Source organism: Oryctolagus cuniculus, chromosome 1 (assembly GCF_051225735.1).
Source record: "Oryctolagus cuniculus isolate XC-2025 breed Fujian yellow rabbit chromosome 1, ASM5122573v1, whole genome shotgun sequence".
Lineage (NCBI taxonomy): Eukaryota > Metazoa > Chordata > Mammalia > Lagomorpha > Leporidae > Oryctolagus > Oryctolagus cuniculus.
In genome coordinates this window covers 211517121-211588652 of record NC_142867.1, presented here as the reverse complement: position 1 = coordinate 211588652, position 71532 = coordinate 211517121, and the positions used below count along the sequence as shown (strand labels likewise).

Below are 71532 nucleotides of genomic sequence, written 5' to 3'. Positions count from 1 at the left end.
ATTAACCGCCTGAATAAGAAGGGGACTGAAACAGCAGGGGTTTCATCCAGGGGAACAGTTCTTTGGTCTTTTCCAGGCAGTGCCATTCTTGTATATGATTTGGATCAAGAGCATTACATGGTTTTAGTAACTATGATGAAATTGCCTCCATAGCCTTGTGAACTAACTTAGCAATTATCTACAACTTTCTCAAGAAAAGAAAGCCAGGGGTGGGAGTAGGCGGGAAGGGGCAGGTGTTGTGGCTCTATGGGTTAAGCTGCTGCTTGGAGTGCCAACTCCCTCATTGAACTGCCAGATAGAGTTCTGGCTCCTCAGTTTCTGGTCTAGTTTCTTGCTAATGCACCTGGGAAGGTAGAAGATGATGGTTTAAATACTTGGGTCCCTGCCACCCATGTGAGAGACCTGGATGGAGTTCCTAGCTTGTGGCTTTGGCCTGGCCCAGTCCTAGCTGGTATCACATTTGGAGAGTGAACCAGAAAATGGGAGTGCTCTCCTTCTCTCTCCCTCCGCCCTTTTCTGTCACTCTGTGTTTCAAATAAATCACTAAATCTTTTTTTTTTTTCAAATAAGAATAATAATACCTTGAGGATTAACTGGAATCATGTGTGTTAAAGTGCCTGGTTTGATGCATAATACATAGACAGTGCTTAATAAATATGTATTCATTTGATGGAATGCACATGTAGTATCTGGCACATTATGCATGCATTATAAGATGCTATCCATTCAATTCGATCCTAGCATTTGTACCTGGGTCGACAGAGATCCTTGCCAGATGTTTATTTACTCAATGGAATACTTACCCAATGACTGGCACAGTAGCTGCTTGGTGAAGGTTCATTCATTCAGTGGAATCTTAGCATGGTGCATAGCACTTAGTCAACACTCAATAAATGTTGGTCGAATCCAACTAGGAAAAATGGAACTTCATTCATTTAACAAGATTTTGCAATCCCATAAATATTGTATATTGTTGCAAATGCTTTGCAAAGTGAATCAACCATTGCTGAAACATTCTCAGCTTTTGCTTGTTAACAAATCATTGTAAACTATTTTCCAAACATGGAATACTCCATAAATATGCCGTAACAGTATTGGCAATGCTAAACACCCTCAGGACCTAACACGCAGCAAGAGAGTGCCGTGTATGAATTAATGTAGAAGTCAGAATGGATCCCTCTTCACAGGGAGAAATGTACCTTCACAGTTCTTCCTCTGTTTGTCCAGCGCTCAGCTGGATTTTTCTGGAAGATCATAGAGACCTTGAGCCCCAAGGGAAACATTGCAGGGGTAGATAGAGACTCTCGGGAATCAGAGTTATGGTGAGAATGGATGCATATGTGAAATCATCTTATAAAGGATTATTCTTTGAAAGTTTTATTTTATTTAAGTACCTTGCAATAATAAAGCAGTTCCCTTGGGGAACAGAGGTGTGGATTTTAGTGGCATAATTTCTCCTTTCAGAGGCCACATTCTCTAAAACGATCAGCAAGCTAAGATGTTGAAGAAAGGAGGGTGATGTGCCATTAATAGGCCTTTGGTTTCCCCAGTCACACAGAAATTCAAGAGCAAGAGATGAATTCTGTGTCTGTGTGATGCCTTTATGGAGCAGACGATGCTTGCTCCTGAGGAATGCGTGGGAGTTCTCTGGGCAGAAAGGGTATAGGAAGCGCATTTCAGGTGCACGAGTTTGGAAAGGGGCCAGAAGCTGAGCTGGCTGGGCATCCGGAGTGACAGCTTAGCAGCGGTTAGCTGTGCCAACGAGGAAGGGCAGCCTGGGAGACCATCAGTGCCATATGCATGGAGCTTAGACTTTACTCCGTGACAAGTGAAGAATGTTCTGTGTATGCTACTTTGATAACACTTATCTCCATCTGCTTTATTTTAGATTTAGTTGTCCATTATTAATTTTTTCTCTACTTCCTTCTTCTAGTCTATCAGTGCCTTGAGACCAAAATGTGCCTGTTGGTTACCTTTATTAATATCTGTGAGTCGAGTTTAGCACATAACTGATAATGAGTACCAAACAAGTTCTAACGTAAATAACAAACAGCAACACCCTTGCAGAAGTTAAGATCACTTTCCTATTATCTAATCCTCCTCTCTGTAGAGTCAGTGTGTCATCTAGGCATCAGGGCAGGAAGTGGGAGTCCCTGTAGGTATGTTAAACAGAGGAGGTTTCATACAAGGAACAGGCTGCAGGGACCTCTCGAGGGAGCCACTGGCTCGGTGCACACCTTCAAAGCTCCGATTCAGACGTCTTCAGAAGGCTGTGGCCGCTGCTGCTGCTACTCCAAAGCCGCCACCAGTGCCTCTCATGTTCAAGAAGCCAGTGACTGCCTTACGTGCCGTAAATCTGAGTCAGGCCACAGGCACGCGTGCGTCTGCTGCCTCGCTTGCCAGCAGCAATGAGAACAACACTCTGGCTTCCAATACATTTCCAACATCCAAGCCTCCTGGGAGTTCATTGCATTGGTGGAATCTAATTTGCTGCCAAAACTCTAACTGCAAGGGAGTCGGGGAAACGTAGTTTTTAGTTTTCTAAGCCCTGTGATAGAGAAAGTGCCATAAAAGTGAACGGAAAATGATTCCTAGTTCCAAGCCAAGATATCCAGCACAATCAAGAATAACTCCAATTATTGCAGGCTTAACACAGGAGTTATATTCTCTACAAAGAAAGAAAATCGTCTTGGGGCTGGTGTTGTGGCACAGCAGGTTAGGCCACCACCTATGATGCTGCCATCCCATATCGGTGCGTTGGTTCAAATCCTGGCTGCTCCACTTCCAATTCATCTCCTTGATATGCCAGGGAGGATGACCCAAGTGTTTGGGTCTCTGCCACCATGTGGGAGACCCTGATGGAGTTCCAGGCTCCTGGCTTTAGCCTGGCTCAATCCCAACCATTGTGGCCATTTGGGGAGTAAACCAGAAAATGGAAAATTCTCTCTCTCTCTCTCTCTCTCTCTCTCTCTCCTTCAGATAAATAAAATAAATCATTTTTTTTAAAAAATCTTTTAGTGTTAATAGGGTCTCCCCAAACCAAAATGATAGGCACCTGCTTTTTCCCTCGACTCTTCCTGTCCCACTTTCCTTCTTTTCGGTTTTCTGCCCTTTCCTTTCTAAAGAATTCAGTCCTAACACAATTCAGCTGGAACGAAGCAAGGTCTATTCTGGGGATGAGAAAGTCACAGTGGTTAAGAGTAGGGCATCTGGGGCCGGTGCTGTGGCATAGCGGGTAAAGCTGCTGCCTGCAGTGCCAGCATCTCATATGGGCGCTAGTTCAAGTCCCGGCTGTTCCACTTCCGATCCAGCTCTCTGCTGTAGCCTGGGAAAGCAGTAGAAGATGGCCCAAGTCTTTGGGCCCCTGCACCCTCATGGGAGACCCGGAAGAAGCTCCTGGCTCCTGGCTCCTGGCTTCAAATTGGCGCAGCTCCAGCCATTGCAGCCAATTAGGGAGTGAACCAGTGGATGGGAGACTTCTCTCTCTCTCTCTCTCTCTCTCTCTCTCTCTGCCTCTCCTTCTCTGTGTAACTCTTTCAAATAAATAAATAAATCTGAAAGAAAAAAAAGTGGGGCATCAAAAAAATGCTTTAAAAGAGAATAGCATCAGGGGCTGACGTTGTGGAGCAGTGGCCTGTGACACCAGTCTCCCGTATTGGAGCACCAATTGCAATCCCAGCTGCTCCATTTCAGACCCAGCTCCCTCTTAATATGCCTGAGAAAGCAGTAGAAAATGGCATTAGTGCTTGGGCACCGATCACCCATGTTGGAGCCCTGGATGGAATTCCTGGCTCCTGGCTTTGGCTTGGCCCAGCCTTGGCTGTTGTGGCCATTTGGGGAATGAACTAGCAGATGGAAGATCTCTGTCATCCGGCACCCCACCCCTACCTCCACCATTGTTCCACCTCTCAAATAAATAAAATAAAAGACTGGAGCATCAGAGCTTCAGCAAGGTGAAAAAGGTGCCCATGGGGGAACGACCCAGAGAGAGAGAGTTAAAGGCCAAGAAAGGGGAGGCAAGCACCCACATGGGGCAGGAGTGGCAGAGTTGGAGTGAAGTAGATTTCTACAGAGAGCACAGGGATGGGGCAGAGAGAGAAGATAGGATGTACTCGGGAGAGACATCAAGAAGAAAATATGTCTTAGAAAATGGCAGTAAGGTGCTTCACTGCGGGAGTCACAAATGTGCAGAAGGAAAAAGCTAGCCTGAATCCCATCATGCTAATCCGGAGTTGGAAATGTGAGTGTGAACATGTTACTTTCAATATATACACAGGTAGCTATGGAGCTTAACACAAATGTAAGCCTATGTGTGCGCGTGTGCATCTGTGTGCTTCCTGGTCCTGTCCACACAAAGAGTAAGGGGACCATGACACCCCCACAACAATGAGCACATTGAGACTTCAAGTCTTGACTTCCAAATAACGTTCTACACTCAGAATAATCAGGGCTCCTTGGAGAAAGGACAAGCTGAGCCTGGGGCATCTTGTGTGGGAGAGCAAGGATGGATTCAGAGAATGGTGGGGACACGTTAGGAGGACTCCACTGACCAGGTCTGGTGCACTTCAGACACCAAAAGAAACAGTGAACGCCATGGATTTTCACTCTATAAATCCAAACTGATAACCAACTTAAAAACGCAAAAGTTTGACAAAGAATGGAGGATTTGCATAGCTTCAAAGCATCTTTTTTGCAACATGACAAAGGGATAAAAGAGTGTAAGTTTCCAGTGAAGAAGTCCAGCAACACCACTTTCAGAAGCAATCAGAGTAAACACCATTCATAGAGGGACCAGCTGGAATTCACCCTGCGTGATGGGACAGAGTGAGAACAGCATTGCTCCTGTGGTGCTCTGCCATACAGGCACAAGCAGAACAATGCGGTGAGAAACAGCAGACAAACTCCAAGGGGGGCAGGGGAGGGTCTTGGAAATAGCTGGTCTAGAATTTCCAAAAGTGTCAAGCTCATAAGAATAATGAAATTGAGTAATTACTCCACACTAAAGAAGAGACACAACAAAAGCAATGGGACAATTGCTAAAGCTTGAATAGAGTCTGAGAATTAGATAATAACGTTATATGATTAGTAATTTCCCGATTCCAATGCTTGCATTGTGGTTATACAGGAGAATATCTTTGTGGGAAGTACCCACTTACGTATTTTGGGCTCACAGAACATCAGACTGGTAACTTAACTTCCAAATAGTTCAACAGGGGGAAAAAAAGTTCTTTCTACTGTGCTTGCAACTCTTCTGTAAGTTTGTGAATATTTCAAAATAAAATTGACTTCTTAAATTTAAGTACTCAAGTGCCAGAGGAACCCAAGTGTATCAAGTCAAGACGTAAAACCGGCCGGCGCTGCGGCTCACTAGGCTAATCCTCCGCCTAGCGGCGCCGGCACACCGGGTTCTAGTCCCGGTCGGGGCGCCGGATTCTGTCCCGGTTGCCCCTCTTCCAGGCCAGCCCTCTGCTGTGGCCAGGGAGTGCAGTGGAGGATGGCCCAGGTGCTTGGGCCCTGCACCCTATGGGAGACCAGGAAAAGGACCTGGCTCCTGGCTCCTGGCTCCTGCCATCGGATCAGTGTGGTGCGCCGGCCGCAGCGCGCCAGCCGCGGCGGCCATTGGAGGGTGAACCAACGGCAAAGGAAGACCTTTCTCTCTGTCTCTCTCTCTCACTGTCCACTCTGCCTGTCAAAAAAAAAAAAAAACACTAAAACCTCACCTGCTTCACAGCTTCAAACAAAATCCATTGAAGTGATCCAAACCAGAAGAGAATTGTTCCTTTTTTTTTTTCAGATTGCATCTTGGAAGTTAAGATGGAATTCTACTAGGAACTTTTCTAGAACGAAGAATATTCCTAGAGTTCTGCACTGGATACTCATACCTCCAACCTCCCAGTGTCTATCATCATGGATAGAAAGAGAACTTGATTAAGAAGATCCAGATCCAAATGTCATTTTTACCGCTTCCCAAATATGTGACTTTGGGCAATTGCTTCATCTTCCTAAGCTTGGGTTCCCTTAACTATGAACTGGAGATAATAATATTTACTTCACAGTACTGCAGAGAGCATTAAATACAATACTGGGTGTGAACCTGCCTACATAATGATTGGCGTAAGAGCACAAGGTTTTCTGTTTTGTTTCTAATTGCACAACAATTTAAAATTATATAATCCCACAAGTCCCTTTGACCCTGACATAATTTCTCTGCCTATAGCTAGACACATTGGCCGTTGATTCACTCAGTCTTAGTAATGCACTCAGCATTGGACACAGAGTTTTTGAAGGCCTAGTACACAGGGTACTAGGGTCCAAGTCAGAAAAAAGGGAACTTCAAGTTACTTTCTTTAATCCTACCAAGAGGAAGACGCAATGGAAAACAATGCTTTAAAAACAGCTGTGAATTATGAATTTGAATCAGTTTAATAATCCAACCAAGGGTGTGTTTGCATTTCATTCCCTCTCGCTTATTGTAGCTATTGAATCCACCCACTTCTCCATCACATACATATTTATTTTCCAATGAGTTCTGAATGATGTCCAAGGTAGAGCAAGAAACGGGGAATGCAGCTGACGCCTGCCTTCCCTTGGGAATTATGTCACCGCTTGATTTAATTCCTCCTGACATTTTTCCCATTGTACTTTCTGCTCTTCATCAAAATACATCCCTCTCGGAACACAAATGTACTTATTGAAGACCCAGGATAATCTGGGAAATGGTTGTAACTGATTTTGGGTAGTTTAGAAAAAATGTGTAAGAGACCCAGCCCGTAAGTTCCCGTTAGTACAAGAGTGTTGCTTGGGACATCTAAATTCCCAGGGGTTTCTCAACAAACCCCACTTTAAGCGAGGTAAAGGGATTTATTTTCCATTTTTAGGCCATTGGCAATTTTGTTTGCTTAAGCTTAATTGTTCCCGGATACTACAGGGAACAGAAGGTAACTGTATGTTTAATTTAAATCACTCTTTTGGCGTTCATCTAACATCCTTGCTGAAAAAAAAAATACCAAAACACATAAGATGGTACTACCAAAATTTCATGGAAAAAAAATGGACTTAAAAGATATGTTTATTTTGGTCCCGAAAATTTTTTTTAATTCACACATAGCTTTTCTTCACAATATTCATTTTCATGAACTCTAGGAAGATGCCTCGTACATTCAAAGTAGGGTTTTGCTTTTTTGTGGTTTTTGTTTTGCTTTTCTGGAAAAGAAAAATCCCCTGGAAGTGAAATGCAGATAAAATCCAGCTGTGCAACCCATGGCTTTGTGTGAGTTTGCCGGCCATGGCAAGGAGAGATGGAGATAGTCTGGGTTCTGTTTGGAGCAGAGCTGACGTTCCTTCCAGGAACGCGAGCTGTGCCCTCAGCCAGCCCAGGGAGAAGCACTGGGCTGCTTGTCCATCTCCCTCTTCCCCCCCAGCCCTCTGCCATCTGACTTCTGCCTCTGCAGTGTCTCCAAGGTGTTCTGAACCAGTGGCGTGGTGCTAGGGGTGACCACCTGTTGGGCTTCCCAGGGGCGGGACAATTTTAGCTGGCAGAAATGTAGACCGTTTGGGAGTACATGAAATCAGCTACACAAATTGTGAAAGAACTGTTGGGTGACAGCATCAAATCATGCAGGCAGGTCCCCTGAAGGTGAGGACGTCACCTCCACCCTCATGCAGCCTGCTCCTGTTGGTGTTTAGTCACCTTTGTGGGCACCTTTGTGGGCATCCATAATCTTCCCATGCCTGCATCAGATGACCCCGCCGCCAGCCTTAATGCAATACCTGGTGCAGTGGACCTCCTGCTGGCTACCCTCTTCCTCCAGGACTTCCCCTCCGAATCAGCTCTCTGGCCTCACCCCCTCTCCCCTTCCTCTCTCAACAACTCGTTCCCAATCCTCCCTTTACATGTTGATATAGTTCCAGCCTCCATCTCCCAAACTCTTCTAATTTCCCACATCTTCTCCCCAAATTGGAGACTCTCAAGAGGAATCAGGAAGGGAGGCGGAGAGCAAAATGCCCTTCTGGGATAGACTCATCAAATCTTGAAAAGGCAGGCTCAATATTATAGCTCAATATTCAATAAGGGAATGAGATGTCTGTTGTTTGGACTACCAATCATGGCACAGCCTCTGTGGCCATAGAGACACATGGATGGTGCAGCGACTCTCAGCTGGGCTAGATCTGTGTTTGCCAAAGAGTATGCATCACGTATTTTCAGGTTGAGAAAGAGTTGTGCTCAATAATCTCATCCACTCCCACAGCTTTGATTATACCCATAAGGTGGCAACTCCCAATGCTGTATCTCCATCCTGGATCTCTCCACAGAGCCTCTGAGCCACCCGTGGATGGCCCGTGGGCTGTTCCCACCCGAACATCTCAAACATCACAGATCTGAACATGAGCTCATCGTCTTTCCCACTCCCTGCTCCTGCTCCCGAGTGGCGCCACTACTGGCTCATCACCCGGACCATGGGCAGAGGCTGCCTCCCTGCCTTGTTCCTTCTGTGCGATCTCGCCTTTGCTGCAGACACTGCCCCAGCCCTGGCCCTCCCTTCAGGGTCTCTTAGGAGACAACAGCCTCCATGCTGGAATTCTTGGCTGTACATTCTCATCTTGCCCAGCTTCCACATGGTTGAAAAATGGCCCATCCAAAATACAGATGTAGGCAGCTCATTCACTCTCTTTCTCAAAATACTCTTGTGGCTCCATGTTGCTTATAGAATCAAGTGTAACGTCCTTAAAACAACCGTGGAAGGCTCTTCACAGCAGGGCTCCATCCTACCTTCACTGTGCCTTTTCCTGGCAGCACTCCTTTAAATTTTACTTTCTGGGGCTGCGTTGTGGTTCAGCGGGCTAAGCTACTGGCTGTAGCCACATGGCTGCTGGTTTAAGTGCTGACCGCTCCACTTCTGATCTACTCCCTGCTAGTGTGCCTGGGCCCAAGTGCTTGAACCCCTGCTATCCACGTGGGAGACCCAGATGAAGTTCCAGGCTACTGGCTTCAGCTCGGCCCAGCTCCAGTCATTTTGTCATTTGGAGAGTGAGTCAGCAGGTGGGAGATAATTCTCTGTGTGTGTGTGTGTGTGTGTGTGTGTAGGTAACTCTGCATTTTAAATGTCAAATATTTGGCTACTTTCCTTATTCCTCCAACAGACTCCCCACATATTCCTTCCCACCAAAGACTTTTATGCACCCAGTTCCTCTGCCTACAATCCCTGCTCTCCACCTGCCTATATATTGAACTTCTGTATTTCCTGCAGAACCCACTCAAGTGTCACCTTCTGTGTGGAGCCTTTCCAAATCCCTTCACGTAAAAATTATTGCTCCATCCACTGTCCTGATGTATTACCTACAAGATTCTTTAAGCCCTTATCAGCCTGTAGATTTAGTTATTTGATGGTATCTGTCTTCTCTAGCATATTATGGCAACTTAGAGTATAGGAGCTAAAGCAGCAAAGACAGGGTATTTGAAAATGTTTATGGAAACTGAGAATAAAAGATAAATTTATTTTGGCTCAAAAAAATTGAACTCTGTTTTGTGGTGCAGCGTGTTAAGCCTCTGCCTGCAATGCTGACATCAGAATGATGGCTCAAGTCCTGGCTGCTCTGCTGTGGATTCAGCTCCCTGCTAGTGTGCCTGGGGGAGCAGAGGAAGATGGCCCAGGTATTTGGAACCCTGTCACCTACATGGGAATTCAAAGCCCCTGGCTTTGGCCTGGCCTGCACCTGCCTATTGCTGCCACTTGGGGATTGAAACAGGATAGAAGATATCTCTTTCTCTTCCCTCCACCCCTATTTCTTTCCCTCCCTCTGATGTTCTTTCAACTAACTAAATAATAAATATTTTTAAAAATTGAAGTCCATGCACAGTTTTTTCAGAATACGCATTTTCCATGAACTTTTTGATGAGCCCTTGTATGCATGATCTCAAATTTTTTTTCATCAAAATAAACTTACCTTTAAATTTCATTTCCACAAACCTTTTGATGCATACTTACACATTTATCTGTCCCACAAATTTAACACATGGCCTGGTGCAGAATGGGGAATGCATGAATGAATGAATGAACCGTGAGTGATTGAGGACCTCAGAATGCCTGCTGCCTTGTATGTCATTGTTTCCCTCTCAATCTTCTAGGATGTAGAGAGACTAAGACAGGGCAGTCCAAGGTTGTAATATGCTTGCATTAGCTCTTGAATGTACAAAACAAATTTCCCCAAACTTAATGGTTTAACAACATAATAATCATTTATGGCCTTACTGTGAGTAGGGAATTTGGACAAGGCACATGGGGTCACTTGTCTCTTCCTTGTCATGTCTGAGGCCTCAACTGGAAGATGCAGACTAGGGACTGGAATTATGTGAAGGCACATTTCCTCACTTGTTGATCCTGACTGTGGACTGTGTGTTAGCTGACAATGCTAAATCAGAACACTTCCATGTGGCTTCTCTGTGTACCTCAGGCTTCCTCACAGCATGGCAGAAGGATTTCTAGAACAAGTGTTCTAAGAATGAAAGGGAAAGGGGCCAGCGCTGTGGCTTACTTGGTTAATCCTCCTCCTGTGGCACTGGCACCCCATATGGGGGCCGAGTTCTAGTCCCGTTTGCTCCTCTTCCAGTCCAGCTCTCTGCTGTGGCCCTGGAAGGCAGTGGAGGATGGCCCAAGTGCTTGGGCCCTGCACCTGCATGGGAGACCAGGAGGAAGCACCTGGCTCCCAGCTTCGGATCAACGCAGTGCTGACCGTTGCGGAATTAGGGGAGTGAACCAGCGGAAGGAAGACCTTTCTCTCTGTCTCACTCTCACTGTCTATAACTCTACCTGTCAAATAAATAAATAAAAGAATGAAAGAAAAAAAAAAACTAACCACATTGCCTTTTACCAGTTAGCCTTGGTCATCATGCAGCATCACTTCTAGAACATTCTATAAATCAAGGCAATGACAAAACCTCACTAAGATTCCAGGGGGATAGAACAGATGCCACCTCTTGATGGACAAGTGTTACCCTCACATTGTTCCAAGATCATGTAGGATAGCAGAGACACTGATATGGCCATATTTGAAGAGTAATTGTCATAATCTTCTTCAAAGCAAACTTCCTCCTGCTAATGTGTGGTACTAGCCTTACTATAGACACTGGGAGGCTATTACACAAACATCCCAACATGGCTACCCAACTGGTCATGAACACGCATGTTCTGAATCTCAAATGGGCACTTTCTATGCAATTACACAGGGCCCCAGACTACAGCTAGACACTACAGCTGTGATGAGCCGGTAAAGGGAAGATGAAGAATCTGTTTGGGGCCAGTGCCGCAGCTCACTAGGCTAATCCTCCGCCTTGCGGCGCCGGCACACCGGGTTCTAGTCCCGGTCAGGGCGCCGGATTCTGTCCCGGTTGCCCCTCTTCCAGGCCAGCTCTCTGCTGTGGCCCGGGAGTGCAGTGGAGGATGGCCCAAGTGCTTGGGCCCTGCACCCCATGGGAGACCAGGAGAGGCACCTGGCTCCTGGCTTCAGTTCAGCGCGGTGCGCCGGCCACAGTGCGCCGGCCGCGGCAGCCATTGGAGGGTGAACCAATGGCAAAGGAAGACCTTTCTCTCTGTCTCTCTCTCTCACTGTCCACTCTGCCTGTAAAAATAAATAAATAAATAAAAAGAATCTGTTTGATGAATACACTCACAAAAGACTGACTACTGTACCCCATAGCCTACCAACAAGTCAGAGACAGTCCTGCTCTCCAAAACAAATGGATTCAAAGCCACTTCTTTGTAGCCACCATCATTTCTGGACCAAGTGAGTGCAATCCCGCTTTCTTTTCCTCTTGAAGTGGAGTCTGGGTTCCATGTACACGATGGATTCTGCAGATATTCCCATCATGCCTGAGTCCAAGGACAAATACAATTTAGGCTTCCAAGCTGAAGGCCTCCATGACACAAGGGAGAATTTAATAACCACTGAAAACTAAAATAGATGTAATTAGTGATTAGAGTTTGTAGCTGTCATAGGACTCAGTTTCCTTGAGGGAGAAAACTGTCATCCTGGGGCAAAATGCTGCCAACAACTTGTTTTTATAAGTAAAATGTAATTGGAACAGTGTCATGCCCCATAAGTTGAAGTATAGTCAGTGGCTACTTCCATGTGGCAGAGCTGAGTTGTTGCAACAGAGAACTGGCTGGCCCCACAAAACCTAACATACTTCCTGGCTAGCCCTTTCAAAAAAATAAAAAAAAAAGTTTGAAGACCCACTTCTTGAAACTAGACTAAGTCTGTTTACTGCCTGTATAAACCTTAGCGGCTGCCACGTATCACGCATCGCCTATGCACCCAGCTTAGTGCTAGGAATCTCTACAAGCATTATCTTTACATTTTACATAGATCCACAAAGGAAATATTATTATCTCTATCTTGGAGATAGAGGAAAGCCAAGAGGTTAAAAAAGAAAAAAAAAGTTAAAAGACCTGCCTAGAGCCACAGGAGGAAGTGGTGGAATGCAAGCCCAGGGCAGTAGGATGCCAGAGTCCCCACTCTTTTCTTCCCACTCCGCAATCAGTGCGTGGAGAACAGATCCTCTGCCTTCCGGCTGCCTGGGAGAGAAAGGACTGCTGTCCGCATCGGAGTCCAGACGCTGTTGCACATAATTATTGGCCCTGGGATTCTGCACTGAGCATAACCACGTTTCCCAAATAACTGTTTGCCGTGGAGTTGACTTGTCATCCAGTAAGATAGGGATTACAGAGGTTGCTCCTTGAAGCCCTTGGAAGTGAGAGAGAAAAAGAGAGAGAGAGACAGAGACAGAGAGAGAGAGAGAGAGGTCACTAAAGCTCACAGCACCTGCCTTCTGCTTCACACACCTGCGGGAGACCACACCACCTCCCTCTGTGCTACTCAAGCTGGAGGGGCTGTCCAAGTCTCATGGCGGATCAGAGACAGCCGGTCATCATGGGTAGCTTTGATCTGGACAGCAAATACTGCTGTCATGGCGAATCTCCTAGTCACCCCTGCTGAAATCTCTGAGACTCCAGTTCAGCCTGGAGCTGTGCCCTGGGGTAAGTCTGCATCCTCCAGCTCCCCAGCATTCGCCTGCTCACAGGTGGGAGTCAGAAACACCGGTCTGCCCAGACCTCCCCCAAGAATTCCCCTGTCCCATCCTTGTTGGCCCTGGCACCCACATCCGAGACCTGCTAATGACAAGGAGGTGCATGGAGGACTTGGGGGGCTGTTGCTGTATCTGTTTTTAATTCTCTCATGCATTATACACATATTTATTAAGCACCTGCTGTGTGCGGGTTCTGAAAATTGAGGATAAACAGTAAATGAAAGAGAAGGCCCTTCCTTCAATAATAGTTTTTGAATGCATGTTCCGTACCAGGCCCTTTCCTACAAATCCTATCAGTAGGAACACATTTCAGACTCACAGCAACACTGTGAGGTAGGCTAGCTGGCACTGACTCATCTCCCCAAAGAAGAAACTGAAGCACAAAGTGTTCATTCGTTCAATAAATACATTGCGCACATACACACACTCAGAGCCTGCTATGCTAATGTTCGTGATAACTGGTATGTATACAGTTGGAGCCCTAAAATTAAAAAAAAAAAAAAAATCCTTTACGGTACATCTCTGCTCATTGCACCATCCCTGCTAAGTAGGCCATTGAAGGCATTGTGAACTCCCAGGTAATTGCACAAGGTCACGGGGCCAGGAATGACCTGGCTGTCAATCCAATGGGGTTCTATCAACAATTAGACTGTGGGATCATAGAAATACCTTTCCACTGAGAACACCAAGATTCAATTCCCCTATGCCAGCTGAAGTCCCCTCGTCAGAGGTCTTGCCACCACACTCAGGTACCTTCTGGCAAAATCAAATGTCTACTCAGCTAGTGAGAAATAAATCTGAAAACTGCCACCAGGAGGTGACTGGCTTCAAGGTCACATAACTTTACCTACACTGTCCTCCAAGGGCTGCCTCACCCAGATCAGCCCAGCAGGGAGGCAGAACACTCCCCCAGGGGTTCACAAAGTGAAGCCTCCCCTGGAGCACACTTGCCTCCTCCTCCAGGGCCTCTGACTTGGTCTGACAGCCTCAGAAGGAGCAAATTGTCACCCAGGACAGGACAGGAAGACAGCCTTCCTCTGAGAGCTAAAACCCATGTAGAAGTAAAGACATGGTGATGGGAAGCTGGGAAATGGGTCACTGGGCCCCAAAGGATGTACACCTGAAAAGCAGCAAGTCTGGGTTCTTGTGCTATTTGTAAATGCATTCTGGAAGTTCTGAGAGGTTCTCAGAATCAGTAAGGTCAGTCTCCCAAAGGGTCTTTCAGGACCAGCCCTGCTAAGGGATTTTACTATCCTGGGTTAGACAATAGTAATCCTTTTAAGGAAAGAACTTCTTAATGCTAGATACCAGATGAGGGGATGTTGCAAGAGTAGAGTGGGGGATCCCAGTGTGAGAGTCAACCAATTTACAGTGTAGATGAAATGGATCAATTGTGAAGACTAACTGGATTCAGCTTACAGTCTCAATATGGATTGGTTCTATCATTTATTCAGGAGATACTTGTTGAATATCTATGAAGTGTCAGACATTTCTCCTTATTACTTCAAGTATAAGGAGGCAGGAGACTTGTCTCTGCTCTGTTCTTTAGGGTCAACGAGCAAATACACAGTGAACCACAATACAGTATGCTGTGGGCTGAGAATAAGCTAAGAGCAAGGGGAACAAACAGGAAGCGATGGACCGGAGATGGGCGGGTAATACTACCAAATAGCATCAAACACCGTATGGCCTTCAGCAACTTACTTAATCTCTTTAGGCCTCAATTCCTTTAAAAAAAAAAAAAAGATTTATTTTATTTATTTGAAAGACAGTATTACAGAGAGAGGTAGAGACAGAGAGAGAGGTCTTCCATCCACTAGTTCACTCCCCAGACGGCCGCAACAGCTGGAGCCGAGCTGATCCGAAGCCAGGAGCCAGGAGCTTCTTCCAGGTCTCCCACATGGGTGCAGTGGCCCAAGGACTTGGGCCATCTTCTACTGCTTTCCCAGGCCATAGCAGAGAGCTGGATGAAAGAGGAGCAGCCAGGACTCGAACCGGCGCCCATATGGGATGCCGGCGCTTCAGGCCAGGGTGTTAACCCACTGTGCCACAGCGCCAGCCCCAAGGCCTCAGTTCCTTATCAGTAACATGAGGATAAAATATTTTTTTTCTCCTGTGTGTTCTAAATATTAAATGTTAACATCCAGAACACACTGAGAGCAGGGCCTGGCACAGCCCAAGTGCCATTCGGAAATTTTCATTGTCAGATGTCTACTATGTGCTAGGTCCTGTTGTAAGAGTTTTCTATGAACAGCCTACATGGTACAGACTCTTGTGAATCTGATGTTCTAAGTGAGGAAACAGGTGCAGAAAAACAGGGCAACGAGGTTGCATGGCTTACAGGTGCTGGGGAGCTGGGATTTGAATCTAGGAAATCAGACTCCTGAGTCTGCTCCTCACCTAATATAAGTCTGTCTTGGGGCTGATCCTGCTGATCCTGCAGAGTAGAGACAGGAGAGCAGAAAATTATTCCAGAAGATGCAACCTGAGCTGCATTTGATGGTATTTATAAGGAGTTGGTCAGGAAGAATTGAGGGTTGGGAAGGGGGTTCTACATGTTTCTTGACAGGGTTCAAGGGCCTTGGCTTGGGGTTAGAAACCACCTTTTGCCACTTGATTGGAGTACAGTCTCAAGTGAGTTGCTGGCTAGCAACTAAAAACTAAAACAACTAAAGCTACACTTTGGTTTTCCTGTGTGTAAAATGAGAATTAATATTCTTATGCTAAAAGGCTACGGTACAGAAGAAATAAACTCTCAAGTGCGAGGATGTTTTCCAGCACATAATCAGCGGGCAGTAAAGGGGGGCTGTTTCTTCCTAGTTTCAACCCAGCTGCCTCAAAATCTCTTCCTTGTACCCTACTCCTTCCAGCCCAAAGCCACCCTCCACCCCTCATCCTTATTATGCAACGTGTTTCATTTCACTATATTGGGCTGAATTTGCCCAGGAAATACTCTCTTAGTTGACTCCTTCCCCTCTGGGGCCACTTTCACCATTGCCTTTTCAGCTTCCCCTTCCTGCACCCCTCCCTAAACCCTGGTCTTCCTGTGTCCCACCATTGGTCCCTTCCTCTCTCCCACGCTGCATACTCTCCTTCGGAGAATGACAATGCCCAAATCTCTATGTCCCCAGCACGTCACTCTCTTGGGTTCCTGACCCACATTTCCATCAGCTACATCCACATGGATGTCCCAGTGGTGTTTGTCTAAATTGGAACCATCCTTTTCATCCTCAAACCTGCCCTTCCTCCTGGCATCCCGATCTCAGCAGTTGGCACCATCAACAGCCCAATTGCCCAAGCTAGAAACTGGGAGTTGTCCTACAGCCCTCTTTCCACACCACCTCCACATCTAGTTAGTCACCAGGTCATATGGATTCCACCTCTTTTGAAGTCTTTCCCTTCTTTCCTGCTCTACTGCTTCTGTCTAGTTCAAGTTCTCACCAGAGCTTTTTAGTTTAGGAATGGCTTCCTAACAGCGCTCCCTCTCTCCAGACTTTATATTCCCCTAACCCATCCTCCACGTCAGGCACTGGCAAACCTCGTCTGTGAAGAACCAGATAACAATTACCTTGGGCTTCGTGGTCATAGAATCTCTATCACAGCTAAAGAACTCTACCTTTCAGTGCAAACATAATCTTATACAGGTAAATACATACACATGCTGTGTTCTAAAAAAAAAGAAAAAAAACACCAGAAATGGATGGATTTGACTCATGAGCCATAGTTTGCCAACTTCTGCACTACATTGCTGCCAAATGGTTTTCTAATATGGCTAAAGGCCCATGTCTTTCCCTCAACAGCCTCTCCGTGCTGACTGGACAAAGACCAAAACCCAGTAGTAAGGCTACAAGGTTTCTGCTCTCTGGATTCTCCCTCTTTCCTCCATTCATCACAATGTCCCCTGTTCTTCAACCTTTCTCAACTACTGCAGATCCGAGCATCTATTGTGAGTTTGTTCTTTGCCTCTGTATTTACACACTTGCTGACTCTTCTGCCTGAAAAATGTTCTTTCTTAGCATTTTCATGGTCATCTCTCAAGTTAAGTCCCATTTCCTGTTTGAAGAATCTCATTCCATACCTAGGGAACATTAAGTATTGCTAATGGTTCTATATTTCACTGACAATTTGTAAAGTGTCTTATGATAGACCACGTTAGACTTTGTCTCCTTCACCTCACTTTTTTAATGACTGAAGGAACCCTCACTTTACATAGGAGACAACTGAGGTAGAGGGAGCCCAAGTTCCAAATTCAAGGTCATATAGCCAAGGTTGATCTAGCCAGGAATTGAAACATCTTAGCACACGGATCTTGAATCCCAAACATCTCCCTGTTTCACTTTGCATAGCACCAACAGAAGATTGCTTGTTTTTCCCCTGCATCTCTGTGAGCCTCCATCAGTAGAACAAGGGAAATGGGGCTCTGCAGGGATCCTCCAGGGAAAACTGTGTGGTCTTCCTCTTTTTTCTTATTTTCAAGTCTTCCGGGCAAGCTGGTGAAGGCATCCCACAGAATCCAAGTGTTACTGCTGCCCCAACACTCGGCAGAGACTTCCTAAAATTTCCTAACTAGCTGGATGGGTCCTCTTCAGTTGTTGGCTCACTTTTCTGGGTCCTTCCATGAACATTCCTCACAAACCAAAAAAAAAAAAAAAGTCGGTCTGCAGACCACTGAATTGTCTTGCCTTATCAGATGTGCTCACAACACAAAAGACAATGAGGCCCCTGGTCTCCATGGTGATCTGTCTCACCTGTTAGGCTCCTGACACAGCACTGGGGATGATGCACACTGTACTTTGCAATTAGAGCATTGATTGATATGAAAAGACTAAAATAGGAAACCAGTATCAATCATTCTTTTCTGAGCAAACAACCCAGAATCGCCATGATTTCCATTCAGCAATGAACTAAGTGTTAACAAACGAACAAACAAACAAACAAACCAAAAAAACCTTCCAGATTTGATGGGTTCATAGGAAGGCAGGCAGCATCCCCTCTCAGGCCCTTGAATCTTAAATGTAATCCTTCAAAGATGCATGATCACTGACCTTGGCCTTGTGGCCTGTGATTTGCTACAGAATTCTTGGCTATGGAGTTCCACAGAATTTTTGGATTCCCCTGAGACATTTAAGAGTTCTGCAAACAATGAAGAATTCTGCACTAATTGTTGAAGGGTTACACTATGTCCCCTTGATTTCTATATTGGATTCCAAATAAGATTTTTGTTAAAAAAAAAAAGTAGTTCTCTAGCACAGTAAAAAATTTTAAAATAAAATCATTACACTCAACTTAATAGGTTAAATGAATGGATCTGGACCATACCTAGAGGTAAATTTGGAATTGATCTGTGGATGGCTAGTTCTATCAACAAGTAATCTTAGAAACAAATAAAAATCTGGAAATATTCACAGGATAATTGAAAAACAAGACTGCTTTCAGTGTTCCTCACCACCAATCAGGTGCCAACTGCCAGGGTCCTTAGTACTTCCCCTTGGTCACCTCCTTGTCCGGAATCACGTGGGCCCACTTACCCTGGCAGTGCAGCCCACCGTGTCCACTTCCTTTCCACATTTTGCCTCCTTGCTTTGAGTCTTCCCATTTGCAGGTTGACAATAAGACTTGGTCTCGATGCTCAGCCCAGTCTTCACAGAGACACAACTTTTACTTGCCTAAAGCACAATGCAAACTTTCTTCCATCAGGTTGCATCTAACATCAAGAGCATCCCTCTACCTCAGACTGCCTGATCCTGGACACTCTTCCCTGAAAATTATGATGCCACAGGTCCCTCTTAGCATGCCAACCCATGAAGAACAATAGCAAGACATAAGTCTCAAAACATATGGACTCCCACTAAATAGAGAAAGGAACGGAGTTATAGTGATTACTTCAACAAATAGTAGCCACACATCTACTATATACCAGTGTGGGATCTGAAGAAGCTGTGGCTTCTGCCCACAAGATGCTGATGTGTCATGAAAGAGACAGAAAGGGACATAACTCCCTGTGGAATTCACTGCAATGTGACAAAAATCAAGGCTAATAAGGATATAGTTCCAATGTTGGTCATAAGTATACATAACTATTCTCACTATGTGCCCACTCTTCTACTCTCACTTCTCCTTACTTCTCCCAGGACACTTGAGCTACAGCCAACTACATGTCCTTCCTTTTCCATGTCCTTTCATAAGTCTCTGTACTTGTCCATGCTCCTTCTGCTTCCGGAATTGCTCTCTGAATTCTGTCCCTTCATTTAAATACTCACCATGTGTTACCTGTGTCTAACTATAGGTGAAGAGCCTTAGCAGCTGGCAGACGCTTTCTGATTTTCTCAAGTGGAAGTTGTCTCTAAATTCCCATAACCCTTTGTACACATCTTCATCAAAGCAGAGTTGTACACACAGTACTAACATTGTTGGTTTAGGTGTCTCATGCCACCACTAACAATTCCTTAAGAGTTAACATGATGTACATATCACTCATCTCCCTGTACCATCCCCTGGAATTAACACTACTTGATATATATTTTTACACACATTTTATGCTTAGAAAAAACATAAGAATGAATGGATAGGGGGCCAGCACTATGACATAGTGGGTAAAGCTTCTGCTTGCAGTACTGGCATGCCATATGGGCACTGGTTCAAGTCCCAACTGCTCCACTTCCAATCCAAGAGACCTGGAGGAAGCTCCTGGCTCCTGGCTTCGGATTGGCATGGCTCCAGCCATTGTGGCCAGTGGGGAATGAACCAGCAGATGGAAGATCTCTCTCTCTCTCTCTCTCTCTGCCTCTGCCTCTCCTTCTCTTTCTGTGTAACTCTGACTTTCAAATAAATAAAAAAATCTTAAAAGAATGAATGGATGGGTGGATGGATAGAGAAAACCCTGCAGACACAAAGAAAACAGGATTCATTCTTCCTGAGGATATCAGACAAGGCTACACAGAGAAATTGGCATAAAGATTGAGCCTTGAGAAATTAGTGGAAGCATAATTAAGAGAGAGAAAGGCACTCTAAGAGAGAGCATCATGTAAGAAAAGTGAGGAAGAATGAGAGGATGGGGCAGGTTTGGGGAGTGCTGGGTATATTGCTATGGCTGGGGCTATCAAGAAGTGGGCCAACATGGTGCTAAGCAGGGAAGCCAAATGAGAGCAGTCAAATGATAGAGGTTTCGGCGGTGACTCCGAGGGTTACAGTGGAGAGCCACTGCAGGAGAGTAGCATGGTCAGATGCAAGTTCCAGAAAGACAAATGTAGAATAATGATGGGTGAGAGACTGGAGACCGGAAGACCTGCCCCTGTCGAGCATGATGGAGAAGATCTGGACTGACAACGAATGCGGGGTTGTAGAGGAGGGAGGGCTCAATGCATCTTTGGGAGATGACTGAACAGGAACTCTAACTCTGCAGGAAAAGAAGCCCAGACACAGACAAGAAGGCGCTTGCAAGAATGTGAGATCCAAGAAGTAGAATCGGCCTATTAGGAGATCTGAATTGCCAGTGCATTGATTGGCCTTGAAGAAAATGGTGCAAACTCAGAAGTAAAGAAGATGTTATGATGAACAAGGAATTCAGCCGAGGAAAAGTTCCCTCCACACTTCGCAGGAGTTCCTAAGCCTGCAGAGGGAAGCTGGGTTCTTGGTCGAAGTACTGACGATGGTGATTGGCACGAGCTTGACAAATGGCTACAACATGTCTTCTCTGCCAGCTGTCAAGGGCGCCAGGCTGGCAAAAGTGGTGGGTGCTCGCAGCAACGCTCAGGGACCGACAACTGCAGAGCTCACTCTCAGAGACAGATGAGACTCATTCTGGAAATGTCCTAGCTGTTGGCCTGTGAGCGGGCTGGGTTCCCCCAGCATCCTGAAAGTCCCTTTATCATTAACAGTGATCTTAGTATCTGCTTAGCTGGGGCAGGCATTTGATGTCGCAGTTAGCATGCCACTTGGGACACCCACATTCCATATCAGAGTGCAAGGGTTGGATCCCAGGGGTTGGAATCTGCTTCCAATTCCAGCTTCCTGCTGATATACACACTAGAAAATGGCAGGTGATGGCTCAGGTACCTGGGTCCCTGCAACCCATGTGGGAGACCAGGATTGATCCAGGCTTCTGGTTTCAGCCTGGCCCAGCCGCAGCTATTGCCAGATTATGATATGGAGAGTGAATCAGTAGAGGGAGGATCTCTGTCTTTTTCTGTGTGCATGTCTGTCTGCCTTTCAAATAAATAAATACTTATGAGATTTATATTTATTAAATAAAAGCTTCCTATAAAATATATAAATCCTGGGGGAGGCTGGTGTTATCACATTGCAAATCAAGAACTGTACCTGCCATTTATTTCTGCATACTTTAGAGGATAGCATGGCTCTGTTTCTGTATACCAACCATCTGGAGCATTCACAATTTTTTTTTCCGTATGGATGGTAACTTCTTCTCTTAAAAGGGAAGTGATGCTTTGCTAATGGCAAGCACACCGGAAAATTTGTGTGGTCTTCCCAGTGCCACTCAGAGACAAAGGACAGTGCACCAGTGTCAGCAATGCTCTGAAGGAGCAGGATGCAGATGGAGCTGACCACAAGGTGGGGAGAAAAGACTTCGCTCTGCAGCACACACCTCTCCCAGAGGCTCCAAAAGAAGCCTCCTTGACTTGCTTTGTCTCTGCAAGAGGTTGCAGGCCTAGGGGCAAAAGAACAGCTGGGTATCTTAAACTGCACTCTTGCAGAGATAGGATTGATATCAGTAGGGAAGGGGTGGCAAAAATACAGGCTAGCAAGGGCTGAAGAGAACTTGCTAGGACTGGAGCAGAAGGAAGCTTGGGTGGGGTGGCCCATCACACCTGGAAAGGCTGCTGTTCCACCCTCGTGGTGCCTTTCTCAACACACGTTAGCTCTCTGTCCATTGAACACTGCCAAGGCCACTACCCATGTGCCAAGTTCAAAGATGGAACCAGAGATGAGCCCGGCAAGGTCTTACCTTTAAGGACCTCGCATACTCTAACATCATAAAGGTTGAAATAAAGATGTGAGTCAGAGGAGGGAAGGCTACCTCAGCCTGGGCCAGGGAATGTTTCCTAGAGGAAGTGATATTCAAAAAGCAGCAGTGCACCAGCAGGGAAGGGGAAGCAGGCTGCTGGGAGAGAAAGCAGCAGGTGGCAAAGGCGGGGAGTGCCTGCTACTACATGGTGCGACTGAGGGCTGGCAGAGACAGAGAGAGGGGACCAACGGGCTTACAGGCCCATGCTCCAGACCTAGAAACAGTTTCATCTGAAAGGGTCTCCTGTGGTCAGCTCAGGCCTGTGTCCCACGTGGATGCTAGATGTGGGGACGGGTGGCGGGGAGGCAAGATTGTCCTCTCTCCCCCCTCAGCTCATCACCTCCACAAGATAAGACTCAGACAAACAGCAAGCAGGGAAAAGGGCAGAGTTTCCCACGCTGGCGCCAGGTTTTCTACACAGCCCACTGAGGGCGCCACACCTGGCCGTTGCCTAGATACGAGCAGCATCCCCCTAGCCTGTCACTCTGAGCTTCTGCCTTGGCCCTGGGCTTGCAACAGCCCCTCTCTGTACTCTCAGGAGGCCCATAGACAGGAGTCTCATTTGGGGGGCTTCTAGTCTTCCATTTGAGCCCAAGAACAGCCGCTCTGGGACTCTCCTCTGCAAACGGAAGCGCCCTTCTTCCCAGTAAAGCTCTCGCACCTTCTCTACCTGAGGCCAGCCAGCCTCGCCTCCCTGTACCAGCCTTATGCTTCCAAACTCGGGGCCCAGGCATGATGCCAGACTGCCTGAGGGTGGCGGGACACAAGATGCACTGACCACACCCTCCTAAGAGTATCTCCCTCCCAGCCAATCCAACCTCACGGGACAAGCCCAGAAGGCTGCCACCAGGCAGTGAAGGCAGAACGTGGCAACCACTTTGTCAGCAGGGTCTGTGTAGATGAGCTGGCCTCCTGTGTAGGACTGGGGAGAGAGAGATTCAGTGCCTATTGCTATCATTTCTAGGGATCTGGAACCTCAGTCAGAATCTAAGACTAAAAGAGCTCCATTTTAACGTCCTCTTATAGGTATATGCCATAGGCATCATTTACAGCATTGATTATAAGAGTGAGAAATGGCCTGTCTAGGAAGTGCTCTAAGGAACAGACACGTGACAGTCTGCACATATCATTACAGGAAAAGTGCTACATGACACAGTGCGAAGCCAGAGCAGACTGCAAAGCAGGGTGGGGTCCCATTTGAATGCGAGTGTATGCAGGACTGCCTGTTAGACACTACACATGACCGAGCTTGCACAGAAATGCTGCAGATGGGACGAAGGGTTTGGATGGGAAGGAAACCAGCTATTCGTTGTGTAACTGCTAGTACATTCTAGATTTGAACTGTGAAGCATTCATTTTATAATTTTAACATTTTTACACAGACTACGGTTGACAAGACTTAACTCTGTGTTTCAAAAGAACTGGTAGACAGGATTTTGAATGTTCCCTCCGCAAAGAAATGATAAGTTTTTGAGGCAATGGCTATACCAATTACCCTGATCTGATTATTATATGTTATATACTTGTGTTGAAATATCTCACTGTACTCCATAAACATGAACAATTATTGTGTGTTAAAATTCTTTAGCTATTTATTTAAAACATAAAAGAAAAAATAAACCATCTTATTAGGAGAAAATATAAAGACAAATACAGTACATAGTGTTTCTTTTTAGGATGCATTAGTTTAACTTATAGAAGTAATACACTCTCTCGCAAACAATATAGAAATACAGAAGAAAGTTATCTGTATGGAAATACATATAAAGAAAAAACCTGAATATATATCCCCTCCAAAAAATATTTTCTAATTCTACCTCCCACCTTCCTGCCATCCCACAAGGTAACCATTGTAAGAACTAAAGCATGGGCCAGTGCTGTGGCATAGTGGGTAAAGCCACCGCCTGCAGTGCCAGCATCCAATATGGGTGCCCGTTCGAGTCTCGGCTGCTCCACTGCCGATCCAGCTCTCTGCTATGGCCTGGGAAAGCAGTAGAAGATGGCCTAAGTGCTTGGGCCCCTGCACCCACATGGGAGACCTAGAAGAGGCTCCTGGCTCCTGGCTTCAGATAGGCGCAGCTCTGGCCATTGCGGCCATTTGGGGAGTGAACTAGCGGAAGGAAGACCTCTCTCTCTCTCTGCCTCGCCTTCTCTCTCTGTGTATCTCTGACTTTCAAGTAAATAAATAAATCTTTAAAAAAAAAACTAAAGCATATATCTTTTAGTTTTTATTTGTAACTTAACAACATGTATAATTTTTGAAACCAAAAGTGAAATCACATTATAGAATATTCTTAAGCCTGATATTTGTTGTCACTGTAAAATAAACCTCGGACAAGCTTCCAAGTCAGGGCAAAGAGAACCCTCCCACTCCTTGTTGAAATAGGGTACCTCTGCATGTCCCCTAAATGCACAGTTTCCCGCAGCATAACTTGACCCACTGCCTCGTGACTTTCAAGCAAAGTGGCAGTGACCACCCTCGCACACACTGTGAACATTCTCATCCATTAGGTCCCTTAGGTAGGATTACTGAGACGTGTGTAACATGTTGAAGATGCTGCCAACATTCCACATAACTCTCCCTGCCAGGCCCTCTCCTGTAGCCTGCCCTCTGACAGCAGCTGGAGCAGCCTGAGCCATCTTGTTGACACAACTTGTAAACCACACTGCACACCTCCCGACCCACAGTCTGGGACCCACTGACCTACATTAGAGTGTCTTCATCCGGGCCATGACTATCCCTGCAGCTATGCAGTGGAAGAAGATGGGGGAGAAGAAAGAAAGCTCTATTTATTTACATTGCACAACCATGGATCAGATTTGGAATGAAAAGCAAACTCCCTATCAGCAGCACTAAGATAAAACAGAATCACCCATGCAACGTTTCGCACAAGCCCAGCAGTTGCAAGCCATGCTCCAAAGTCCTGGTAGGATTCTTATCCACTCCCTTCTGCTCTTAGATAACCACACTGACGTTCTCTAGCCTTGTGGAGAAGCAGAACTGGTAACAGAGGTGATGAGGGTTCAGGACTCCCACGTGAGACAGGGACAAGACTTGGTCAGGAGAAGGAAGTGGCTGGTGAATGATGAGGGCTGTCATGGAAAGTCTGGAAGGGCTGTCCTCACGAGGGAGGAGCAGGCTGCAATGCAGAACAGGGGCAAACGTCAGGAGGAACAGGCATGCGTATTTTCAGGCTGGACAAGAGGGAACATTCTAGGCATCAAAACCATCCAGAGCTGCCAAGGGGAGGATTCCCATCAGCCAAGACTAGAGTGGGTTCTTCTATTAGAGAGACAAGGGCAATGTGTGGAGCTCCATAGCAGTGCCAAGGGGAGGCAAAGGACCCTGTGCTGGCCACGTGGACAGCATCGTCTCAAGCTCCTCAGGTGGCTGTCACCAAGGAGCCACGGCACCCTACACTCCTGTTTCTTGCTTTTATGAATCCATCTATGCCTCTGCCTGGCCTATACTTTTCCATCTCAGAAACCTGACTTAATTAAAACAGGAAGAACAGAGTAGCCTCTCCTGAGCAATATGAGTAATTCACATCAAACAAACTCCAAGAGATGAATGAATAAGCCAGATTGTAGATGCAAGCAATGGCAAGAAGAGAGAGCTCTCAAGGACACCGATAACCCAAGTCATCATCCGGCATCCACTCGGCCATCAGACACAGCAGAGTCTATTGTGTCCTTGGAACCAAAATCTGCAACCTGTTGGCCAACATTCTGGCTTGCATGGTGCCAGGAGGGGCTCTGCTCAAGCACTACCGTGACTTCCCTTAATGGTGAATGGTGAAACCCCTCCAGACTGCCTCGCATCAATACCTCAGTCCTGTTCGTGACACGCCCTGCTGTTTTTGGAGAACTCTTTTTAGAGCGCCTTTGTGCGTCTCCACTCCAGTTTATTCTATTTGGGTTTCTTGTCTCAACTCTCACATCACAGCTCTTGCAGCAGGGGAAGCAACAGGAATGCACACACCCTGGCCTACTGCCCTCTCCACAAAGTGGCAACACAGAGTTGCAGCCCAGGACACACATCGAATCTCAGTCCACCACGTCCTCACTGTCAGCTCCACAGTCTCCCCCAGTCTCTGTGTCTTGTTATGCAAAATGGAGATAATAACACTATCTGCCTTTGTGGTGATCATGGAAAAAGTTGATAAATAAAGCCCTTAGGACAGGAGGCTGGACAGAAAGGCTGGCCACAATTCTGACCATGCCTTAGTGTAAACCTGGCCTGTCTCACTCCCATCACGACAGACGTCAGTCTTCCTCCACTCACCAACGAGGAAGCAGAAGATTGGCGAGGTCAGCTAACAGAGAGCTAGAATGGGAACCTAGTTATCTCTGAGCCCGGAGCCGGGCTCCACGCCACCTCCACCCACCATATCCTCCCAAGAGGCTTAGTTAGCTCTCTTTTCTTCACTGGGCGGGGGTGGAGTGGAGCGCAGTCTGTTTTCATCACTTCAGCCCATCCTTGAGCAAGAAAAGTGATGGTGCCCCCTGCCTACGGTCAGACGGGAGCTAGTTGGTGGGCCTTGAAAACTGTGCAATGGAGCAGCAGGTGTGTCCCCAGCCAAACAGGACAGTAGTCTCCCTTCCAGAGGCCAGGAAGAGTACCCATCCAGGGGCATTCACTGCCACCTCGCCCAGGGCAGACGGGGCAGGAGCAGCAGGGAGGGTTTGGCCCTGATTCCCTCCCTGCCAGAGTAACTGTTGAAAGCCCAGAGGCCCCCACCACAGACACACACACACACACACACACACACACAGCCTGGGGCTATGGTCACAAGCTCTGGTCCCCCCAGGTTTTCTGCATGTGCAAACACCACCTTCAGGAAAGCCACCCAGGTAAGAGAAAGCGCAAGAGGAGAGCCAGTGACCCTGACCTTCAAGGCTCCGGAAAGACACCTCATTCATTCCAAGCAGGTTTCTAAGAGGGAAGTTGTCAGGGGGCTGGACAGGCTGTTAACTTCAGGGACAAGCCATTCAAATTCTGACTGCAGTTTTCTCTTCTTCCAAATGGAGAACTACTCCTATCTTGCAGACTGCTTGTGAGAAAAGACAACTGCATACAAAATGCAGGAACCATTATCATGGAGATTGCAAGGACCACCATTAGCCCAAGACTGTCAAAGCCTAGCATAGAGGGAACTTTTTTTTAAGACAACAAAACACTCCAGATTTCCTATATGTAAATTAATTGCAAAGGCAAGAGAGAAAAGGAACAATTATTTTTTTAGTGCCGACCCTAGGCCAGAGACTGAATTAGCCCCTTTGCTACACCACATGGCGAATTTTATTACCTTCATTTTACAGATAATGAGACTGATCCTAAGGGGAACTGTCAAAAACCAAAGGTTTCCTGACACCAATCACACCTCTTGCTCGCTTGGGCTGGGGAACCACCTGTGGGGAGAAGTGTGTGATATTTATGGAGTAGCCCACAGCACTGCTTCTCAAAGCACCTTTGGGGTGCTTTTTTTTGTTTTGCTTTAATTCGCAATATATCACAGACGGTTGATATTTGTGAAATGTAATAAAAATCAATGATTAGAAAAGGACAATTTTAAAAGACACACACAAGCCCAAAGTCCTTGGTAGATTCGGCATACATAAGCACACTCTGCCCGATTCTTACTAAATTTTCTAAGTGTTTGCTCGTGATTTTTGTGCTTCTCATCTTGGACCAGCCTTGCAGAACACACTGTGAGGAGCACGGCCCAGGCTACAGTCATCCCCAGGGCCTGGAGAAAAGCCCCCCCGACGCCAGGCGAGGACTGTGTGAACCCCCAAGGCTGCTGGGGGATGCTGTTCCTCAGTGTCACCTCAGGGCCTCACCCCGGCAGTGTGGTGACAGGCCCTGCTCTCTTCCAGGTCCAGTCTGGACCAGAACCTAGCTCAGATCTCATCCTCCCTTCTCCCTGCATCCCCTCATCCCTGATTGGTTTCCTATCATCTCTTCTATAAACACCAGGCCGTTGTCAGAGACCCCTTGAGCCAAGAGAGGCACAGGTAAATGTTCTTTGAGTGTGACTGACAGGTAAAGGAAACCCACAGCCACCACTAGTTGAGTGCTTCCAACTGTCCCCTGTTACCTTCAGAGTCCCCTTACCAGGCTGATGTTCTTATCCAGTTTTGTAGCGAGACACAACACCAGAGAAAAGACAGATCTGTCTGACAGTGCCCAGAGTGACGCCTCGCTGGAAGAACACGACAGTCACTTTGATGGCTGACCTTGAGCTCCACATGCTCCCATGTGGTCAGCAAGCCACGCTGGCAAGGCCCGTGTCACACGCCCAGATGCCAGTAACTCCGCCGGCAGCACCTCCCCCAGGCCACTGTCTGGCGTCCTAGTGGGAATTCTGTCCTGCTGCACACTCTGGATTCCACAACGTGCAACTAAAGCAGGCGTCCAGAGGAATGGGCTCCAGCACAGACGTTCAAAGTCTCCCATTTTGTTAGCACACCCCAGCCTTCCCCCCAGGACCCACCCCACGCCCCCAGGCTCTCAGCCTCCGACAGACACCATCTCTGACCACTTTCCGTCAGGTTGAACAGGGCACCCTCCATGGCAACAGTGACTGCTACTCAGGCAGCCAACCTGCTGTGGGCCAGGCTCTCCCTGTATTTTCTCTCTCTTCATTTGGACAATTGTCCCTGAAGGAGAGTGTCATTACCCTGTGCTGCACAGGAGGTCAGTCAGTGTGCGTGCCCAGAGATAGAAGTCTCCGCACACAGGTCGCTGCTTCTCATCATGACTTGTTTGCAAAGCAATCAGCCCATGAGAAGTACTCAATAAATAAATCCCTAGAACCAATCAAAGTCAGTAGTGTTGAGCCAAACAGGAAGTGGAATAAAAATGTTGTAGTGCACCCATATAATGGAATACTATTACCTCATACCAAATGATGCTGAAGAGTAGGCACTGATATGGAAGATAGTTTTGATATTCACTGAGAATGGCAGAGTACAAGAGACTGAGTAGGAGATAACCCTATTTGCATATATCTACTATTCAGCCCTAGAGATAGATGTGTATACACATACATTCAAGCAAAATACACCAAAATGTCAACAACAGATGTATCTTTGTGTGTAAGATTGAGTGTGGTCTTTGAATTATTCATTTGTTTATTATTTATGTATTTATTTAATTATTTATTTGAAAGGCAGAGTTACAGAGAGAGGGAGAGCCAGAGAGGTCTTCCATCTACTTGTTCACTCCCCAAATGGTCAAATAGGGTTGGACCAAGCTGAAGCCAGGAGCCTGGAATTCCATCTGGGCCTCCGACATGGGTGCAGTTGCTCAAGCACTTGAGGTTCTTCTGATGTTTTCACAAACACATTAGCGGGGAGTTGAATTGAAAGTGGAGCAACCTGGATGCAAAGTGGCTCCTATATAGCATACCGGCATTGTAGACAGCAGCTTACCCCACTGCACCACAATGCCAGCCCCCGAATTATTCTTTTTGTATCTCTAATTTCCAAAAGGTGTAGTAACTACAGCCTGTTTGGCGTTGGAAAGACCTACCTGAACACTGTTGGAGAGACCTCATGCAGAAAGGGTACCCGACAGTAATGGGTTCTTTTGTTTTGCCTTTTTTTGTTGTTAATGACCTGACTGATTTAAGTGCATCTCAGTCTTTGATTGCTGCCAATCTGGAACATTCTTTATTCCAAAAGAGTCCAATGATTGAAATATGGAAGAAATTAGAACTTCTCAAAGCCAGGATTTTTGCAGATCTAAATTGGATTTGTTCAACGTCACTCACTGTTTGTTTCTGTTGGATGCTCCAACAGGGCCTGGCTATTTTCAGTTAATCTGTTTTCCTGTTAAGCTGATGATGAAGGCGGAAGCAAAGAAACCGGTCATCAAAGCCCATGTGGTTTTATTTTCCTTGTTGTCACAACTGTGAAAAGTACACGGTTGTCTCAGACCCACTCCAAGAGTGAAGAAGAAATGTTCTTTGAGTGCAAGGGATGCCCCCGACGCTGCACGATGGACCTCACGTACCTCCCCGTGCTCCTGAACTTGTAGCCAGGGTCTCAGTCCCAGCAGACAGAGACTCACAAAATCCTCCCATGAGGCTTACTGAGTATTTTACATGGTGACTGATTCTCCAAACCCCAAGTTTTCCATCAGGGGAGCAGAGTATTAGAACACAGCCCCTGGCATCAGAAACACCTGGAGGCACAGTCCCAGTGTCACCACTGGCTGTGATTATGGATGAGCTTCTTGTCCTGTTCTGACCTCCATGTCCTCCCTGTCCAATGGGACTATGACTAGGTTGCTCCAATCACTAACACCAAATGCTTTAGCTCTCCCACACCTGCAGCCCGAAAGCAGTAGCTTCTCAGTGCATAGCAGGTGCTGTTAAATGAGTTGGCTTTTAGCCTCCCTGGCTAAGGTAGGAAATGCCATTGAAATTCTCATGAACTGGGTTCTTGATAAGCCACAGACTGTAGTTACAGGTGGAGATGCTGTAGTTTCTCCCAGAGAGGTAAGGGACAACTCACAGAATGAGAGCCAGTTTGGAGGGATCTAAGTCTTCTACCTCCTTGTTAACCAAGTAAAACACAGTAGTTATAAAAACTGTATGGCTACATAACAGATACAGGGGTACTTCACAAAATTTGGAGAAAGATAATATTAAAAGATAAATTTAGGGGACAGGTTTTTGGAACAGCAGGTTAAACCACTTGTCACATAGGATCCCACATTGGAATGCCAGTTTGAGTCCTGGCTACCCTGCTTCTGATCCAGCCTCCTGCTGGTGCACCTGGGAAGGCAGAGGAGGATGGTCCAAGTGCTTGGGCTTCTGCCAGCCATGGGAGAGACCAGGCTGTAGTACCTGGCTCCTGACTTCAGCCTGACTGAGACTTAGCTGTTGCGGCCAATTGGGAAACAAACCAGTGGATGGAAGATCTCTCTGTCTCTCCCTCTCTCTTTTCTCTGTTGCTCTTTCAAATAAATAAATCTTAAAAAAAAAAAAAAAGAAAAGGTAAATTTATTTTGCTGAAAAAGATCTCTTTTTTATAATGAAAAACCATGTATTTAGAATTAGCCGGCTGGGGCCAGTGTAGACGATCCCAGTTTGGTTGGTGACATTCAGAGCTCCATCACAGGAGGCAACTGAGCTCATGCCTTTTCCCCATCAGGTCTGATCTCGATGTTGACTTTGGCCGCATCGACCTCATCCAGTTGCTTCACAGCTCATTGGAGCAGGTGCTTGCTGGCCTTGACACCCACAATGAACACTTCTTCATAGCAGACTCAGCGGTCAGGGAGAACTTGACAATAGCATAGCGGTCAAGTTTGCTTCTCCTGGGGGCGCTCTTCTAAGGATATTTGGGCTGCTGCAGGAGGTGGAGTGTCTTGGGCCACTGGAGCGTGGGTGACACGTGGATCTTTATTCTGTGACCCTGGCCGCCTGTCAGCACTGCCTTCTTGGCCTTTGATTTGGCTTCAGCTTTGGGAGGTGTGGGAGCTTCCTTCTTTGCCTCCAGGCGCCATCTTGGTGAAAAGGGTTTCCCAGGGTGAAAAAGATTCTGACTCTTAGTAGTATGCATTCCCCATGAATTTTTGGAGAGTCTTTGTACACTCAACTTTATTATTATTATTATTATTATTTGACAGGCAGAGTGGACAGTGAGAGAGAGAGACAGAGAGAAAAGTCTTCCTTTTCCATTGGTTCACCCACCAAGGGCCGCTGCGGCCAGCGCACCACACTGATCCAAAGCCAGGAACCAGGTGCTTTTCCTGGTCTCCCATGCAGGTGCAGGGCCCAAGGACTTGGGCCATCCTCCACTGCACTCCCGGGCCACAGCTGAGAGCTGGACTGGAAGAGGAGTGACTGGGACAGAATCCAGTGCCCCAACCAGGACTAGAACCCAGTGTGCTGGCGCTACAGGTGGAGGATTAGCCTAGTGAGCCACAGCGCCGGCCATGAGCACTCAACTTTTGTACCTTGCTTTACTCATTCTTATTGTCACACCCTCTCTCCCCACAGCCTCTAGCATCTTCCCCGACCAGATAGGCCAGAAGTGGCCCAAATACCTGGGACAATGGCCCACCCCTCAGCCTCAGCCCCTCCTCCTGGATGGCACAGGTGGCCTTGACCACAGTGAGAGCGGTCACCTTGGCGCCCACTGGAGAAGGAGCCGCGGGGTGGAGTGAAATCGTGTTCTCAAGCACAGCAGTGTTCAAGGAACAGCCTGGCCAGGCCGGGGGGGAGCTGGGAGCCGCACTGGTCAGGAAATGCCAGTTTAAAGTTAGCTCTGACCTATTAATCAGCAGCTGGGACAATGATACAGGAGGGGCGGGAAGGCCGGACATGGGCTCGTGCCAGATTTACGGGCCCAGAACAAAGGGTGGCCCGCTCGTTTAGAGAGTCTCTTTCCCTTTTCCTCTTGCAGAATGAGGACATTGTTTGAAAGGCGAAGAGAACAAATATTCTAATGACTGAGGTCATTTCCAAAGATGCAGCAGGTCCTGATGGCATCGCATACAGACGCCGGGGCAAGCAGCAGCGTGGTGGTGTGCGTGGTGTGCAGTTGAGGCTGAGCACGCTCGCCCTGTGCATTCCGGTGCTGCGACCACTGTCCAAGGCCACGCTGAAGGCATCCGAGGTGCTCCCCTGAGCCCCTCAAGATATCTCTACTCTCTGCCCGCCCTCGTGGTCCACAAGCTTAGCTGAGAAGGTCTCTCCGAGGGTGGACGGGCTGGGATGCCGCCGGTCTCAGCTTTCTCCATACTCTCGTTTCAACACCCAGTCTCATTTCATCAGACCAGAGGAGAAGGAAGTGAGAAGAGTAGGGAGGAAAAAAAAAGGAGAAATGGCTTAGCCGAGCAGCCAGGTCACAGAAGGCAGCGACCCCAAGGAAGAAGCATCTTGGCTGTGATTCTCAGAATCTTAAAGTTTGGGGACATGGGGCCGGCGCCGTGGCTCACTTGGTTAATGCCTGCGGCGCCGGCATCCCATATGAGCGTCGGGTTCTAGTCCCGGCTGCTCCTCTTCCAGTCCAGCTCTCTGCTGTGGCCCGGGAAGGCAGTGGAGGATGGTCCAAGTGCTTGGGCCCTGCACCCACATGGGAGACCAGGAGAAAGCACCTGGCTCCTGGCTTCGGATCAGTGCAGCGCCTGCCGAGGCGCCATTTGGGGAGTGAACCAACGGAAGGAAGATCTTTCTCTCTGTCTCTATCTCTCTCACTGTCTAACTCTATCTGTCAAATTAAAAAAAAAAAAGTGGGAATGGATTGGCTGTGGCTTCACAGCCTCTGTCTCTGAGAGCGGCACCTTCAGTCAAGTACCAGTTGCCCCATACTGGAGACTTCCAGAAGGGTCTCCTTGATTCCTGTCTTGTTTTCCTCCATCCAGCACACACACGGCCTCTGGCGTGAACTTTTTTTTTTTTTTAAGATTTATTTTATTTATTTTGAAAGACAGAGTTACAGAGAGAGGCAGAGACAGAGAGAGGTCTTCCATCCACTGGTTCACTCCCCAGATGGCCACAACGGCCAGAGCTGCGCCAATCTGAAGCCAGGAGCCAGGAGCTTCTTCCGGGTCTCCCATATGGGTGCAGGGGCCCAAGGACTTGGGCCATCTTCTACTGCTATCCAGGCTACAGAAGAGAGCTGGATCAGAAGAGGAGCAGCCGGGACTAGAACCGGCGCCCATATGGGATGCCGGCACTTCAGGCCAGGGCTTTAACCCGCTGCACCACAGCGCCAACCCCCGGTATGAACTTTCTAACACTATCCATGTCCTCCCCAGCTGAAATCATTCCATAGCTCTTCATTCTCTTCAGAAAAGGTATGAAAATCCTCAGCCTAGACACAGGGTCCACCTGTGGGATGTCCCCACCCACCTTGCCAGCTCATCTCCACCAGATTCTTCAACCCCATAGAATCAGAGAATCATATTCTGTTCCTGGAACATGACATAGCCCTCTTGGGAAAGTTATAGCCATTCTTTAAGACCTAACCTCCAATGTCACCTCCTCCATGAAGCCAGCTTGACTTATGCTGATAACCCACCCATGCCAGCTGGGTTAATCCTATCTTTACCTGAAGTCTCTTGCATGTGTTCACACTGCTAGAAATAATAATAATAGCAAAGTATCTATCATACGGCCCATACTACTTAATGGGAAGTAGGGATCCCCTGAACCTTGAACTCTGTTGAATGACAGCCCGAATGAATGAATGAGAACCTACTAGACACAGCAACTCCTGGGGTATGTGACTAGCCATGCATGGTCCTGGAGCTCCCTTGAGGCATCTGATCAACCCCATGCCCTAAGCAGAGAATTGAAGAGCACGCCAAAGAAGAGTAAATAGGGACCAAGCTTTGACAGTCCAAGTTGGGCCTAGAGTCCCTTATCTGGACAGCTCTGATGGCCTTGACCTCTGGAAAGGCTTAGAAAATGTTAAAGACAGCATTGTTTCATTTTGTTTAAATAATCATATATTTATTTTTAGATACTTGAAAGGCAGACAGGTGGTCCATCCACTGCTTCACGCCCCAAATGAGTGCAATAGCCAGGGCTGGGCCAGCTCAAAGCCAGGGACTCAGAACCCAATCTCGGTCTTGCACGTGAGTGGTGGGGACCCACCTGCTTCCTCCCAGATTAGCTGGAAGCTGGGATCAGGACTCAGGAGAGGAGCTGGGACCTAAGCCCAGGCACTCCGATATGAAATGTGGGCATCCTCGGTGGTGTCTTAATCACTCTGCTAGATGTCCACCCCGAAGACAGCAATCTAAGGGGCAGGCCTCCTGGGAGCCTAGACCTGGGGCTGACTCCCCACTTGTCCAGGCGGTGCTGCTCCTAGGTAAACACATGGCGGCACATTCTGTCACGCAGCAAACACTTACTGAGCACTTCCTATGCAACAGGCCCTCAGTTAGAGGCTGAAGTTACGGATCTATTGTTCTTATTACTGTGAGTGAGCAAATTATCTCTGCCAGGCAGCCAACTTATTAATAACACAATGAGACTTGCAGAATACAGCGAAGTAGCTATCATTGGACCGATCAGGAAACTGAGCTGGCCGGGTCTATCATATATTCCATAAAGGCCCAATCACGTGCCCTACTCCTGGGTGTGGTTAGAAATGCCGCTGAGAGGTTTCGGGGAGAAAGCAAAGGGCAATCCATTGATCTCACTTCCAAAAATAAACCAAAAACGTGAGGAGAGAAAAAACGATGACTTAGAGCCTATTCTGAGGTTTAACAGATGACGGAAATATGACTAAAATGCGTGTAAGTGGCTCCACACTGTGCTGTCAGAAGTGGCCATGGCAAAGCCAACTGGTCAGGCTTCTCAGGCTAGAGAAATGGCAAGTGCAGCCACCTGAGAGCCGGGAGAGGGACAGAAGGGCTTTGCTTCTCTTCCGGGACCTCTGCCTCCCCACCGATGGACCAGCCCTCAGGCCCCTTAGGTGCTGTTGTGAGAACCAAATGGTAACAAAGATCCTAAACAACTCAAGTACATTTAAAGCAGCATCCGGGGGTTGCTCGCTCCTAACAAAGAGGCAGAGCTAAGATTGTATGACTTTCTCATCTCCCAAAGGGAGGATTCCACAGTGTAGGTTTTTATAGAAGGGGAGAGAATCAAGGGAAGATAGAGAGACCTTCCCCAAACACGGGAAGGCCTTAGCACGGAACTCCACACTAGGCTTCTCAGTTTAGCACCCATGACCATTGCACATGCGTGTGTGCGCGTGCACACACACACACACACATGCACACCACGGCCTGATCTTTGAGCAGCCACACCCCACGTCATCGTTCTCAACTCGGGACACTTTTGTTCACCTATGGAATCACCTGGCAATGCACACAGTCACTGTAGGTTGTCCCATCTTGGGTGGGAAAAGGGTGGCTCGCATCCTCCCATGCCGCGGGCAGGCATCGCAACAAAGACCGATCCAGCCCAAAGGTCACGGTGTTCGGGTTGAGCAGTCCCACTCCGAGCCCGTGGATAGGCTATTTCCTCTGGGAGAAGTGTTCTCTTTCTTCCCTCCTCTCTTCCTACTGAATTCCTACCCCTGCCCAGAGAGCAAAGGCCCCTGGCATGCCGCTGGGGGTTCTGGGTGATTTGGCCAGAACTGAGAACTATAAACACTACAACCTTGCACCAAGCCGTTCTATGGCTCCCACGAAGTCCTCGGCAGGAGGATGTTTACTGCCACTCTGCTTGTGATAAGAGAAGGCTAAACATGACTCCATGAGCTCTTGAAGAGGGATCAGTAGTTTTAAATTAAAAAGCTTTGATACAAAGCGGTTATCTGCCGCTCATAAAAGCCATGAGGCTATTTCAAAGGGAGCTGATTAGGGGAAGGCCTCTGAGCTACGCTGTTAAAGCCAAAAGCAATGTTCAGGAAAGCGGCATTACTGTATCCCAATGTGCAAACAAGTACAGGGAGTATGTATGCATTCATTTATGTACGTGTATAACAAAATCTGTAAGTGTAAGACCGTGTTAATATCTATGGTGACGGGTGAGGAAGTGCTCCTCGCAGTGGTTGCTTGGGGGAGAATTTAGGCAATTAGAAGACTTAGTTGTCATTTTATGATCATTCAGACTGTTTGAATTTGTTTTCAAAGATGTGTTTATTTATTTAAAAGGAAGAGGCACAGATGGAGAGGGAGGAGGGGGAGAGATCTTGCATCTGCTGGCTCACTCCCCAAATGGCTGTAACAGCTGGGACTAGGCCAGGAGCCTGGAACTCCATCTGGGTCTCCCACATGGGTGCAGCAGCCCAAGCACTTGAGCCATCTTCCACTGCTTTCCCAGACACATTAGTAGGGAGCTGGATCAGAGGTGGAGCAGCTGGGGCTCCAACCAACGCCCACATGGAATGCCAGCGTCTCAGGTGGCAGTTTAACCTGCTATGCCACAACACTAGTCCCAACTGTTTGAATTTTTACTCACATACATACATTTTTTTTCACCTAAGAAGAACGAGTTCATTTTTAAAAAATTAAATGGTGGAGCTGGTGCTGTGGTGTAGCAAATAAAAAGCTGCCGCCTGCAGTGGTGGCATCCGATATGGGCGCTGGTTCCAGTACTGGCTGTTCCACTTCTGATCCAGCTAGCTGCTGTGGCCTGGGAAAGCAGCAGAAGATGGCTCAAGTCCTTGGTTCCCTGCACCCATGTGGGAAACCCAGAAAAAGCTCCTGGCTCTTGGCTTCTGGCTTCAGATCGGCCAAGCTCCAGCCATTGCAGACATTTGGGGAGTGAACCACCGAATGGAAGATCTCTCTCTCTCTCTTTGCCTCTGCCTCTGTAATTCTGCCTTTCAAATAAATAAATAAATTTTTTAAAAAATTAATTCTTAATATAGGTGAAGGGCATACATAAATTCACTATATTATCCTTTCAACTTTTCGCTGAATCTTTCAAAGTATCTAGAAAAAACAAATATAATATCATCATTACTTGGAGTAAGTAAATACTTCTTTTGTAAAAAAAAAAAAAAAAAAGATGTATTTACTTAATTGAAAGTCATAGTTATATAGAGAGGGAGAGACAGAGAGAGAGAGCTTCCATCCACTGGTTCTCTCTCCAGATGGCTGCAACTGCCAAGGCTGGGCCAGGCTGAAGCCAGGAGCCAGGAGCTTCTTCCAGGTCTCCCAGGTGGGTGACAAGGGCCCAAACACATGGACCATCTTCCGCTGCTTTTCTAGCCTTTAACAGGGAGCTGGACCCGAAGTGGAACAGCTGGAACTTGAACCAGCATCCATCTGGGATGCCTGAGCTGCAGGCAGCAGCTCCACCCACTACACCACAGCACCAGTCCAGCTAAAGACAGCGCACAGAAAGAAGAGCCCAAAAAAGGAAAAGTTGACAGTCTTCCATCCAAATACATCATGAAGAATAACTGTGTGAGGCACAGACTGGAAGAAGAGAGCTTGCAGGAGATATACCCACTGCATATCTGCTGTTCAGCTATCTTACAGCCACAGTATATAAGAACTCCCAGAATTAATAAGAAAAAAGAGTCAATATAATTTGTTAAATTATCAAGACATTTAGACAAGTACCTCACACAAAGGATACTCAAATGAGTAATAATCATATGGGAAAAGCACCCAAAATCATCAGTCATCAGAGACCAGCACTGTGGCCCAACCGGTTCAGCCACTGGTTGCAACGTCAGCATCTCATATCAGAGCACAGGGTTAAGTGCTTGCTGCTCCACTTCCAATCCACCTTCCTGCTAAGTTAATGCACCTGGGAAGGCAACAGAAGATGGCCCAGGTCCCTGGGCCCCTGCACCTATATGGGAGACCTGGAAGAGGCTCCTGGCTCCTGGCTTTGGATCAACCCAGCTCCGACCATTGCAGCCATTTGGGGAGTGAACCAGCAGATGGAAGACCTCTCTCTCTCTCTCTCTCTGTCTCTCTCTCCGCCTCTGCATCTCTATAACTCTTTCAAATAAAAATAAATCTTTAAAAAAAAATGAAAAAGGGGTTGGCGTTATGGTGAAGCTGGTTACGCCGCCACCTGCAGCACCAGGATTCCATATAGGCACTGGTTCAAGTCCCAGCTGTTCCACTTCTGATCCAGCTCTTTGTTATGTCTGGGAAAGCAGCGGAAGATGGCCCAAGTTCTTGGGCCTCTGCCACCCACATGGGAGACCTAGATGAAGCTCCTGTCTTCAGCCTGGACCTGGCCTAGGTATTTTAGCCATTTGGTGGTAAAGGAACAGATGGAAGATCTCTTTAAAAAAGAAAGATTTATTTGAAAGTCAGAGTTACACACACACACACACACACAGAGAGAGAGAGAGAGAGAGAGAAAGAAAGAGAGAGAGGTCTTCCATCCACTGGATCACTTCCCAATTGGCCACAACGGCCAGAGCTATGCCGATCTGAAGCCAGGAGCCAGGAGCTTCTTCCAGGTCTCCCACATGGGTGCAGGGAACCAAGGACTTGGGCCATCTTCCACTGCTTTCCCAGGCCACAGCAGAGAGCTGGATTGGAAGTGGAGCAGCCGGGACTCAAACTGGCGTACATATGGGATGCCAGCACTGCAGGCGGCGGCTTTACCCGCTACACCACAGTGCCGGCCCCAGAATATCTCTTGATTTCTCTCTCTCTCTCCCTCTCTAATTCTGCCTTTCAAATAAAAAAAAATCAATAAATCATTTTTAAAAATCAGGGAAAACATCATTAGTCATCAGGGAAATGCAAAATAAAACTACAATGAAACATCGCTCCTCCCCAATCAGAATCGATAAAAGTTGAAAATTTAAATTTTAAAGTCTGCAAGCCAGGTTCTAGAGTTACTTGATTTCTCACACATCTCTGGCGGAAGCACAAAATGGCACAGCCACTTAGAAAGTTCTTCAACACCGCCTACAACAGCTGAGAATCCAACCTTATCTCTCCAAACCTTCCCTGAGCTACACAAAATTTCCATCTCACTCCTTTGGAGAGCGTCATGTGTTAAACTCTGCCCTAAGTTCTCAGGCTTCTTAGGTTCTATGTGAATAGTACTTGGCGAATACCTACTATAAGCTGGGCCCTTAGGAATCTTATTAGGAACAAGATGACCAATTTTATAGATCCAATTTTTTTAAAGATTTATTTTATTTATTTGTAAGACAGAGTTACAGAGAGAGGTTGAGACAAAAGAGAGGTCTTCCATCCACTGATTCACTCCCCAGATGGCCACAACGGCCAGAGCTGCACCAGTCCAAAGCCAGGAGCCAGGAGTCTCCTCTGGGTCTCCCACGTGGGTGCAGGGGCCCAAGGACTTGGGCCATCTTCTACTGCCTTCCCAGGCCACAGCAGAGAGCTGGATCGGAAGAGGAGCAGCTGGGACTAGAACCAGTGCCCATGATGGGATGCCAGTGCTTCAGGCCAGAGCTTTAACCCACTACGCCCATGGCCTAGATGGAGGAGGCAGACAGATGTTGTAGGAGACAGACACCGCTTTAGACTAAGTTCCTCCCAACCTAATCCAAGTTAAAGCCCTACCTCACATGGCATTCATATTCTCATGGTGCTGGGATCTATGATGACCCAAAATAGGAACGGGGGACGTAGAAATCTGCTGAACGGATCCAGCCAACACATGTCCACAGACAGCAAGGAAGGGAAGGCTGGGAGAAGAAATGCGCGGGTCACTGACAATTTCAGCAAGAGGCTTTGGGACATTTAAAATCTAGCCTCCTGCTGGACAATGTTACGTCCATTAGCCCACCCCTCTCACAACAACTCTATGAAGTAGGTGCTAGTACCACCATTTGACAGATGAGAAAGTTGATGTTAAGAAAGATGATGCCATTTGCTAAGTTCATTTTACTTGAAGCTGGAAGGGCCTGGAAGCCAAGCCCCTGACCTATTATCTTAACATTGGATTCTTGCCTCTGTACCATGTGCATCAGAAGCAGCCCAGCACGACTTCAGAGAGGTGCAAATCTGCATTTATTTCTAGCTTTGCTCCTTTGCACAAGCTTTTTTCCTCTCCTTTTCATTTCTGCCTGAATTTTAGTCTTTCCAGGAGACCCTTCCTAATATTCTGGACAAATTTTGCTGCCAATGCCATGTACCACCCAAGCACCTCATACATTAGATCTTTTATAACCTATGGTGTCATTAATAGTTAGAAGTTTTCTTCTGGGGCCGGCACTGTGGCACAGTGGGAGACCCAGAAGAAGTTCCTGGCTCCTAGCTTCAGATCAGTTAGCTCTGGCCATTGTGGCCATTTGGGGAGTGAACCAGCACATGGAAGATCTCTCTCTCTCTCTCCACCACCCCCCCCCCATAAGTCTTTCTTTCAAATAAAAAAAAAAAAGACTTACCAGGCCCACATTTGAGTTCTTTCAGGAAGTCAGCCCTGCCTAAATCCACCTGCATCTCCAGTAGTGGAAAATCAGCTCCTACTGCTTTATGTGGTTTAGGTTTAAGGGAACTATCTGTGGCTGCAAGATGATGCACGGTGTTGAAAGTAAAACTCAGGAACAACAAACACATGACCACAAGTATTCTTCTGGTATGCTTGCTTACAGTAATCAAAGGTTCAGGGGCCTGTGCTGGGGTGCAGCAGGTTAACCACCACCTGTGATACTTGAATCCTATATGTGCACCACTTCAATCCTGGCTGCTCCACTTCTGATCCAGTTCCCTGCTGATATGCCTGGGTAAGCAGCAGAAGATGGCCCAAGTGTGTGAGCCCATGCCATCCCTGTGGGAGACCCAAAGGGAATTCCTGGCTCCCGGCTTTGGCTTAGCCCAGTCCCAAACATTTGGGGAGTAAACCAGGAGATGGATGCTCTCTCTACGTCTGTCTCTCCCTCTCTCTCTGTAACTCTGCCTTGCAAATAAATAAAACTAAAGTAAATAAATAAATCAATAGCAATCAGAGGTTCAGAACTATTTAAGTTTCAGGCTACCAGCTCTGCCATATCAACTTTTGAACAGTTGCTCATGGAAACCCCAAATTTTGGGTGGAGTTGAAGATCTGGGGGAAAAAATTCCCTGGAAAAATAAGTGGAACTAAATTATTGACATCCCATTAAAAGTCTGCCTTGTAAATAATTGAGGATGTCAGAGGCAAGCTGGCCTCACCCTGTACAGCATCACTGTCAGGTGGTCATACAATTGACACTTGGAAGCCCCTAATTATGGAGGATCTCGCTACCTGCAAGGCAGAACATTCCACACGTGACAGCCCTAACTGGGAGAGAGCTGTTCATCCTCTCAAGCTGAAATCTGCCAGGCTGCAGCTTTTTTTCCCATTGGACTGATTTTGTCTTCTTCCTACACCGAGTACTAGTCGACTCCTTTTCCATATGACACCCACTGATTGTCTTAGAGAATCGAAGAAATGAGTCAAATTGGGACATTAAAATCAGACACTGGGCCGGAACCGTGGCTCAATAAGCTAATCCTCCACCTGCAGTGCCGGCACCCCAGGTTCTAGTCCCGGTCGGGGAGCCGGATTCTGTCCTGGTTGCCCCTCTTCCAGGCCAGCTCTCTGCTGTGGCCCAGGAGTGCAGTGGAGGATGGCCCAAGTGCTTGGGTCCTGCACCCCATGGGAGACCAGGAGAAGTACCTGGCTCCTGCCATCGGATCAGCGCAGTGTGCTGGCTGCAGCGCGCCGGCTGCAGCGGCCATTGGAGGGTGAACCAACGGCAAAAGGAAGACCTTTCTCTCTGTCTCTCTCTCACTGTCCACTCTGCCTGTCAAATAAATAAATAAATAAATAAATAAATAAAATCAGACACTGATAGGCAAAAGCAAACTACACAAAGAAGTTTAATCAATACACTGAAAGGTAATGTGTGCATTGTGATAGGAATTATATACTACTGTAGTTTTAATGATTTTGTAGTTCTTTTTTTTAAGATTTATTTATTTATTTGAAAGTTAGAGTTACATAGAGAGAGGAGAGGCAGAGAGAGAGAGAGAGGTCTTCCATCCGATGGCTCACTCCCCAATTGGCTGCAATGGCTGGAGCTGTGCTGATCCGAAGCCAGGAGCCAGGAGCTTCTTCTGGGTCTCCCACATGGGTGCAGGGGCCCAAGGACTTGGACCATCTTCTACTGCTTTCTCAGGCTACAGCAGAGAGCTGGAGCAGAAGTGGAGCAGCCAGATCTTGAACCCGCGCCCATATGGGATGCCAGTGTTTCAGGCCAGGGCATTAACCCACTGCGCCACAGCAATGGGTTAAATTATTTTAAAAATATTTTAAATAATTTTGTTTAAATTATTAATAAAAGTGAAAGTTATTTTAAAATTACCTTGTACAAGTGAAGTTGAATATCTTTCCCTTTGAAAAGATATTATTATGAAAATTATTATATCTATATAAATATATTTTACATATATTAACATATTGTAAAATATTATTATGAAAAGGTATTATTATTATTATATTATTATGAATAGCCCAGGCCTGTTTTCCTGATGGACTATGGTCTATTCACTTTTCATTTGTTGAACTCTTTCTTTAGTGGAGCCAATAAGCCTTTGACTATCATGTAAATTAAAAAATGTTAAACCAAAAAAGGGTTTTTCACCATGTGCGGGGAACATACATGAGATGACGTGTTGTTAAACATGCTACACCTACAAAGAACTCGTACAAATGGATTCAACTGGAAAACGGCCGAGAGTGCTAGGAATGTTTTTGTCCCTTCGAAACTCATGTGGAAACTGAATTCCCAATGCACCAGTGTTGGGCAGTGAGGCCCACTAGGAGAAGTTTATGTCATGAAGGCAGAGTTCCTATGGGCAGGACTGCTAGGAAAAGGACATTCAGGAGTGGATTCACTACCAGGGGAGGGGCAGTGTTCCCCCAGGAGGATACAGGAGTCAAGGCGCCATCTTGGAAACAGAAATGAGGCCCTTTCCAGACACCAAACCTGCTGGTGCCTTGATCCTCGATATCCTAACCTCCAGAACGGGAGAAATGGAGTTCCATTCTTAATCCCTGCCCGGCCCGTGACATCCTGTTACAGCAGCACAAAACAGACTAAGACAACTGAAGAAATGCAATGGTACTAAACACATGAAAAAGTACTGATGTGTACCAAGCTCATCTAAAAATGTAACTAAAAACAAGAATATCACAGAGGGTAAATTGGCTCAATTTTTCTAGAGGGCAGTTTAATCATAAAAAATTGTTTTAAAGATTTGTTTTATTTATTTAAAAGACAGTGTGATAGACAAAGAAAGAGACACAGAAAGATCTTCCATCTGCTGGTTCATTCCCAAATGATCTTGAGGGCCAGGGCTGGGCCAGCTTGCAGCCAGCAGCCAGGAGCTCTGGGTCTCCCATGTGAGCAGCAGGGGCCCAAGCACTCAGCCATCCTCCACTGCTTTTCTAGGCCTATTAGCAGCAAGCAGCAAGTCCTGGACACAGAGCAGCCAGGACTCAAACCAGTGTTCTACTCTAGGATGCCACTATCACAGGTAGAGGCTTAACTCACTGTGCCACAACACAAGCCCCATTATCAAAATTTCAATGGTGAAAACATTCTGATCCAAAAAAGTTATAAGAATTTATCCTAAGAAGATAATTAGCCCAATAAACAATAAGGATATAGATTTAAAAGTGTGTTTATAATAACCAAAAAATTCAACAGTTAAATTTTTACAATAGGAAATTTGTTACCTAAATTATGGCGAAACCATGCCATGAAATTCTAAATAGCCATTAAGTAGCTGACACAGAGATATGTCTATCACATGGTGTTGAGCGGGAAGAAACTAGGATCGCCCTGTTGTAGAATCGCAGGTGCATGGATGCGTGCACTCGCTCTCACTGTCTAGAACATTCATTAGGATAGAAACAGGATTCCTCTTGTATATAAATCAGGATGATTTTTCTTCTTTTCCCTTTTTGCTTGTGTCCACCTTTTTGTATTATTCATCTATACTTGTTTACATAACACGGTATTTTTTTCTGAAAGCACAAACCAAAAAGCACCTTTAATGTCTCTCCTAAGTCTTCTCTTTTCTAAGCTAGGTATTCCCAATGCTTTCAAAATTTCTTCAAATGGGATGAAATCGGGTCCCTTGGAGTCCTGGCTTCTCTCTTCAGAAGCCATTGTTCCCATTCAGGTTATCTTGATCCCCCTTAGAGTTCCTGCCTGGAACCCAGTGACATGGCTGTGGCCTTAGGAGCCCAGAGCAGTGCATGACACTCTCCCAATTAGCTTTGGTGACAGCTAATCACACCTACCTGTGATCAATATTGAGCTCCCTGGCCTCTTTCAGACCATTTGGGCCCCCATCAGGTATTTATACTAATAACTGATTTTGGCCCAGATGCAAGCTTCAACATCTCTTCTATGGTCAGTTCATCAGCCTAGATGGCAGCCCAAGGCATGCACACAGCACCTCCACGGCCACCACCAGCTATCCCGAGCCCTAACATGACATCGTTATTTTTCCCCCAAGGTTACCCCAGTTCCTTCCTCAGAGGCATTCCCCTAGTGGCTCCCATGATGCTCTGGGAGATGAAATGGTCTACTTCGCAGGACCAAAGCATGTGTTGTCTCAATTCGCTATCGGTAAGAGCATAAGCCAATAAAGAGCTTCTGGAAGACAACCAGAGGATGCTTAGGAAATTAGTAAGTGTGGTTAACTTTGACATCAAAATTATCCTTCCAGGGTCGGCGCTGTGGTGTAGTGGGTAAAGCCACCGCCTGCAGTGCAGGCATATCATGTGGGCACCAGTTCAAGTCCTGGCTACTCCACTTTCGATCTAGCTCTCTGCTATGGCCTGGGAAAGCAGTAGAAGATGGCCCAAGTCCTTGGGCCCCTGCACCCATGTGGGAGACCTGGAAGAGGCTCCTGGCTTTGAATTGGCACAGCTCCAGCTGTTGCGGCCAATTGGGGAGTAAACCAGAGGACAGAAGACCCCTCTCTCTCTCTCTCTCTCTGCCTCTCCTTTTCTCTGTGTATAACTCTGACTTTCAAAGAAATAGATAAATCTTTTTTAAAAAATTATCCTTCCATATCTATCTATCTGTCTATCTACGCACTCTTACAAGAATTCGACTTTAAGGATGACTTCCTAGAAGTGGTATGTGTGTGTGTGGGGGGGGTGGTATTCATCATTGATCACAGAGGTGTTTATAATGAAAAATTGGAAACAAGCTAAATATTGAAACAGTGAGGGACCAGGCAATCAAGGTCTGATAGTCTTTACACAATTAAACACAATGTAACATTAAACATGATGATGTAAGGGTGGGTATTTGCCCCAGTCGTTAGAACACTGGTTAGGGCACCCGGCATCCCACATTGCAGTCTGTGGGTTTGATTCCTGGCTCCGGCTCCTGATTCCAGCTTCCTGCTAATCCAGACTCTGGGAGGCAGCAGTGATGGCTTAAATAATTGGGTCCCTGCCACCCACGTAGGAGGCCTGGATTGCCCAGCTTCAAACCTGCCCTGCCCCAGCTGCTGGTGTTTGGGGAGTGAAACAGCAAATGGGAGTTCTCTCTTTTTCTGTCTTTCTCTCTCACACATAAATAACTAAAATTTCTCATTTTTTCATTTTTAAGATTTATTTTATGTATTGAAAAGGCAGAGTGACAGGGGAGGGAAAGAGAGAGAGAGAGACGTCTTCTGTACCCTGGTTCACTCTCCCAAATAGTCACTATAGCCAAGTCAAGCCCACACCAAAGGCAGGAGCCAGAAACTCCATCCCCCATGGGAGGTAGGGACCCAAGCACTTAGGGCAGCACCCACTGCCCCCCAGGTGCATTAGCAGGGAGCTAGACTGGAAGCAGAGCAGCCAAGATTCAAACCAGTGCTCCGATATGGGATGCTGGTGTTACAAGCAGTGCCTTAACCCACTAGGCCACAATGCCAGTTCCTAGATTTTTTTATAGTGAAAATGTGTCATTTTTAATAACTAGAAAATCAATAATATTCATTTGAAGCCTGAAAATTGTGCTTCTCTTTAACTGAAAATTTGAATTCATAGTCCCATTTACTACATCAATTCGTCTTCTAGAAAGCTCCAAAGAGTTAATAGTTCAGGCATTGCTAATTAATAGTTAATAGTTCAGGCATGGCTGATCTCTCACTATTAACTCTACAGCCATAGAGCAAAAGGAACATAGACATTGCCTTGGAAACACGTGAGCAAAGCTGTCTTCCACTAAAACTTTATTTACAAAAGCAGGTAGGTGAACTGGATTTGCTCAGAGGCAGCAGTTTGTCAATCCCTGTTCTACATCTGTGTGAAAAGTGCACTCTCCTTTTCCTGCTTGGTGCTTGCAACCTGTTGCACCTACCTTGCAACAGTTAGTTTTTGCTGTGTAACAAATAATTTCAAAACTCAGCAGCTCAAAAGGACTAGCAGGAACTCACTTCGGAGTCCAGGGGCCAACAGGTGCGGCTGGGATCCACTGTACCTATTCCATTGGCTGAGGTCCACTGACCATCAACAGTCTCACACAGGTCTCCCTGCCTGTCAGCAGGGGTGATAGAAGTGCCTGGCCAATGTCTCTTATCCAGTCAATCCCCTAGGCTGAGGCACTGGGTCGTGAACGTAGTGCAATCGAGAGCAGCAGGAGAGGACAATCCCGCAGCTGAGGCACTTGGCAGGTCTCTGGCTGCAGCACACCTGCTGCTGTCTCACTGCCCAACCAGGTCATGTAACCAAACCAAGGTTTCAGGCCTTTGGAAATAGATGAGAGGCATTGCCACGACCCGGCTCGGGGATACGCACACAGGGTCGGGAGGAATCTGTGAGCGTCTGCAATCTGACAAACTCCAGGGACAGTCTCACCTCTGGTCCTGTTTCCCTCCAGGTGTTGTCCCGGGCATCTCATGCGCAGGGTAGTGGCTGCCCTGCACAGGGGCCCCTCCTGCCTCTCCTTAAGCAAGGCCACTCCTTTGTCCTCATGGCCTGGAAGCACCACTCCCAAGGCACTGCTTCCAGCTAAAGGACCCTCATTCTTTCCTCTCGGCTTCCGTCGATTCCTCATCCTGGAGAAAGGGAGTCGGGTGGCTATTTAAAAGTCTGCTCGAAATATTTCTCCACCCTCCAAGTTCCTTCTCCAAGATTTATATTTAAAGTATTATCCTGCATCACTTCCCATTCACCAAATCTTTCCTGCTCTCCATGTGTTCATTCCCAGGCCTTGGAGAAATAAAGATTCTAAAACTGGGACAGTTCCCATGGTGACACATGGGCCTCTTTGATCCTCTGCCTCTCACATGGCGAGTGAACCACCCAGACAGCTGAAGCTCATTATAACCCTTTCTGTGAGAAAGATCTCGCCTGCTCCGTTCACCCGCCTTCCACCAGCAGCATAGACGACACTGCTGGCAATCTTTGAAAGAAAAGGCTGATCTCGCTCAACCACCGTCACTGATGGGCGTACCAAGAGACAGCTGGACAGACGGACAGAGGACAGCACGCGAAACGTAAGGCCAGGAGGTCCAGCCATCCAGAACCGGGTGACGTCTTAGTTCCCGCCTGTGAAAGCAGCAGGATTAGAAGGCGAACAACTGGAGTGTTCAGTAAATGTTTGCTCACTCGTGTTTGCTCAGAGCCCTGTGCAAAGCACTGTGGGAAGGGACAGTGAGGAACTCAGAAACCATTCAGATCCCCAGCAAGGGGCTCACAATTCGGCAGGTGAGAGACAGCTTCCAGCTTTTACTCCTTTTTTTAAAAAAGATTTATTTATTTAAAAGAGTTACAGAGAGAAAGGGAGAAACATACACACACACACATACAGAGAGAGAGAGACTTCCATCCATTGGTTCATTCCACAGATGGCAGCAATGGCTGGGACTGGGCCAGGCCAAAGCCAAGAGTCTGGAACCCTATCTGGGTCTCCCGGGTGGGTGGCAGAGGCTCAAGCACTTGGACCATCACCCACTGCTTGTCCCAGGCCACCAGCAGGGTGCTGAATTGGAAGTGGAGCAGCCAGGACACGAACCAGCATCCATATGGGATGCTGGCATCGCAGGTAGTGGCTTTCCTCACTGTGCCACAATGCCAGCCGCCAAACCTTCCTCTTCTGAATCTCAATAAAAAGATGATGTAGGAAGCAAAAAGGAAAAAAGTGCTTTTCAGCTTTCGAGCTTCATACGGAGAAAATTCATAGTAATGATTGTGATACTGAGACTCACTTTGTTGTCAGACGACCCGTACCCTGAGTCTCAACTAAGCCCTGACCCAATTGCCATGGAAGACACCCTCAGTACTGGTCCACCACCAGTACAGCTGCCTGCAGCCCATCCTTGATAGGCGCTATCTCACGAAGAGTTTGGGAAGCTCAGCTCAAGCAAGCAATAGCAAGAACTGGATGATGAGGTTGTAAAATCACAAATGACAATCTGAGGCTGATGTTGTGGCACAACGGGTAAAGTCGCTGCCTGTGACACCAGCACCCCATATGGGCACCAGTCCAAGTCTCAGCTGCTCCACTTCTGATCCAGCTCCCGCCAATGCACCTGGGAAATCAGTGGAAGATGGCCCAGGTGCTTGCTTAGGTCCCTGCACCCATGTAGGAGACCCAGATGGAGTTCCAAGCTCCTGGCTCCGACCTGGCCTGGCCCTGGCCATTGCAGCCATTTGGGGAGTGAACCAATGGATGGAAGACCTCTCTCTCTCTCTCTCTTTCTCTCTCTCTCTCTCTCTATATATATATATCTTTCTGTATGTCTGCCTTTCAAATAATAAATAATTCTTAAAAAAGAAAAAAAAAAAAAAACAAAAAACAAATGTGAACTCCTTGGGCTAGAGCAACTCTGGATGAACAAAAATAAGGCCAAGAGCCACGGAGACCAATATTACACGAGAAACAAAGGCGATTCTTTTCGGCTTGAATCACTGGGTTGTTTCTTTATGTTCTTCCAAAAGGGCAAGAGACAAAGATAAAAAGCGATATAAATGAGAGTCGACTGCACACCCAACCTGTTTTGTGAGTGCTCATGAGCAAATTAATTTAGACTCTCTGAACTTTGGAATGCTCGTCTACAAAACGAGGATAATTATCTTTCTTATCTCTGATACCAAATCAACATCGTGGAAAGAACACCCCGAAATCAAGCAAATAAATGGCAGATATGTTCCACACCACTTGGTCTTTGGTCTCCCAAAAGTGGTCTTAAGCAGAGAGAGAAAGAGAATGAGAGACTTGTGCACCTGAGATGTGCCAGGTTGGGGGCCTGGCGCTGTGGAGTACCGGGTAAAGCTACCACCTGCAGTGCCGGCATCCCACATGGGCACTAGTTCAAGTGCCAGCTGCTCCACTTCTGATCCAGTTCTCTGCTATGGCCTGGGAAGGGGTCCTTGGGCTCCTGCACCCCCATGGGAGACCTGGAAGAGGCTCCAGGCTCCTGGCTTCAGATGGCCCAACTCTGGCCATTGTGGCCATTTGGGGACTGAACCAATCGATGGAAGACACCTCTCTCTCTCTCTCTCCCTCTGTCTCTGTCTCTGTAACTCTGCCTTTTAAATAAAGAAATAAAAAAAAAAAATACATGCCAGGTGTTTTCCCTGCAACAACCCCAATCCTCATCTCTGCTTATTTTTAGTTTTACAGATAAGGATCCCTGAGACTCAGAGATGTTAAGCAACTGGACCAGGATCATTCAGCCACCAGCCCACAGGTCTGGCGGACTCCAGCACTAGCGCTCTTTCTAACTCACTGCCCAAATGAGGCTGAGCTTACTACGGCCTCGAACCCAGTGCAGCTACGGTTCCCCACGGGAATGTTTACCCTGCAGAGATGCCTCCATCAGTGCGGCTGAGGGTTCCCAGAGAAGCTGTCCGGCCCGGCTGCCGGCCATGTCAGGCAGGGACCCTAGGGAGCCAGGTTCAGTCTGCTCATGCGCAGTGCGTGTGACGGGCAGGAAGAGGGTGTAGCCTCTGCACTAACGAAGTCCCCAGATGCTGCAGACGTAAACACCAGTGGGCGTGGGTGACCAGGAGGGCGGAGGAGCCACAGCGAGGCTGCTCTGGCAGCTCAGAGCGAGTGGGGAATGCGGGTAAGAGGTGACGAAGGAAACCTCGTTCCTGGGGCTTGAGAACACGGCAGCCCAGACACTCCCTGAACCAGAGCCAAGGGCCCGTGGAGGCGAGTGGGGTCCAGACGCCATCGGCAGAGCTCCCAGAACAGCCATTCAGAAGCCTGGGGCTCCGAACGAGGGCCCTTCCTCCACCAGGGAGCATGTCCCTCGCACCGCTGGGTCCACGATTCGGCAGTGACTGAGTATGAACTATGTTCCCCGCTCCCCGAATAATAGTGTCATTAACTTTAACTAATTGGATCCCTGATTCCCCCGTTTGCCAGCTGGGTGACTTAGCAAGTCACTAACACTGTTAGAGCTCTGCTTTTCTCATCTGCAAAATGGGCATAATAATTAGTACCTTCCACATAGAGCCGTGTGAGGATTAAACGATGCAATACATCTTAAAAAAAAAAAAAAAAAAAAAACACCACTTGGCACAGAGATTAGCCCAAACTAAGCCCTTAATGACGGGTGGCTGCTCACGCTATTATTACAAGGATTCTCTCACATGCCCGGGCACCAGGCTTGACACTGTGCGAGTACTGGCCGGAAGCACACAGCACGCTCACCTGGGACACTTAAATTGTATTCAGCAGACTGTTTGTCGAAGTCTGGCTGGAATTAAATGAAATAACAACGGGTTTTGAGACACCCCAAACTAACAAAAACAACTCTGAGGACTTAATTCCTCTTGGATCCTGGGACAGGCTGAGTGGAGCCCGGGTTGGGGGCGGCACTGGCCACCCAGCGGGAGCTGGAGAGGGAGGTGGATTGGGGGTGGGGGTGGGGGGTCCTCGGCTAGAAGGAAGCTAAAGCCAGGGGCAAGGAGGGGGGCAGTGAAGGCAGCCTGTCTCCTCCGTGTGCCCCTCGGACTTCTGCCGCTCCCTCCCACTGGCTGAAGAGCCGCGGAAGGCAGAGAGCAAGGGGTATCACCCTGGTCAGCCTTCTGACCACATAGGCATGGGGGTGGGGCACAAACAGAACACGGAGCCCAGGCTCCAGAACTCATTTTGCAGTCTCATTAGCTCTAGAAAAGCTGCAGTCGTGGTGGCTTTATACACCTTTTCCACATGAGGGAATTTTTTTTTTTTTTGAAGATTTATTTATTTGAAAAGCAAAGTGACAGAGAGAGGAGAGAGACAGATCGCCATCTTCCATCCTCCTGTTCACTCCCCAGATGCCCACAACCAAGGCTGGCCCAGGCCAAAGTGAGGATTCCAGAATATTCCAAGCAGATCTCCCATGTGGAGGTCAGGGACCCAAGTACCTCACAGCTGTTATCCACTGCCTTCTCAGGTGCTGTAGCAGGAAGCTGGCTCAGAAGTTGAGCAGGCAGGACCTGAACCAGGGATCTGGGCATCGCAAGCGCAGGTTACACCAGTGGCCCTCAGAGGAGGGAGTTTGGATCACGGAGGCACAGGACTCTCCAATGGCCAGCTTAAAAAAAAAGAAGAAAAGAAAAGAAAAGAGAGGAGAGGAGAGGAGAGGAGAGGAGAGGAGAGGAGAGGAGAGGAGAGGAGAGGAGAAGAGAAAGAAGAGAAAGAAGAGAAAGAAGAGAAAGAAGAGAAAGAAGAGAAAGAAGAGAAGAGAAAGAAGAGAAAGAAGAGAAGAGAAGAGAAGAGAAGAGAAGAGAAGAGAAGAGAAGAGAAGAGAAAATGGAGTTTCCATTAGTCCCCAAAGGCAACTCACCACGCCTCCTCAGCCAAGGAGCACTTTCACCCCAGCTGTTGGAGTCTGGAGGCCCTTGCTGTCGCGGGGATTGCTGGGAGGATCTTCCACTGGAATCCAAAAGCCAGCACACAGCGCTGAGTCTCCTGGGAGTAGGGAAGGGCTCGTCAGAAGCAAGCAGAATAAGGAAGCAGACCTGTGTGTCCACCAGAGTGAAGAATCCATCCACTCCTTCACAGCCCCTGTCTCGTGTGCCCTCGGCGCTCTCAGCCAGACCTGGGAGACAGAGGAGAGCAGGCACAGCTGTCACTCCCACGTTGTGTGGATTCACACCTTTTACTAACAGATGTCATTCTCGTAACCATCATTAAATCCTTTGAGCAAACAGGGGTGCCCACCTGGAGCCACTGCCACCGCGCCACGGAAGAGACAGATGGACAGATGACCTCAGCAGAGCGGTGACTGGGTACGCGGCAGCAGGGGAGCCGGGGACCCCGGGATGTGCTGGACTTGGCCCTCACCCATGGCCCTGAGCCCGTGCGGGGTGGCTCTGCCTAACTGAGCGCTCACAGCTTCACATTGCAAACAGGAAACCTGCCCCAGTGGGAGGGACCAGAAGAGTCTAGAAATAAAGGCTTGTTTTTCTTTTTTTCTTTTTTGGAGGGATCATGATTGTTTAGCATTTACCAGCACAGTGTGGACCGGAGGACTTCCTGGAGGAGGAAGTATTTGAGGTGGACTTAGTTATAAGGTGTTGGAAAGGTGTCCCCGCCTCTTCTCCATTCTGCCCTTCCCCCCTCCCTTGCCCCAGCCCCAGTGAGCTCTTTTCAGGGTCTTGTTCCCTGCCGCCCCCTCCAATTCCCTTATGCTGTTATCACTTTTGTCTGGTGATCCCGTCCCTCTCATCCATCAGACAGACTCCCTCCTGGAGAACAGAACCCAGTGCCGCTGAGTGACCTTGGCCTGTCCTTGACCTCTCTCTGCCTTGTCTTCCGTGGCTGTAAAGTGGGGAAACACGAGCCGCCCTGCCTGCTCCACATAGCTGTCATGAGAAGGAACTCGGACAACCCACGGGCTGCACAGGAGAGCAGGCCCAGCAAGGGCTCCCAACGGAGGGCCGGACGTCAGAGCTGGAAGCAGGCTCAGAAACCGACGAAACCAACCTTCTCAGCTTACAAATGAGAACGCCGCTTGGAACGAGCATGCTCCTTGGCCAGAGTACTGCAGAGAGTGGAAAAACACGATCCCCTGCCTGTCCCAGAAGATCGCTCTTGTTTGCCCACCACGGACATGTGGGCACCACCGGGCCAGACCTCCCAGGGATGAGAAGCTGGAATCAGTGCAGAGCAGCCACTGCTGGAACGTACGCAGGCGGTGAGCCAGCGAGACAAGGGCTGCCCCTGGGGGACAGGGGGGCTGCGCAGGGACCCTGCCCCGCGGGAACTTGGGGTGTGTCCTGGTATGGGATGTGGCTCCCACTGTCTCACTCCCAACGTGCTCTCGCCTCAGCTGGATTGAAGGGTAGGGGGGCAGGCAGAGATCTGAAAGGATTTGGGGCCACGCAAGAACCAAAGGGCTGGAACCCAACGGGCTCTCTCAGAGACACAGCCCTGCAGGCAGCCAATCGCATGGGCGACACTGAAGCCAAGGGCAGAACAAAGCTAGCTTAAGTGGTGGGGAGTGGCCGTGGGGGTGAAGGTCGGGGAGCCCATGGGTATCACCAGCAGCCAAAGACAAGGAGAGACGACACTGCTCGGAGGTGGCCAAAGCCCTAGAGAAAGAGGACAGAGAGCAGAGGCTGTGGTCCTCATCATTCTCTCACAGGGCTCAGAACAGGGTTTGGTTGTGTTTTTCAGCATTTTTTAATTATACAAGACATCAATACATTCTCAATGCAAACAACTCAGACATCTCATACAAAGGAGAAACCATCTCCCCAGCCCTCTGGGGGCCCATTTTAATGTGCATTCTTCCAGGCCTTTCTCTGGAGTTTGTACCCATCTGTGTGTCACAGGAGACAGACATGGCTTTGGGGGTGGGTAAGGTTGTGGATTAAAGGGACCACCCAGCCACACTAACCTGAACCCTGCTACTTGTACCTGAGAAGCTACACGTGCAGACACAGAGCTACAGCCCTCTTCACAAAGAGCCCTCAATGATTCTGTAGTCTGGAGCCGTGATCTATGATCTAACCACACACACACACACACACCCCACCACCACCACCACCCCCACTGAGGAACACTTTAGATCATTTCCGGTTTTTCATGTTCGAACAATGTGCCAATATATAGATAGCCCTGCACGTGCCTGAGACCAGGAAGCAAGAGAAAAAATGAGGTATACTTCATACAGAGTGAGCATTGCTTAACAACAGGGATACATAATTATGTTGTTGTGTGAACGTCATAGGCTATACTTACATGAACTAACGTCATAGGCTATACTTACAGGAACCAAATAGGCTACAGTGTCTCTTAGCAACAAAATAGTACGGGACCACCATCATTTATGCCTCGCCTGAAACACTGGCATGCAGCACACTACTGTATATTATTAGATTTCCTTATCCTGTATATATTAAATTTCATTAAATATGTTATATTCCATTCATATAATAGATCCCTTACATATTGATATATAATAGACTCACTCTATATATGTATAAAAAATTACTACTTTTGGAGATGGGCATTTCTTAGGAAAAGTGTGCACCTCAAACTCTCTTGCGCCCCTTGACTTGAAGCCAGTCTAGGCTACGAACTAAAAGAACGTTGTCAGGAGCTCCAATTGCGTGAAGCCAAGAGGGAACCACACAGTTTAATAAGTCATTTCCATCCCCACTCGCAAGGTCTCTGTATATTTCATGCCCCCTTAGTCATCATTTGGGTGAGCTCTACATATTTGTGCTTGTTCTTTCTTTCATTTGTCCTCATAAATCAATCCCTGCAGTCTGCTAATCAAAGCCAGCTTTTCAAATGAAACTGTAGCAGAGTGTTTCACTAACCAAATATTGTTTTTCCACCGGCACTGACAGAGAGGGTGGGATGCCACCTCGCACACCGTTCTTTCTTCCTCTGCCACCCCGGGAGACCACGTGCCACCCGAGGTGGGCGTCGGGCCACAGCTGAGGGTGTGAGGGAGTGGTCGCTGAGAGGTTCTTCTTTGCTCTCTCTCTCTCTCTCTCTCTCTCTCCCTGGGATCTCCAGGAAGAAGGTCACCCTCTCCACTTCTACTCTTAATAATGGAGGAAAATAGAGTGTGACAATGCCTGGAGCTTACTGAGCCGTCTCCCCGCCAACCCCGAGGGCTGCAGCTGGTTTTGGAGGATGGAGGATGCCAGCTCCTGCTACTCCCCCTTCACCCAGTTGCCCACCCTGGGCAGGTGGCTGCTTGTGTAGACTCAGTGATAGCCAGCCTGAGAGCACTGCTGCCCTACAACCTGCCCTTGAACCTCACCTTTAATCCCCCAGCTGCCTCCTTCACCAATAGAAGTAATTCTGCCTCAAAGAAGCATTATCAGCATCCCCTGGGAACCTGTTAGAAATGCAGATTTCCAAACCCCACGCACACCTACTGGATCAGAATTTCTGAGCTGTGCATTTTTGGAAGCCTTCTTTGAATAGCCATGACCTACAGGACCCATGTCCACCCTCCTAACTCGGATGCCTCAGTCCTCCATGCTGGCCCCTGCTGCCATCCAGTCCCATCTCCTGTTACCCTTTCTACGGAACTCTGCACTGTATGGACCAGCCAAACACACAGCTGGGTCTCTTCCTGTCTCTGAGTGGACCGGAAATGGTCCCTTCTCCTTAGCACATCCTTGCCTTTCTGTATTAAATCCCTACCACTGGGACCGGCACTATGGCGTAGCAGGTAAAGCCACCGCCTCCAGTGCCGGCATCCCATATGGACACCGATTTGAGTTCCGGCTGTTCCACTTCCGATCCAGCTCTCTACTATGGCCTGGGAAAGAAGCAGAAGATGGCCTCTGGCTCCTGGCTTCTGATTGGTGCATCTCCGGCCAGTATGGCCAATTGGGGAGTGAACCAGCAGACGGAAGCCCCCCACCTCTCTCTCTCCCTCCCTCCCTCTGCCTCTCCCTCTCTCTCTGTGTAACTCTTTCAAATAAATAAATAAATCTTTTTTAAAAATAAAATAAATTGTATTTGCATATATTTCATTCTCTCAACAACTCCATGAAGAAGGTATTACTATGAGAAAGTCCTATAAATGGAAGAAACCTTTGCCTCTTCCAGCTGAGCTGCACTGCCTGCTTTGTCAATGAGATGACAATGAGAATGCATTATGCCTCCCTAGCTGTGTGACTTTGAGCAAGTCTCAGACCTCTCTGTCAGTTTCTTCACCTAAATCCCTCCTATTCCAGATAAAGAAACAGTTGAGAGAAAGAGAAGAAAAAAACACAGTGGCCCAGAGTTCTTCAATCACTCGTCCAAGGTAGGACGCGGTACAGGTGGATTTGACCCCTGGCTCTGGAGCTGTAACCATTTGGATCTGTTGCTTCCTGCGACACGTGCATCCCCGAGGTTTAGAGCCGCACGGAGCATGTGCACTCCCACTGCCCCCCACAACACCGGCTCTCCGGCCCACGCAGAACCTCAGTCCTGTAGCGCTGCAGAGCGCTCTCCCCTGTCCTGGCCAAGACGGCTCTTCTCCAGGCTCACACCCGCTGTTTTCCTCAACCAGTTCCATGTGACCTGGCCCTGTGTCCCCAGCTGCCAGCCCTCGCGACACAGCTGGCTTTCAAAGGAGGAGGCCTTCCATGCATCCTCTCATTGGCTGCTTTGCTTTCTCCTATTTCCTGTTTCAAATTGCTAGGCCCAAGCGTTTGCATCAAGAATGATGACATGACATGCTTTCTAAAAAATCTCATTTTCCAAAGGCATTTCCTATTGATTTCCTTCCTTATTCAGACCACACTCAGCCTGGCTTGTGTTAAAAAAGAGAGAGAGGATAGGGAAAAAAAAAGAAAGAAGGAAAGACACAGCAATCCATGTTTTTCCAAGAGCAGACTGGTGCCATGAGCCTTCCTACCAGTTTGGGCACCCCTCCGGGTGGGCTGCTCAACCAGCGTCCCCCAGACCCAAGGGTCCTGGAACCACCTTGGAAATTCCAGCCACCTAATTCCCCCTCAGTTCCCTGCAGCCCACCTTTGTGGGATTATTAGCATTTCTCTTTTTTAAAGATAATTAATTAATTAATTAATTAATTTGAAAGGCAGAGAAAGAAACATCTGCCACTCACTGGTTCATTCCCCCAAATGCCTGCAACAGCCATGGCTGGGCCAGGCCAAAGCCAGGAGCCAGGAATCCAACCCAGGTCTCCCAAGTGGATGGCAGGGACCCAACTACTTGAGCCATCACCTGCCCCCTCCCACCCTGCTCTGCTCCCCGTCTGTGGGAACCAGCCTCTGGAGCTGGCTGCCTAGGGCTCTGAACAGAGCCAGTTTCACTGGTCACAGGAGCAATTGTGTGTGTGATCACGGTGCCACAGAGCCCTCCCTCCGTACGAGGGACACAGCACTGCAGGCTCATGGGAAGCACCTGCTCACTCTTCCCATCATCATTACCCCGTAGTCCTAACCCTTGCATTGTTCCACAAGGATTGTAGCTTGAATGTGGCTCTGGCATGGAGCCTCTGATAGCCTCCCCCAGTTCTCCAAAGCTCTGGCTGCCTTTCTGGGCTTCAGGGTTACAGCCAAGGCCAACTCATGTGGGAGCTGCAAGCTGCAGCCCGGTGGGGAGGGAGGCCCTGGATAGCAACCAAGCCCACTCCACCGGCCATAGGGAACGTTCTAGCCAAGCCCGGCTAGAACTGGCTGCTGGCAGGAAGCTCCATAGACAATGGCTCCATCTCTGCCCCCCCCCCCATGTGTGTGTTTGGTGGGGGGGGGGGGGGGCACAAATCAGCATGTGTGTTTGGGGAAGAGGGGTGCTGAGATGGAGGAGATCTTTGCATCTGAGTTGGCCTGGATCTGGGTCTTTCCCCTTCTGGATTATAAAGCTTTTGCTAGTCACATCCTGACCCCAACTCCAGTTACCCTGTTGTGGTGAGAAGAATATCGTTGGGTGAGTCGGTGATACAAAGGGAGGTGGAGGTTAGAGTTAGACAAATAACGCCATTTTATCTATTCATTTATTTATTTTCATTTTCTTTGAAAGGCAGAGAGACAGAGATTTTTCTGTCCTCTGATTCACTTCGCCCCCCTACCCCCCAAATGCCCACTATGTCCATTAAAGCTGGGCCTGGGCCAGGCTGAAGCCAGGAACCCAGAACTCAGTCCAAGGCTCCCGCATAGGTGGTAGGGACCCAAGCATTTTGGCCATCCACTGCTGTCTCCTACGGTCCACATCAGCAGGAATCTGGATCTGAAAAATAGTAGGCGGGACTCAAGCCAAGCACTGCAGTAGGAATGCAGGTGTTCCCGTAGCATCCTAATCACTGCACCGAAACACCTTTCCCTGCGTTTTCCCTTTAAATCAAGACAGGGCTGGCGCCCTAGAGGCTGGGGAGGGGTGGAGGGGCCGCATCTATCAGCCTGCTATCAGGTTGTGATTTTCTAGAGGATGAACCGCCACTTTGCTTATGCTTTTATTCATTCAACAAACATGCATGGAGCCCCCCATGAGTCAGGGCTGTGATTCAGAATCAAGCATGAGCCAGGCCCAGCATGGAGAAGCCATTGAGTCCCAAGATGACTGGAATAAAACCAACCCCCCTGCGGAAGTCGGAGTGGAGAGCAGAGAGTGACGGAAGGAGGAGATTGACTCTGGAGGGAACAGCCAGAGGGCTTCAGGGAAGAGGAGGCATGGGACCTGCGCCTCATGGAGGACTCACGGGGCAGTGAAGAGTGGGAAAGGGCAGTGGAGGGGCTGACGGGCTGCGAGCCCGCAACCGTGGGGAGAGGGAGGAGCCTGCAGTGAGCAGAAAGACTGCAGCGCTGACCTGGGCCAGCAGCAAAGGGTGTGGCCTTGCCAAGGGGTGTGGCCAAGAAGCGGCAGAGAGAGACATGGAGGTGCCATCAGTGTGGGCCGCAAGTGTGCAGCTCCCCAGTCACCAGGAGCTTGCTGGGAGCGGGGGCGGGGCAGGGTTGCGGACAAGCATCTGTGCCCTCCAGGGGATCCTGCAGCAAGGCAGGGGTTCACTGGGGTACAGCGTAATGACAAAGGGCTCCTGTCTGAGGACAGACACCAGGCCATGTCATATCCGATTCAGACCTCCCTACTACCCAGGAAGCGGCTCCGTCCTTATCGCCACTTTATAGATGATAAAATGGAGGCTCAGAGAAGGAAATCAGCTACGTGCAGTCTGAAGCTACTAAGCAGCAAGTCTGGGAATGAAACTTGTGCTGTGACGCTCTGAGGCCCACACACTCCGAGAAAGGCAGTCTGCCTGCTGGGGAGCTATGCCAGGGGGTGGGAAGGACCCACCAGCGGAGGGCAGGTGATGTGATAAGCCTGGGGAGGGAGCAAGAGTAGACCAGGGAGACCCCCACGAGTCCAAGGCTGAGCCATGGAGACCCCATTTCCTAATGCAAGGATACTGGAGGAGTGAGACGCGGCATCCCGTTGGGATCTGCAGAGCACACAAGGCGCGCACACACACACACACACCCCAAAGAGGAAAACAGAACCACCGCTGCCATGACCACTTGGCCAGTGGTCTAACCCCGCCCATATTGGAAAAGACCAGGGAGGATCCTTGGCTCAAATGACTGCTTCTCAAGAGTGTCAGCCATCAGGGGGCCTGTTGCAAGATTTGTGAACCTGTGGGGGAGGGGATCAGGTTGGGGACAGCAATGAGGGGACCCCAAGCGTTGGAACTTGTCCCGTTCCTCTGAAGGTGTACAAATGCAATCTCCCTGTGACCTCTTCCTGGGCTCGGAGAGAAAAGGAAAAAAGCCTGTCCTTGTGGCAAGGAGGTGACAGACCAATTCCTAAGGCAGAGGCGAAGGCTTCCCAAGTGCCCGCGAGCAAGGAGCCAGGTGCTGGGCTCACCTGCTGCAAAGAACAGAAAATGCTCCCAGGGTTCCTACTTGGGTAAAGCTGGGCATAAATCACCCTTGGAAAAGGGGTCATGGCAGGGCTGGTGCTGTGGCGCAGTGGGTTAAAGCCCTGGCCTGCAGCACAGCATCCCATACGGGTGCCAGTTCTAGTCCCGGCTGCTCCTCTTCTGATCCAGCTCTCTGCTGTGGCCTGGAAAAGCAGTAGAAGATGCCCAAGTACCTGGGCCCCTGAATCTGCATGGGAGACCCAGAGGAGGCTCCTGGCTTCGGATCGGTGCAGCTCCAGCCATTGAGGCCAATTGGGGAGTGAACCATCGGATAGAAGACCTCTCTCTCTATCTCTTCCTCTCTCTGTAACTCTGTCTTTCAAATAAATAAAATAAATCTTTAAAAAAAAAAAAAAAGAAAGAAAAGGGGTCGACCATGGTGGGTGGGTACCTTTCGCTGTGGGGTCTCAAGCTTTTTACAAACAGCGCCTCATTAACCCTGGCGAGCCCGGGGACAGAAAGCCTGGGCAGGTGGCACTTTTTGTGTCCGGGAACAGGTGAGGCCTGGCCTCCTGGTGGTGCTGGCACAGGACCCTCCCTCTGCTCATTAGGTAGCCACCCTGACCTGCGGGCTGGTGGGGTGTGTGTGCATGTGTGTGTGTGTGTGTGCATGTGTGTGTCTTCTTAACCATCTCATACCATGAAGAGCAAACCGGGCAGCAGTAGGCAGGAGTCTGTATTCTTTTCTGAATCTGCCAGGCTTGGGCCAGCATTTTCCCTAATGTCATTGGTACCTCCTTGGTAAAGGCCTCTTGTTTATTTCCGGCCCAGCCAGCCCTTTTGTAAATCTTTGCAAGGCACAGTTCGACCTGGAACAGGGGGAACGAGAAAAGGGGACCGAGAAGGAGCCAGCTGTAACCAACGCCGCCGGGCGGCAGACACCCGTGTCACTCTGGGGTGGTGTAGAATCCAAGTCCGCTTTGGGGGCTCAAAGCAAGGAAAAGAGAAAGAAAAGCAATGGAAGCCGTCCGACGTAGCTGCTCCCTTTCATTTTAATTCAAGAAAAAAAAAAAGGAAAGGAAATAAAAGCGAGAGAAGAAAGAAGAAAGAGGAAAAGAGAGGAGAGAGACAGCAAGAAAGGGAAGGGAGGGAGGAATAAATCGGGAGGGGGAGAGAGACAAAGAGGAAAAGAGGAAGAGGAGAGCGCGCGAAATCCCCGCTTCCTACCGGGAGAGCCGAGCCGCTCTCGGCGGGCCGCGGGCTCGGAGCTTTTAAGGGTTTCTAATCCTGGAAGGCTGTCTGACATCACCCCGTTTCTTGTCGGCTGATGTTTCGTACAAGCCTCTCATTTCCTCGGTGTGCGCAGAGCCACCAATTACTGCAACAATCTCGTGTTTATGTTTGCTCTGCCGGCCGCCCGCTTGGCCCCGGGCCTGCCTGCGAGGCTCCGCGCGCCGAGCCCGGCGGGGGTGGGTGCGGGGAGCTGGGAAGGAGGGGGTCTGGACCGGGCCCCGAAGAAAAAGGGAGGGGTCCCCCTTAATTTTTTTTCATTGACTTCAGCACCATGTGATCAGGAAGTCTGGCCTCCCTCCATTTCCCCTCCCGACTAAAGGGAAACATTGTGCAGCAGCCGCCGCGGCCGCCGGGGGGATGGCCTTGGCCGCCTGACGTAGGGGGATAAAAATAACCGGCATATTTAAGGCCGGAGCAGGGATCCCGGCGCTCACACGCGGCCGGATCAGTTCCCCCGGCCGACCGGCCGGCGGCGCGGCCTGCGAGGAGGCCTCGCGCGCTCCGCTGCGTGCGTGCAAGGGGCCAGGGCCGGTGCCAAGCGCCAGCGCCGGTGCCAAGCGCCAGCGCCGCCCAACCCGACCTCGACCTTGACCTTGTCCCCAGGACCCAGGCCCACCCAGGCGCGCGCGAGCCTCGCAGAGCCCTGGGGAGGCCGGGCCAGGCGAGTCCGCAGCAGGCTGGCCGGAGCCTGCAGGGCTGGGCCTGCGTTCTGAAGTCCTGACTCCCTGGAGAGGAAAAAGAGGGATTCCGGGGCCCTGAGGCTGAGGTTGGGACCCAGGGCCCCTGTCTGGGGACAGGGCTGTAACTAGCTGCCGCTTAAAGTGTCGCTGGGCTCCAGCCAGACCCCAGACTCACCAAGTCCAGTTCCCTTTCTCCACCTGCTTTTTCTCTTGCAACTGCCCGTTGCAAAGTTTGGGCACATATGGCAGGGTGAGAAGTCTTTACCAAAGACAAGTGCACCAAAGAAAACAGAGAATACCCAGGACAAACCCGGGTTCAGAGGACAGTGGCTGGTCAGGTTCCCTCCAGCCCCTGAAGGCTGCCACCACCTCCGGCTTAGGCAGGCACCCAGAAAACAGAAAAGGAGGAAGTGTTGCTGAGTCCTGACTGAGCTCATGTCCCAGATCCCAGGAGCAAACCCACGGTGAACCGCATTCGCCCTGCGTGTTACCAAGTTCATGCCCTCACTTGAGCCTCAGCCCGGCCCCTACCCAGCTGCTTTGGTTGTCCTTATCTTACACAGAGGCAAACTGAGGCTGAGGCAGACTAACCCCCCCCCCCAGGGATGCGCTGCCCCTCTCAAGTGCAATTTACGTGGCTACCTCGATTCAGCATTGTGAGAACCTCCTTCCTCCAGTTCCTCCTGCTCCCTAAATAAAATTAATAACCGGGGCCAGCGCCGTGGCTCACTTGGTTAATCCTCCACCTGCAGCGCTGGCATCCCATATGGGCACCAGGTTCTAGTCCCAGTCGGGGCACCGGATTCTGTCCCAGTTGTTCCTCTTCCAGTCCAGCCCTCTGCTGTGGCCCTGGAGGGCAGTGGAGGATGGCCCAAGTGCTTGGATGCCTGCACCCGCATGGGAGACCAGGAGGAAGCACCTGGCTCCTGGCTTCGGATCAGTGCAGCGCCGGCCGTAGCGGCCATTTGGGGGGTGAACCAACGGAAGGAAGACCTTTTTCTCTGTCTCTCTCTCTCACTGTCTAACTCTGTCAAATAAAAAATAAAATAAAATAAAACTAGTAACTGAGCAAAAACAACCGTGGTGAATCTTCACTGATCTGAGAAATCTCAGCCTTGCCCTTACTCGGGGCCACGACCAAGTTTTTACTTCCAATTAATAATGGGCAATCTCCCTGTCTTCTGATGTCAAAACTAACAAGATAGTTCCAAAGTTCTGGCAGTTTTTCACCTCAAAGCCAGATGCGCTGATGACTGGACACCCCCGGTTTTTCTTGCCTTTTTTTTTTTTTTTTTTTTTTGTACAAAGATAACAAATGGCCTTTTATACCAGTGGATGAGGCCAAGAACTCTCATTAGGGAGATTTTGGAATATAACCACCTTATGAGGATGGAGGCTCCCAGATCTGTGGCAGGGTTCTGCTAAATCTCCAGCCCCCAGCACAATGCCCGCCACAAAACATCCTCAGCCCATAACTGTTAGGCTGAATTAGCAGGTAGGTGGTGGGAAGTTAGGGACTGCACTTAAAGATCTATCAGGACCAGGCTGGCGCTCTGGTGCAGCAGGTTAAGCGTCTACCTGCAGTGCCCCCATCCCATATGGGTGCTGGTTCAAGTCACGGCTGCTCCACATCCAGTCCAGCCCCCCGCTAATGCACCTGGGAATACAGTAAAAGATGGTCCAAGTTCTCGGGCCCCTGCACCCACATGGGAGACCCTGATGAAGCTCCTAGCTCCTGGCCTCAACCTGGGCCAGCCCCAGCCATTGTAGCCATTTGTCTCTCCCTCTCTTTCTATAACTCTTCCAAATAAACTAAATGAATCTTGAAAAAAAAATCTATCAGCACGACATGTGCTGATCATCCCTACAGTGACTGGAGGCACATGATCACCCCTAGTCCTTCGAAACCCTAGAAGGTAAGCGTATGTATTAATCCTGCCTTGCGTGCAGGGAAAACAACACAGAGAGTAACTGCTGATGGTAACACAGCCAGGCACTCTTGTTCTCAAAGCCAAGGTTTTCACCACTTGGTGCCTCGTGAGATGTCAGAGCAAGGGATCCACCATCTACTAAACCCTTCTAAAAAATTGAATTTCTTTTTATCGACTGGAAAGACTAAATAACAGAAAGAGCAAGAAAAAGAGATCTTCTGTCTGCTGGTTCACTCCCCAAATGGCCTGCAACAGCCAGGGTTGGGCCAGGCAGAAGCCAGAAGCCCAGAACTCCATCTGAGTCCCTGACATGGGTCTCAGGGACCCAAGCCCTTGAACCATCACCCATTGCCTCCCAGGATGCGATAGCAACAATCTGAATTGGAAGCAGAGTAACCTAGCCTCAAACTGCCGCTCCCGTGTAAGAGGCCCGTGTCCCACGTGGAGGATTAACCCTCTGTACACAATGCCAGCCCCTAAGCCTTCTTTTGGGTCAAGTTCCACGCTTGTTATTGGAGAGGTGGGATCCATCACCACAGGCTCCAGACCCTCAAAGAGGTGAGCTGGGAAGCAAGACTGGGTGGGCTGCAGCCTCCTTGAAGGCAGCTGGTTCTCATTCATCTCTTGGTCCCCAACATTGACTCTCAACAGGCGTCTGTCACATTGTCCCTGCCAACAGAAATCTTCCTTGACTGCTGGCAGCCCCCACACAGTCAGCAGCCCCCACCCCGTCTCCCTATTAGAACTGGCTCGTGACTGCGTTAAAGCGCCTGTCGGGCACTCGGGAGCTCTTGCTAACCTGCCTGCTCTCCCCTGGTGTGGGTGCACCCCCAGTGTAGGCTGTGAGGCATGGCAGCCATTCACTAAACGTTTGCTGAGGGATGAATGAATACGAGCTCTTTGCTGGTCTCCCTACCGGTGCAGAGCCCTTATCACCAACACTCTTGATTTTCTCTCTCTCTCTCTGCACCCAGCTCTGTTGCCCCACAGAATCTATCCTGGTTTGTCATTTAATCTGTTTCCTTCTCCTCCAGGCATAACCCATGAATGTGGGCCCACCGTAGACTTCCCATCGTCTATTAAAGTGCATTGCAGGCATTCAGTGCACATGTAACATCAGGGAGTGAAGGAATGAATGAATGAATGGACGAATGAATGAGTCAGAGGCTCCTTGGAGCAAGTCCCACCTTTCTCCACTTGAGATAATGTCATTACCCAGATTGTATTCACAGAGTAAGTGCTCTCCCTCTGGTGACCACTGCAAATCCAAGTCTCATCCATATTGATGATAAAAAAGACTTAAAAGGCGGTTATTGAATGAGGCCTTCTTCTCTTACAATGTGGGCTCCAGTGAGCACTATAGTTAGAGCTACACACAGGCTCTCTTTATGCCTCTCTGTTTTCATTAGCTCGGGTAACTTGCCAATGAGTGATCCTTTTGGGCTGAAATTTTCCATGCTGGGTCTTGGCAAAAGGTGAATTTTGGGGAAAAGTTTGAATAAAATCCCTTCAGCCATTTTTTTTTAGCTTGATGAAGATGAAAAAAAAATACATTTTTTTTCTTGCTTTTAATTGAAGACATTTTTAGGACACAGGAAACGCCAATCTAGTTGAACTTTGAAAATTTGAAACTCAGATCTAATCCCCGTTGAAGGAAACTGTGGAAATCATTTGGGGCTCAAACATTTTTTAATTAAAAAACTAAGAAGTAATTTAAAAATGTTTGTAGCCTTTGCAATCATGATATTTTTACCCAGCTGGAGCTACAGAAGTGTTTCTGTTATCCTTAACAAATCACAAAAGCTCTGAGCTGGTGGGAAAGAGTTACCAAGCTTGGACTTCAGCTCCTATGCCATGACAGGTAGCATTATCCACCCTCACCCCGTTCTCTTACGCCAAGAATCTTCCTTCAACAATTGTCCCAGGAATATATGATTTAAACCCTAGCCTCAGGAAAGAATAAAGCTGAAGTCCCTGGAATAAAACGGCCACTCCTTTAAAGCCAAGGAAACAACTTACTTTTGGAAGCTTTCCTACACCGATGCTACCCAGAACTTTCTATCTCACTCTGGGTCGGTGTCAGATGCTTGGTCTCTTATTCACTACAAACCACCTTCGCCTCGTCACATTGCCATTCTTGCCATCGAAGAGGTTCAAAAGGCCAGGCTGGGCCAGAAAGGCAGAGGACCTGGGTTTACCTTCCTGCTTGCATGTTTCCCAGGCAAAGCTTCAGTCTGTTCACCTGTGAAATGGGGGTATGCTATTGTCTCGGTGGCTGTGGGAGGATTCATTTAGGCCAAGCGCTCCCAGTATGGCAGTGCCCTGTCTTCACACTACCCAGCTAGAACTCATATCTCCAACGCCTCCATTCCTAGCTGTGCCCGGTCCAGTATGGAGGCGTGGAGGAGACCTGTAGAGCGGTGGGAAGGCCGTGGGGCTGAGTGCGTCTGTTAATGCTGGTTATTTCTCAGCGACACTAGCAAATGCCTTCTCTTTTACTGTGTGTTGTCTGTCTCTTCTACATGAGAGACTTTTCCACCTTTGCGAATCCGGCATGCAGCTGGCTGTGAGCGAGTGAATGGATGAATGAACCAACAAAGGCCTCCGGTTTCCTTGCAGGGTCTAAGGCCTGAATCCTGGTTGGGTGGAATGCAGGCATTGTCGGTTTGGAATGTGTATGGACGCTGATGGCTGTGAATTCAAAACCTGCTGTGTCTCAAAGCACCTTCCTTGCATGCAGTTTTATTTGGCAGGAAGCAGGCAGGGGACCTTCTACTACAGTCCTTTATAACACCCCAACCTGCCCTCATTCCGATTTCACACTGCACAAGAGGAAAACACTGCAGGAGACAGCAAAGGAGGAGGAGGAGGGAAGGAGGGAGGGAAGCATGAAAGAAGAAAGGCTTCAGCTTCAACTAGCCTCTCTCCACCTCTTCTGAACAAACTCTGATTTGATTGCTTTTTTAATATAAGTTTGGCTGGGCTTCTGACCTCCTTGAAATCACTGATTTAAAAAAAAAAAAAATTACAGGAGCTGGCACTGTGGCACAGTGGGATAACGCCCTGGCCTGAAGCATCCCATATGGGCGCCGGTTCACGACCTGGCTGATCCAGCTCTGCAGTAGCCTGGGAAAGCAGTAGAAAATGGCCCAAGTCCTTGGGCCCCTGCGCCCGCATGGGAGACCTGGAAGAAGCTCCTGGCTCCTGGCTTCGGATCAGCTCAGCTCTGGCCGTTGCGGCCAATTGGGGAGTGAACCATCGGATGGAAGAACGAATTCTCTCTCTCTCTGTGTGTGTGTGTGTGTGTGTGTGTGCCTCTCCTCTCTCTGTGTAACTCTGACTTTCAAATAAATAAATAAATTTTAAAAAAAAAGTTACAAGCAGTAGAGCGCTAACTACGTACCGTTTCTTCAGGCACATCTTCAATCATTTCATCTTCGTCTTGATGTACAAATGAGAAACAGCTCTGCCAGGGTAGGGAGTTAACCTTGAGTGATGGGTCTGGAAGATGCCACCACACTTGAAGAGCACTTGGAAAGTCACAGATTTTCTCTGCTCTTCCCCATCGCCTCACAGGCACCCGACACATGTGCTTGTACACACAAAGCACACACGCACACACGCACACACTTAATTGATGACAGTTCACAGAAGGATTCAAGACGGAGAGGAGCCCATCCCGTGGAACAAATAGAGTGTGAATTGCATTGTGGGAAGGGTAAACATCGAATGGGCAATAGGGTTGATGGGCAGGGGGAGGGAGTAGAGGAATATGATGGAACAAGAATGAGCTGAGAGTTTCAATTGTCTTGGTCAAGTTTTATCTCTTAAACAGAATGGTATTTATATGGGTGTTTTCAGTTGCTGTAAATCTGTCATAATGCATTTTTTTAAGATGTAGCTGCATTGCCTGGCGCTTACTCCCAGTTCTTGCCACTTACACACACACACATCCTTAAACACGGCACACTCAGCACACACTCCATCGCTGACAAGTATACACAATCACTGACACAAACATTCACACAGCCGCTCACCCACGTTGAGTCACAAAAACCCACACACTCACTCATGTTGACAAGCATGGGTGCACACACACACACACACACACACACACACACGCCTGCAAGCCCCAGTCTCTCTGACCACCCCTCCTCTCCTGCGGTCAAGAGCCACACGGGAACCCCGAAACCTGGGATGCTGAGATGACACCACCAGTAAACTATGGGACCACCTGGAAGTGGGCAGAGGGAAGAGGCACAGGGCCCAGTTTTAGCAGCTGCCACAGACAGATGCCACCAATGGCCAGTTCCCCCCGGGAGCCTGCGGATGGTCCCAGCCCTGGGCAGATGTCCCTCCCACCGCAGGCTCATCTGGGAAGGGCTGGAGTGGAGGAGCAGAGGGAAGTCTCGGGTCTTCCACGGTTCGGGTGGGAAGCAGTCACTTGTGTGGGAAACAACTTCCTCGGGAACCATAGCAACCCCCACTTGGCGGCTCTGGGTTGGATCTGGACCAGACATTTATTAAGCAGCCTCATAAGCTGTGGTCTGCAGACGAACAATAGCAAACTGATCAAATGTTAATCGCTTCAATCTGTTCCTCTTCACGGAGCTCCCACCCCATCCCCCTCTCTCTGCCGACTTTGCATTTGTGCTTCCCTGCCTGGGCTGAAAACGGCCTCTGCCACTGCCCACTGCCCGCTGCCTGAGCCCAAGTGCAAAGCTGGGACCCTGAGGCACTTGCAGGTGACTTTGTGCAAAGAGATGCAAGGCAGGTCAAACCAGGGCGCTGCGGGGCCCACACGGGGCAGAAAAGTCTCGAGATCATCTCACGGAACAGGTCTCAATCCGACTGCAGCTGAGGGTTACCTGGCTTTAAATAAATAAGTAAATGCCAACTTCCAATGCCGGGCTTCCACTCCAGCTCATCTAAATCTCAGTCTCTAGGGAATGCGGACTGATGACTTGTATTTTTAAAGCTCCCCAGACAGAGTTAAGAACCACTAAAAAACACCCAGACTCCTGTAGAGGTGGAGGTGGGGGAGTTCAGAGAGGAACAGGAACCTGCCCGTGAGAACCTCGCCAGAGCTGGTGGGGTGCACAGACATCCAACCTCCAGGCCACAGCTCTGCCCATTTTCTTGGGCGACAGCACTCCGTGTGCGTCTCTCCTTGACTCACCAAGAGTCCTGCTCTTGTCTTCAGGAAGCTAGAAGTTAGCGAGGAGAGATCAAATGGATCCCAGGAGCATGCAAGAAAACGTAATTTTCACAAAAAATGTGGGGATGAGACATTCAAGAAATCATCATGGTCATGTGTACTGATTTCTCATGTTTACTTTGGCTAAGACAGAACTCCCCATGCCTAACCACGTGGCCCTTCACCAGGTAACCAAGCCTCTAAACCCCCAAGCTGAGAAACACCTACAATTCTCTCACCTTCCTCACTGCCCATATGCAGCTGAACTCCAAGTGGCAAGGAGTCTGCCTTGCAAGGATGTAGCTGCATCCCCAAAACACTAGCCACTTCCCCATCCTTTCACACTCACGATGCCACCAAGGCCTCTTAAGCAAACTCCCTAAAGGGGCAGATATTCTCCAATCCATCTTGCCCAGGGCCAACAAAATACTCTCTCTAGAACACACATACCCATCTACATGGCTCCTCAGCCAAAGCCTCACAATCAGGCTCACCCGAGTGAGCGCAGGTGCATCAGGTAGCTGACTCATCACACTCTGACCACATCGCACATACTGTGAGAAGCCAGGGAGTGCAGTGGCAAATGAACACTTGTAGGGCTTGTGCTGTGGCACAACAGATAGAGCCACCTTCTGCAGTGCCAGCATCTTGTATGGGTTCTGGTTGGAGTCCTGGCTGCTCTACTTCCAATCCAGCTCCTTGCTAATGGCCTTGGAAAGCAGCGGAAAATGGGTCATGTCCTTGAACACCTGCACCTGCATGGGAGACCCAGAAGAAGCTCCTGGCTCCTGGCTTCAGATAGGCCCAGGTCCAGCCATTATGGCCATTTGGAGAGAGAACCAGCAGATAAAATACCTCTCTCTCTCTCTTTCTCTCTCTCTCTGCCTCTCTGTAACTCTACCTTTCAAATAAATAAACCTTAAAAAAAAAAAAAAGTGGGCTTCTGTTGAACAAAGGTTGGGATGTTTAGTCTGCTAGTGGAAGGGTGAAGGGAGAACTAAGAAAAAGGGGAGGAAGAATGTTCTAGACACAGGAAACAAAGCTATGCACAAATGCTCTGGGTAGGGAAGGAATAGAGTCTGGGACCCACAGAGGAAAGAGAGAAGGGAGTGAGATGAGGCAGGTCAGGTGTCGGGGGTCAGATCATGTGAGGCCTTTCAAGTCACGGAAGAGACTTAGGGTTTAGCTTAGGGATTTTAGTAGGGTGACCAGCCACCCCAACATGCTCAGGCTGAAGGGTGTCCTAAGATGCAAGACTTGGAGTGCTAAGAAGTGGAGGGATGACGGGGAAAGGTGAACAGGGGTGGACCCAGGTCTCTGAGCTGCACTGGTAGATGTGGGATAGTGCCACTTCCTGGAGGACACTGGGATTGGAGGAAGGATGACAACCATTGAGCAGTGACTGAGCTTGGGAAGTAGGGGCCACATCCAAGTAGAGATGTTAGCTATGCTCTTGGTTCCACCAGTCTGAAGCTAGAGCCTCTAGAGAAAGATTGAGCTTTGGGAGCTATCAGCGTAGAGATGGTCACTGAATTATGGGAGTAGATCAGGCACCCTGGAGATAAAGTAAAAAGAAAGATCATAGGAGACCTGCATCCCAGCAGGGAGAATTCCAGCACAGGAAGACCTGGCAGCTGATTCTGAAAACCAACCAAGGAGGCTGAGGAAGAGCTGTTGATACTGTGGGAGGAAAGTCGTGAGCTGTGAGGTCTCAAAGCGTGAGAAGTGTGTCTAACAGCATGGAGTCTTCACCCTAACCAACGCCACTGAAGAACTCGAATCAAGTAAATGGGAAATTTCTACTGACTTGGGACTGTGGCGCTCACGGCAACCTTGGGAAGCAGCAAAGGTGGAGTGGATGGAGCAGTGGGTGGGTGGGAGGTGAGGAAATGGAGACAGCCCGCACAGCACAGATGGCTCTTGTCCACACTAACTCTTACTGGGCTGGGACAGAGACTGGTGGAGCTGGGGCTGGCAGAAACACGAGGTAGAGAGAGGGCCTGCTCTAGGATGAGAGATCTGAACATGGTTAAAGGCGATGGGGCAGATTCAGCAGACGGGAAGATGCCAACAGTGTTGGAGAAGGCAAGGCTATCACCACTCCCAAGAACACCAGCTACTGCAGTCTGCA

At 48.6% G+C, this 71532-nt stretch overlaps 3 long non-coding RNA genes across 3 annotated transcripts in view; 1 reads left to right on the top strand and 2 right to left on the bottom strand.

The window, feature by feature from the left end:
- Window positions 1–911, bottom strand: part of LOC127493381 (uncharacterized) — a 5637-nt gene extending 4726 nt beyond the window's left edge. Inside the window, exon 1 of the long non-coding RNA XR_011385275.2 lies at window positions 804–911. This is a non-coding gene — a long non-coding RNA (uncharacterized LOC127493381). The remainder of the gene's footprint in view (window positions 1–803) is intronic.
- A 52546-nt stretch (window positions 912–53457) lies between these two features.
- Window positions 53458–56450, top strand: LOC138847443 (uncharacterized). Its single transcript, XR_011385276.2, has 2 exons — window positions 53458–53661; window positions 55497–56450. It is a non-coding gene; the product is annotated as an uncharacterized LOC138847443 (long non-coding RNA).
- Window positions 56451–58429: 1979 nt separating this feature from the next.
- Window positions 58430–61823, bottom strand: LOC138847442 (uncharacterized). Its single transcript, XR_011385274.2, has 2 exons — window positions 61528–61823; window positions 58430–58676 (listed from the first exon to the last, which is right to left on the bottom strand). It is a non-coding gene; the product is annotated as an uncharacterized LOC138847442 (long non-coding RNA).
- Window positions 61824–71532: the final 9709 nt, after the last annotated feature.